We start from the raw sequence: 72,089 nt of genomic DNA on the forward strand, positions 1-72,089 counted from the left end.
TAGAGTAAGTACATTGTCAGTTGTCTCTGCAGTGTTATGAGTGAATGTCATTGAATAAGCAGGCTTGTGAGTTCATTGAAGGTTCAAATCATTTCTTTCCTTGAGTCAATTCACACAGACACACAAAAGCAGAATGTGCTTAGTCTATCCTGTCATGCCTGACAGCCTGTCCCATGAGTGTGGTGGGTAACCCCTCCCTCCATCTGTCTTTCTCTCTCTTGCACACAAACGTTTTTGAAGGACAATCGAAGACCTTACCATCCATTCCATTTCTGGGCAAAAAGGTGACTGTCTTGGTCACCTCAATGTTGTGTACAACATCTATCCATCTATTTAAACAAAACATATTATTATGATGTTTTTAATGACATTTTCTGACATGTTAAAAAGAGAGAACAGTGATTGAGAGAGTCCACTGCAATGGAAAAACTGAAATAAAAGTTCTACAACATTGTGGCGCTAATGCATCCACTCCTGCTGATTCATCGTTGCGCCGCGCTGCCAATTGGAGAAACCTGGTGGGTTCCGGAAACCTCCGGGAGGAAGCCAGGATGGCCAGTCCCTGCACAGCTGCCTCCCATTGGGATCTCGCCAGGGGCATTATACGCAGAGCAACCAAGGACCATGGTGAAGGCAGAGGCAGAAGGAGCTACAAAAGGAGGCTGAAGATCGGTGCGGACACGAGGGACACGTCGGGGACGCTGCTCCCTGCCGCCCTGCGTGCTGCACGGCCTCAGCGACGTGGGACACACTGGAGGAGGAGGGCAGCCACGGGAAAAAGGGTGGAGTGGCCACCGGGAGGCCGCGTCGAAGATGATGGGGCCTCCCCAGGAGAGAGGTTTTCTGGATTCATTTAGATTTTCCTCCTACCTCCTCCACCACTGCCCTTATTAAAACGCCCTCTAGGGCCCTGACCACTTTTCCGTATCCTGTATCCAATTCCTGTCTCTCCCTGTTACTATACATAAAATATACATGATATCTGAAACACCTCCATTAGCACGGTGCAAGGAGGATCCAATGCTTCCCAGGCTTTAACCATCAAGAATAATCAAGTACTAATTCATTCAAATTAAGTTGTGGATTCATCATGCCCATTGTTGTTTTGAAAGCCTAAAGTCGATCTTGAATCCCAGCTCCAGGAACCTTTCGGCAAAAAGCCGTAAAGTCTGAGTTGGTTGAGTGATATTCAAAGATATTATTTGTAATCTTACTCTCTCATAAACACATTCGACTTCTGTTCACGCTAAAAAGCTACACAAGAATGTTGTTGTAAGAAGGCAAGGACATTTCCAATAACAGATCTTAGGAAATCCAGGACACAGTGTCTGTAATATTGCATCAATCTCACATAGTTACCGTAACAGTGAACTGCCAACTGCGAACATACATTTCAGACTAAGTAAACATTTCTGTACTTGTTACTTTGAAAAAGTAGTTCACTTCATCCAAACCACTTTGTGATTTCTTTATATGAAAATGGGAAAAAGTTACAGTCCACACAATATAAGAACATATCACCTTTAGATCATGCAGTATGTTAACAGAATGTGTAATTTCGTCATTACACACAAAACAAATACGCATGCAAACACACAAACACATCAATCTATAAACATCAGAGAGCAAAGTCTTGATTGCTAGATTGATTACAAAGCAATTAGACCTAAAATTAGTGTTTAATGGTGTTGAGCTGAACACATAATTAATTCAATGGTAATAATGTGATGTAACGACGAAGCAGAATAGGATCTGAGACAGGACTGAACTTCTATAACACGCCTGCAGGCTCTGTTAATTAGGAAACATCAAAGTGCTGTGGTAAATCAGAATAATCTAAAACTATTTTCTTCAACAACCGGATAAACTAGGCTAAGCATGGTTTAAACAACAAGTGTGCTGGGCGTGTGTGTGTCTGAATTAAACCCTGGCTCTGGTTGACAGGTGTAACTGTGTTCTAATGCTCGGATTCACAGGGCAAGCACGGTCTTAATTCCAAAAACAAATTAAACACATTAACTGCACACCGATCAGAATCCTAATCACTGCCACTTAACGTGTGACATCTCGCTGTCCTGTCCATCTTACTGGGCATTTTACAATCCATCTCAAACAAACATCTAAGTTTGCTCTCTTCACTGCCATAGGTAGCTGCTAATCTCGTTTACCCAGAACTGAAATCTTGGGTGAATACGCAAACTAATTTGAGTTATTGAGGCAGATGCGTTTCACTACACCCTAGAACAATGAGCAGAAACATGGTTCTAGCAAGTCTGTGAGCCAATTGTTTCCTCCTGCTTCCAACGTTCTAAGAATGTAAGCATCGATCAACATCAAAATTGGAATATCTGCAAAATTACGAGTGACAAAAAAACTATGCACCAGAACAAAGTTGCTCCCTAGCAGTCATATCCCACAATCGTTTGACAGATGCCCAGATTCACAGAGTTCCTGCTGCAATCGTTATCATTTGGTTTCTTACATACATGATACATGATACACCTAGCAACTACCTTTGGCCCGCAGACTCCAGGCTCATCCCTAAAGAATGCTGAAATATCCTGTACTGTTCACTAAATTACATTCTGCTCAAGTAGAAGTAACATTAATATTGAATGTTACATTACTTTTCAATTAATATTATTCAGGGTAATATGGACTGCAGTAAACTTTCCTTTGTTAACGGAGCTCCCAGTCACATCAAATGCTGCATATGATATGATAGACATTTTATATTTCATATATTTTGGCCCATGCAAGTGGGGTTCCAACTGGTGGCTATTGATTTGTTGGTTTACTGAATTAGTGGATCTGGCCACTAATTACTGACACCAGGTAAGGGTAAGTTAAAGTTATTTGAGACATCTTTGACTTCCAATTATTATGTTTAAAACGTGTACTCCTACCTTTATTGCTGTAAAGCACACGATAGTGTGAAATGGGTATTTGAATTTAGGTCATGCATGTGAAAAACCTGACTAATATTTGTAGTAGCTAGTAGCTAGTAACACAACAAATAATTTACAGTGTTCGTAGTTGCTAAAAGCCTAAAAAGGAGGCATCAATGCAATATTGCTGCACAATATTTATTACAAACCAGTGGACAAAAGAAAAGTCTACATTTGTGTTTTAAAATATGTCACACGCTGGTGAACAGGGGTAACTATTTTTTATATACAGTTGTTTTGGGGATATAAAGAATAAGGTCTATGAAAGGAAAATTTAGAATTTGTTCCAGGATATAATAACGACCACATGTTGAGATTAGCATAGAGTTAACATGTGCCCGGTTATCTGATGGGACCAGGTACAATGTAGCCGGTTCAATCACATGAGAGTAAATCACCTCTTTTAATTGGCTTATTCTGACCAGGAAATATGAAAGCCCCAGTTTTTTCAGCTCTATTTGTTTTGTTCTGCTGTTGTCAGCAGCTGTTTTGCGGCTTGCTCTATTTAATTCATTGCCGAATACATTCTCCCAGACAGGGCAGTCTATAAAGTCGGTGATGGGAGGAGAGCCAATGTGGGGCCAGCTGACAGCGCTATCAGTCACATGGTCAATACTAGAAACACAGACCTGGTGATAGGGAGACGCGAAACGATTTGGCTGAGAACAGATTCTAATCCTCACCACGCTCAAGGAACGTTTTGTACAATTTCCCCCAACAGGGAGTGTTGTACCATAATGTGCTGTGCCTAATATAAGCTTTATTACCTCTTGTCTTACATGTAAAAAAAGAAAAAAAAGATGCTCTGTAGCTCACATGGTGCATTGCTGGACCACTCAGATCTGTCGCCAGAGAGGAACAGTTCTGAAATCCAGATGTTGTGTGTGTTGAAACAATGTCTGTGAGGAAATCAAGCCCAGGTCCTACTGTAGTTGGAAAATAATGTTTTATGGTACCAATTATTAATAAAGCTGAAATTTGACTCAATGAAAAAACTACCAAATGTATCATATCCATGGGTATAATGAAAGCATTGTTAGCTACCTTTGAGAAGAATGGCAGTGATGGGTCGTGATTCTGATCCAGAACTGTAATCATTTTGACTTCTAACAAGGTCTGACCGCCCACTCCACAGCAAGGCTATGGTCGGTTGGGTTTCTGCTGAAATCGAGGCACAGACCGCCCAAAGTTTCCCTCAAAGTAACCAGACACCAGCTCAATGGTCAAGGGCATGTCTCATATCTTGTCTCATATCTTTTTTTTGTGTCCTGCCTGATCGTTTTCTCTGGCCGAGTTGACGTAGAAACAGAAGCCTTCCTTTTTATTGTGATTTATTATAGCCATGATTCATGCATATATCTCCAGGCTACATCATAATTACACCGTGTGGGTAGGGAGAAAAGGCTGGCACGGGAGGGGGTTCGTATGGGGGCTGTTGTGAGCGGTGTTTGCGTGTGAGCGTTCTGTTATGTGCACGCTTTGTGTGTGAGTGTGTGCATCTTAGGTCACAAACAAAATGACTTGAGGAAACCCAACAGTTTAAGAGCCCTGAGACCCAGCCGTGCCGGCGGGGGGATGAGGGGAATTGGAGACTGAGCTGGAACAAGGTGGTGTCTATGTGAAGGTCAAAGGGAAGCAGTGGCAACAGATGGCAATGGAAATACAAAGGACAGCTAATGGCTCCATACCAAATGTCACCCTATTCCCTATTTAGCGTACTGCATTTCACCAGGGACCGTAGGGTTCTTTAAATGAGTGCGCCAGGACTTCCGGTTTGGCGTCGGTAATGGCGGCAGCATAGAGTAACAGCTCTCCGATGGAAGTTTAAAAATACCCCTCGTCTCAGATTAGAAACATCAAAATTAGTGTATCAAAGGAAGGGGGGGGGAGGATCATGACAAGAGGGAAAGCGAGGAAGACTGGAAACAATACTGGAAATATGGGAGACGTAGAAAACCAGTCAGGAATAGCAACGAGGCCAACGTTAGCCGAGGACGATGCTAGCAAAGCTACGAGTAAAGCAGACGAGCTAACGTTGGTTCGGCATAATTCATCTAATAATATGACAACTCTGGACATTGTGCTGCAAGAAATCAGAGATTTTCGCAGTGAGAACGTGGAAAGCCTCAGAATAATTCGGGAGGACATTCAAAAAATAGATAACAGGATGGATGAGGCAGAGCGGCGCATAACGGAATCAGAAGACCGGATTCAAAATATCGAGGACGCCACTTTGGAACTTTTAGAGTTACAAAATCAAGTTGCAGCTAAACTGACGGATCAGGAGGGCAGATTGAGAAGGGACAACATCAGGATTCACGGCTTAAAAGAAGGAGCGGAAGAAGGGGCTCAGTCAATGGTTGCTTTCATCGAGACCCTCCTGAGAGAAAAACTCGAATTGCCGCCGTCCCTTGAACTCACCATTGAACGAGCTCACCGGTCGTTAGGTGCGTTGCCCCCAAAAGACGCACCACCGAGATCAGTAGTGGTGAAGTTTCGAAGTTACAGATGCAAGGAAGTAATCGTGAGGACGGCGTGGCAGAAAAAGGGATTTGAGTATGAAGGCAAGAAGATAATTATAGATCATGATTATGCACCGGAGATCCTGAAACAGCGGAAAAAATACGCTGAGGCAAAGAAAGTGCTCAGGGATAAGAAGATTCGCTTCCAAACACCATTTCCAGCACGTCTCCGAGTATTTTATGTTGACGGGACGCGCACATATGATTCAGCGGAGGAGGCGACGAAGGACATGGCTGACAGGGGCTATCAGGTGAAGGTCGTGCAGTCCACTGAGGACGTGATGGAGAGGATTAAGCGATTGACGTGGCGCCGTGACCGAGGCGCGAACGACGGAAGACAAGCGGACGCTAGATCGGGATATAAGCAGAGACTGCAGGCTTTTAGAAGGATGCCGGAGGCAAACGACTGATCCAGGGATTTCCAGCTGTTTCCAGGACTTCTTTTATTTTATTTATTAATTTTATTTTCAAGGCGAGAGATAGAAAAATAATTCCCTCAAATTAAGGTACAATTGTCGGAACTGTATTCTTCGAACTGTCGTTACGGTATGCACTTTTTGTTAGATTTGGATTGTAACGAGGGCCCCCTGGCCGTTAGGGCCAGAGGCTATCCCTCCGAGTCTTTTCTAGGCTCAGTTGAGGTCGAGAGAATGACCTTAACATTGGAAGTCCTTGTGTTTTTGTTTTGGGATTTGGGGAAAAATTGTTCTAGAGCTGGTTCTGTTAGGCTCATGGTTGTGGGTTTATATGGTAGCATAGGGGGTGGATTGGTGACTGTAATAAAAACAATTAGACCTAAAATATGGCTATACAAAAAAACGTAATAAAAGTAATTTCATACAATGTAAATGGTGTTCTCAACCCAATTAAAAGAAGTAAAATTCTAAGTAAAATGAAGAGAGACAGGGCGGGGATAGTTTTCCTGCAGGAAACCCACCTGACAGAAAAGGAACATGAAAAATTAAAGCGGAATGGTTATAACCAGGTATATGCTGCTTCATATGAATCAGGTCACAGGAGAGGGGTAGCGATTTTAATATCAAATCAAATCCCATTTCAAAAACAGTCAGTGGTAAGTGATAAGGAGGGAAGATATGTCTGGGTTAAAGGACGAGTAGAGGGAGTATTAATCAGTCTTCTGAATATATATGCACCCCCTGGATCAGACTGGTCCTTTTATAGAAAAATGTTTGATTTGATGGCATCAGAGGGGGAAGGGGTGTTAATAGCTGGAGGGGATTTGAACCAAAGGCTGGACCCTCTATTAGATACCACAGGGAGGGAAGTAAAAAAGAATGTGATTCCAAATAAAATTAGAGATATGATGGGGCAATTAGGTATCATGGACGTATGGAGGGAACTGAATCCTACAACCAAAGACTACACTTTTTACTCATCTCCACACAAAACATATTCAAGAATTGATTACATCCTAATGTACAATAAAGATAGACATATGGTGGGGAATTGTGAGATAGGGGTGGCTGACTTATCTGATCATAGTCCGGTTTATGCAACTTTTACTTTGACATCTAAAAAAAGAACAACGTTATGGAGACTTAATACCAGTATATTAAAAGGAGACATTAAAGAAGAACTAAAATTGGAAATTCAAAGATATTTAGAGGAGAACGATAATGGGGAAGTGTCCCCACCAGTACTATGGGATGCGTGTAAGGCAGTGTTAAGAGGGAAAATAATAGCCAAATCTGCTTATTTAAAAAAATTGAGACAAAAAAATCTTGTTGCATTACAGTTGGACCTACAGAAATTAGAAAAGGAACATAAAGAAAGGCCGAGTGACACAATTTATCAGGAAATTAGGAAGAAAAAAGCTGAGATAAATGATATTTACTCAGCAGATATACAAAAAAAATTAATGTTCACAAAACAACAGTATTATGAAGCAGGTAGTAAATCAACAAAATTACTGGCATATAAGTTAAGAAAGCAGGAGGCTAGAAGTAATATATACAAAATTAGGGATTTTCACAATAAAACAATAAAACATAAGACAGAAGATATACAAAAATGTTTTGAACTATATTATAAACAACTTTACGACCAACCATTCATTGACAATAAAGCAGATATGGAAGGCTTTTTAGATACACTTTCATTGCCAAAGGTAACGGACGAACAAAATTCATGCCTGATATCAGAGATTACAGATCAGGAAATACGATCTGCTATTTCTAAACTCAAAGTGAATAAGTCTCCGGGAGCAGATGGATATTCTGCAGAATGGTACAAGTTGTTCAGGGAATCATTAATCCCAATGTTAGGAAAAACATTTAACTGGGTATTAAAGAAGGGGGAAATACCATATTCATGGCGGGAAGCTATAATTTCAGTAATCCCTAAAGAGGGCAAGGATGAATTGGACTGTTCCAGTTATAGACCTATTAGTGTCCTGAATCAGGACTATAGACTTTTCACTGCTATATTAGCTAGGCGTATTGAAAACATCTTACCGGGTATTATTCAGCTGGACCAGACAGGATTTATTAAAGAAAGACAAACGCAAGATAACATAAGAAGAGCCTTACATGTGTTGCAGCATATTAAAGAAAACCATACTGAAGCAATGATTATGGGAATGGACGCGGAGAAAGCGTTTGATTCTGTCAGGTGGGATTTCCTTTACAGTGTGTTAGAAAAATTTAACTTCCATGAAATAATAATTAGGACAATACAAGCCTTGTATACTGAACCAACGGCTAGGATTAAGATTAATGGTAGTTTATCCAGTTCTATTTTATTAAAGCGCGGATGTAGGCAGGGTTGTTCGGCTAGTCCCCTTCTCTTCGCAATTTTTTTAGAACCACTTAGCCAATCCATAAAGCAAAAAGCACAAATACAAGGCATAGAGATAAAGGGTACATGTCAGAAGCTTGCACTTTTCGCAGATGATGTTCTAATATTCTTGTCTAATCCTGATACGTCCATGCCAGCACTCATGTCAGAATTTGCAAAGTTTGGTCAGATGTCCGGATACAAAATAAACGTACAGAAAACACAAGTCCTCACTTTTAATTACAGCCCCGCTGAAGCTGTTAAAGAAAATTATAAAATTAAGTGGGATTTAAAATCAATTAAATATCTAGGAGTAAATTTAACAAAAGAAATTGGCCAATTGAAATCAGCAAACTACGACCCGCTAATATCCAAAATTAAAGAAGATATTGCAAGGTGGAATTTAATCCCCTTTATGACTCTTACAACTAGAGTAGAGGTGATCAAAACCAATGTTCTTCCCAGAATGTTATATCTATTCCAGAATCTACCAGTGGAGATACTGGACAAGGAAATTATAGAATGGAATAAAATTATTTCAAGATATATCTGGCAAGGAAAACAACCTAGAATAAGATATAAAACATTACAACTGTCTAAGGCGAAGGGGGGGCTAACTCTCCCGTGCTTAAAAAGTTATTATCAGGCAGCGCAAATAAAGCCTTTGTTAAACTTATGTAATCCCTCCTACTCTGCTAGGTGGAAAGAAATTGAACTGAAAATGACAACGGAAGCTCCAATACAGGCCTTTATCGGGGATAACAAACTCAGGCACCAATCAGAAAATATACCCAATCCATGGATTGACATTTCACTTAAAGTGTGGTTTGAAATTGTTACAAAGAATAACTTGACACGCAAAAATAAGCTGCTAAGGTGGATAGGATATGATACAGATTTTTCCCCGAATAAAAGAGATAATAGATTTAAAAATTGGGAACAAGGCCCTCATATGTTTTGGGAACTATTAGAAAATAAAAAGTGTAAAAGTTTTGAAGAAATCAAGAAACAATATGGTTTGGTAAATCAAGATTTTTATAGATTTTTGCAAATGAGGCATTATTTAGAGCATGATATAAAAAATGAAAATTTTGAGGTTGAGTTAAACATTATTAAACTTTTTATTTCTGCGTACCAATCTAAACTAAATAAGAAACTAATTTCGAAGATATATTCAGGGTTAGTAACATTAAAAGGAGACAATACACACTACATAAAACAAAAATGGGAAAATGAAGCAAATATAAAATTGATGGATGAAGAATGGGAGGATCTCACTCAACAAATATGGAGAGTGACATCATCTTTAACTTGGAGGGAACATGGGTGGAAAAATTTAGTGAGATATTTTAGAACTCCAGCTCAAACAAAATATCGGGATACAAGCTGTTGGCGGGAATGTGGGGAACAGAATGCAAATTATGTTCATATTTTCTGGAGTTGTCCTTTGGTGGAGAAATATTGGAGGGAACTCAAACAATGTATGGACAAGATATTACGGATTAATCTCCCGTTCAATTTTGATACATTTTATTTGGGAAGACTTAATATGCAAGGCAAAAAAACTCTGAATTGTAAATTGTTTAAAATTATGGTACTAGCAGGGAAAAAAGGAATTACTAGGAAGTGGCTAAAGGTAGAGGTGCCAAGAAAGGAAAATTGGGTTGATGTGATGCATGATATATACATTATGGAAAAGCTTACGTACACTGTTAGATTTCAAATGGATAAGTTTGAGAGGTTGTGGAAGGATTTCTTGGAATTTATTAGGCCAATAAGATCGGACTTTGTGTAAATGAGAATACCTGTGACACTCCCCCAGTTTGCTATTGCTACCAGTTTATTTTAGTTTAATCTTTTCTTTTTTATTGTGGTTGGAGGGAGGGGGGGTTCATTTAGTTCTGGGGAAAAAAGACGATGTTGCATGACAAGATCAAAATCTGTACTATATGACCAAATGTGTATTTATATCCTGCAGCTTCAATAAAAAAAAAAAAAAAAAATTAAAAAAAAAAAAAAAAAAAATGAGTGCGCCAGAGGGTAGGGTGCCACTTGGGACACCGGCCTAATGGTGATGAAACGACCAGATGATTTATAGCTTGTGTTTTTTTTTTTCTTCAATCAGTATTTCAACCACTGTCCAATCTCAAGCTGGTTCCTTCTCCCTCCAGCATGATCACGAACACACACACGCATGGGTAAAGGTTTGTTACAGACACAAGATACACGCATGTGCTCGCACTCGAGCACGTGCACACACAGACCCCCGCACAAACACCTCATGAATCAGTGGACGGAGAGAGCAGAGATAAATTGGATGCATTTGTTTCAGTTAGAGGCGAACACTGACCCCATAGTGTCATAGGATACAAACACAACACCAATTAACGTGAACGACAGAAATGGAAGATAAGAATGGGGGTGGGATTCATACACAGACACCAGCACACACACACACACACAAACCAACTCATGAATCAGTAGACAGAGGGAGAACAGAGATAAATTGGATGCATTTATTTCAATTAGAGGCGAACACTGACCCGGTAGCGTCATACAACACAAGCACAACACCAATTATTGTGAACGACAGAAATGGAGGGTGAGAATGGGGTCTGTGTGTGTGGTGGAGGGACAAAGATTAATACATGGAAACACAAACCCACTATCCCTCATTTCCTTGAGTCTGGGAATAACAGCCTCAATTTGGTCCCACATATTATAATGCTCAATGCACATGCAATTATTGTGGTTTGGGTGTTACCCAAAAGGAAGTGTTACCTCTGGAGAACTACCTGAGACTTGAAAGCTGAACCATTAGAGCAACAGTCTGCAGTTCCACCCAACTCACTGGGTAATATGGATTAAACAAGTTAAGTCAACTTTTTACAGTGTAGTTCAAAGCTCTGTGTAGGTACCAGCAGCTAACCTTGTACATGAGTCATTTCATGAATGGAAAGAGTCATTTGCATCAAGACAACCAAAAGCCTAATGGCATTCAGAAAGCCTTGGACACTGGGAACAGGAAGGGATGTCTTCCTGGTGTGTTAAAACATACATCATTGACATATTAAGTTCATCTGTGGCGTTAAAAACACAAGAAATAATGTTGAAGCTCTCAAAGTCGCCCATCGATATGCAATTATGGGTTGATTATTAGTGTTGTGATACAGTGTCATGGCAATCTGGTGGTGGATTATTTTTTTGTGCATGTTTTTGACAAACTGAAATTGAGTTCACCCATGGTGGTTTGTGAACCCATGACCTAAATATAAAACACATTCAACACACTAAGGGAGGTCTAAAAATATTATATTCACAAATGTCCAGTATCTTTAAGTGGTAAATGTTATATCCATGCTCACAAACATAGTGTTCCTACAATTATCATTTTACCACAGTGGAAACAACCTAGTTCTAATATTGGGGCCACAAGCAAAACCAGTTAAAGACTTCCAACCTAAAGGAAACTGTTAACGCCAGCAGGAATATCAAATATTTTAGCGGGATTTGACGGAACGCTATCATTCCCAATCATGATGCAGAGCACATAGACTTGGTTTGATGTTACAGAAATGCTCTAGGGGTGACATCCAAGGGCTTTAATAAAGATAGCTCACTGTCAGTTACAAGCCGTCACACCACTCACCTCATCAAATATGCTTTGAGGAACTGAGAGCGACAGCCACAAAGACAGCCACAATGACAGCCACAAAAAGGTTTTCAGAATGAGACGCCACGAATAGTTCAGGTGGAGCTGAAACAATATTTGTTTTATATAACAATACCATACCACAGACTTCCTCCGCGCCCCTGATTTTAGCTGTGCGTCAACCTGAGTAAGTGATGCTATCAGCCTTGATACTTTGTTGTGTTAACTATCAGCTGCAAACCTTGTGTCTGTCTGTCTAATTACATCTGTTTCCGAGCATAACATGTGACATTATTTACGAATCACTTGAGAACACGAGGAAACTTGTGTGAGGGAGAAGGAGGAGGACGAATACAAATGGGAAAAATGCATCAATGCATTAAAGAAATGCAGGAAATAAAATAACTGACATGGCTTATCTGCTGTACAGTCATAACTTGACAAGAAACATGCTTTTATTCCCCTCATACTTACAGATGGTGGGAGAGGCGTTTTATAGTCATTACAACCAAAGCCTTATGCTTGATTTGCATAACCAGTGAGTCTTGAAATTAACAACTTTATTATCACAGATCGCAAGCTTGACTGATGTCTTTCTCAATTAACACAGCTTTGTCCATAGAAAGCAGCCGTAGTCTCAAATCAAGAGATTCCCACATCAAATATCATTTATTTTTTCAGTCCATTACTTTTGTTGGAATTTACCTATTGCACACAAAAAATGACCTAGCAATTACACAGTTGATTCTATTTGATTAAATACAAAATGCCTTTGCAATAATCTGACACTTACCTTTATGGGTTTTAAAGGGAATTACTGGAAACTCAATATGGCATCCCTACACCAACCCTGGAGTACTACATGCTTGAAGAGTAGTATCCAAGAGGAAGAACAGATTATTGGGACACCCATGCTTGTGCTATTAAAAAACAACCGTCCTGAAGTGTTGTCAGGGTGTTGTGCCTTAATTACTGATCTTGAGCTAGTTTTGTATTTTCCCCACTAATGTTTACGCTAGGATAGGGTTGATCCCAGATCTGCCCGTCTGGAAACTTTAACCTGGAGCGTGGCACTGTCAGAATGACTGGCGGAACGGGGAATTGCAGCAGCAGCAAGGGGCGTCTTCACGTGTGTACAAGGTCGTAACCTTTGGATTTGCAGCCATAACTCTTAATAGATTGGAGAGAGGAAGAGAAGTGGATAGTGGGTGTATAATTTAGTGTGCGTGAGCATGGCCCTGTGTGAGAGAGGGAGGGAACATGTGAGCGACAGACAGGCATGAGGGATGAGCAGTCTTCAGGAAACCACAGTCAGCTGAGACATTGCTGGCAAAAGCCGATGGACGCATCCATGAATAAAGATGAGAGGGGTCCTACATATCCCCCTCCATCTCCATTCTCCCTTTCATCCAGTAGTGAAGCTAGATGATTCATATTGGTTAGACAAGCAGTTAGGGAAGACATAATCAAACGAGCTGCGTTTCAATTGAACATTACCTTTTACAGGGTAGACAGGTGGTGGAGATTAAGATGGAGGTGGAGAGGGAATATAAAAGCATAAAGCTGGAATGTAGGCTCAGGGGTAATGCTCAGTGGGTAATGCCCAGGGGTAATGTAGCAGTGTGGGGCCTAAAAGGCTGATTAATTGTCCTGTAAGTTTAAGAATTTGTTAAAATGTAGCTTATGTGCATCATTGATTAACAGGGGTATGCAGGTGACCCAGTGTCCATGTAACTCTCCACAGTGTGTCTATTAGAGACCATTAAAACACATCTGGATGATTTTTGATTTCTGGATGATGGGAGAATGTGCACACCCCTCCCTTTCGTGGGAGAATGTTTGATTTGAAGAATTTATTTGCGTTTTATCCTGTCTCTGTGTCAAAGGATAAAACACAAATCAACATTGTTTTATACCAATGTTTTTGTGTTCAGCAAGGGAGATTTTTTTTGACAGTTTGTTAAATCGTTCCATTGATTGTGTTAGCCATGAATGTTAACTAACCTTAGATAATATTAGCTAACAGTGTGAAAAACAAATGTGCAGCTTACGTAAGGGTTTGTTTCAAGTCTGAAATCCCACTAAAAAAGAATAGGTTTCTATAACTAACATTTATTATTTATATTATTTATTGTAGTACAAATAGTAACGCCTAAATATCTTCTCACATTACTCAGTGTTCCCTTAAGCCTTTCTATTAAGGGGCCATATGTAAGATTTGTACTGTACTAATAGCATAAATACAAGAATACTGTAAATAAAAAGAAGACATAAGCAGTTACTTTTTACATTAATGTTTCAAATCAAATTTTTCTACAAAACTGTGATGAGTACTTGAGAAATTCCCCATTTAAACCTGTCGGTTTGTCTATACGTATAGTGGAGAGAACAAGTATTTGACACACTGCGGATTTTGCAGGTTTTCCTACTTACAAAGCATGTAGAGGTCTGTAATTTTTATCATAGGTACTCTTTAACTGTGAGTGGCGGAATCTAAAACAAACATCCAGAAAATCACATTGTATGATTTTTAAGTAATTCATTTGCATTTTATTGCATGACATAAGTATTTGATCACCTACCAACCAGTAAGAATTTCCGGCTCTCACAGACCTGTTAGTTTTTCTTTAAGAAGCCCTCCTGTTCTCCACTCATTACCTGTATTAACTGCACCTGTTTGAACTCGTTACCTGTATAAAAGACACCTGTCCACACACTCAATCAAACAGACTCCAACCTCTCCACAATGGCAAAGACCAGAGAGCTGTGTAAAGACATCAGGGATAAAATTGCAGACCTGCACAAGGCTGGGATAGGCTGCAGGAAAATAGGCAAGCAGCTTGGTGAGAAGGCAACAACTGTTGGCGCAATTATTAGAAAAAGGAATAAGTTCAAGATGACGGTCAATCTCCCTCGGTCTGGGGCTCCATGCAAGATCTCACCTCGTGGGGCATCAATGATCATGAGAAAGGTTAGGGATCAGCCCAGAACTACACGGCAGGGCCTGGTCAATGACCTGAAGAGAGCTGGGACCACAGTCTCAAAGAAAACCATTAGAAACACACTACCCCTGTTCAAACTAGCGCATGTCCAGGCTCGTCTGAAGTTTGCCAATGACCATCTGGATGATCCAGAGGAGGAATGGGAGAAAGTCATGTGGTCTGATGAGACAAAAATGTTGCTTTTTTGTCTAAACTCCACTCGCCTTGTTTGGAGGAAGAAGAAGGATGAGTACAACCCCAATAACACCATCCCAACTGTGAAGCATGGAGGTGGAAACATCATTCTTTGGGGATGCTTTTCTGCAAAGGGGACAGGACAACTGCACCTTATTGAGGGGAGGATGGATGGGGCCATGTATCGTGAGATCTTAGCCAACAACCTCCTTCCCTCAGTAAGAGCATTGAAGATGGGTCGTGGCTGGGTCTTCCAGCATGACAACGACCCGAAACACACAGCCAGGGCAACTAAGGAGTGGCTCCGTAAGAAGCATCTCAAGGTCCTGGAGTGACCTAGCCAGTCTCCAGACCTGAACCCAACAGAAAATCTTTGGAGGGAGCTGAAAGTCTGTATTGCCCAGCGACAGCCCTGAAACCTGAAAGATCTGGAGAAGCTCTGTATGGTGGAGTGGGCCAAAATCCCTTTTGCAGTGTGTGCAAACCTGGTCAAGAACTACAGGAAACATATGATCTCTGTAATTGCAAACAAAGGTTTCTGTACCAAATATTAAGTTCTGCTTTTCTGATGTATCAAATACTTAAAAATCATACAATGTGATTTTCTGGATTTTTGTTTTAGATTCCGTCACTCACTGTTGAAGAGTACCTATGATAGAAAATTACAGACTTCTACATGCTTTGTAAGTGGGAAAACCTGCAAAATTGGCAGTGTATCAAATACTTGTTCTCCCCACTGTATGTATTAATGTTTAGTCTCTGCATATTCGCTTTAGACACTTAATTTCCTCCCATCCTAAACCACACTGGACAAGTTAATACTTCTCCGGTCTTGGAGAGGAGGTGACAAGTCATGTTATAATTTTAGTTAAGTAATCATTTGAGGCAGTGCTCCTTTGACTCTCCGCAATAATTTGGATAGCCAAACTCTGAAGGGTGGCCTGTCCTCTTCTGGCTGTGCTGGTCAAAGAGTACATGACCACATCAAGATGTTTTAGATGACCACTCCATTTGGTAGGTCTGGTGCTTACAAGCTCAATTGGGGTTGTCAGTCAGTGACAAGCTAGCTACAGTTGACAAAGCCATTAAAAGATATTTCTCTAGCAACTCTGTGGGTTAAACGGGTCGTTACCAGGCGTTCTGAAGGCCCAGGATGTCATATTCAACAATAAGACATTCTTGATTTTTTTAACCCAGCCTGGAATTAGCAATTATCTCTGTCCTAATTCATGAATTCAAACCAATTAGCAAAAGGTGCATTGCATGTTACCACTTAAGACATTAGCATAAAAAACTACAAAAAACAAAACACTTGAAACCAGAACATATTTGCAAATGTACAGGAGCTCTCTGCCTGTGCTTTATGACTCGAGTTTTTTTTTAGACGGTAATATTATTTTTGTGTATGTGTATATATAGTGTATAATACATAGATCCTGCTCACCAGGCTCCCAATGGAAACAATAAATGCCCCGTAAGCCTATATGGTAAATCTTCTATCCCCAAAACAAAGGCTGACATTGGGAAAGAAGAAAGCCAGCCGAGTGTTTCGTGAGGAAAGGACTAAAAGAAAATGTGAAGGACAGACTTGAAGCGACTGACATTGCCATCTGATTTAGGAAGAACGCAGAGGCTTCAGAAAGGGATCAGATCCACACATGGTTCATGTGGAGAACCAATGGGCTTGTTTTGGTCTTTGTTGTTCGACGATCAAAGAGGGAAAGGAGAGACTGGATGAGTTGCCAGACACAACCTCAGGTCTCTAGAGGTGAAAACATTCTGGCTGCATCCGAAATCTCACCCTCCCATATTTCTAATTTAGTAGGCTAGTCTTGACTAGGTATGGGTACACACTGTAGGGAATAGGGGCTCAATTTGAATGCAGCCTCTGCCCTGCTTGACATTGCAGTTAATCTGCAACGGGGTCCATGTGTTTCCTGTTGAGGGGCGGTACTATAGTCGAGATGAAGAGCGTCTGGTCAACTGTTAACACAAAGACAAAAAACAGAGTGTAGTGTCCATGGGGGAGGGAAGCTACTGATAGTTAAAGAGGTCAAAGTGACAGTTACAGTAGGACAGTCCACACAGAGCCAGCCACAGGCGCATTACACACATTCTCTCACTATTGTAAACCGTTTTAGATGGACCCAATAGAACCACTTATATTCTACGATGAAACCTGTTGAATGTTTTATTCTCTAAAATGAAATGGCGGTAGTCAAAGTCTGTTCTAGCTGTAATGCAGTTGATTGGTGAAGATGACATGAACATATGTTGGGGTATAAATGCAAAGTACAGATGTTTTAATTTTTATCTCAAAGTAGTGTGAAATGTCCTTCCCATTTATGTCTTCCCCATTTATGTCCTCCCCATGTATGTCCTCCCGTGTATGTCCTCCCCATTTATGTCTTTCCCATGTATGTCCTTCCCATGTATGTCCTCCCTGTGTATGTTCTCCCCATGGATGTCCTCCCCATTTATGTCCTCCCCAGGTATGTCCTCCCCATGGATGTTCTCCCCATGAATGGCCTGCCCAGGTATGTCCTCCCCATGTATGTCCTCCCCATGTATGTCCTCCCCATGTATATCCTCCCCGTGTTTGTCCTCCCCATGTATATCCTCCCCGTGTATGTCCTCCCCATGTATGTCCTCCCCATGTATGTCCTCCCCATGTATGTCCTCCCCATGTATATCCTCCCCATGTATGTCCTCCCCATGTATGTCCTCCCCATGTATATCCTCCCCATGTATATCCTCCCCGTGTTTGTCCTCCCCATGTATGTCCTCCCCATGTATATCCTCCCCATGTATGTCCTCCCCATGTATGTCCTCCCCATGTATATCCTCCCCATGTATGTCCTCCCCATGTATATCCTCCCCGTGTATGTCCTGCCCATGTATGTCCTCCCCATGCTGTGCACTGCAGCCATGTCCAGTCAAAGTGTCAGAGTGTATTGTAACAACAGCTCCATGATAAGAGCAATAACACAACAGAGAGCCCGGGTTGAAGCATTTTATTGCCTTTCTTCCTCGGCCGCCTGCAACACCAGCTCGATTTTAGCCATAGTGTAACCCAGAGAGAGAAGAATATTGAAAGAGAGAGAGAGGGAGGGATTCAGTGAGAGAGATAGAAATGGAGGGATACAATGAGAGAAAGAGAGAGAGGGAGATACATTGAGATAGAGAAGGATGATACAATGAGAGATATAGAGGAGGAGGATACAGTGAGAGAGATAGAGGAGGAGGATACAGTGAGAGAGATAGAGAAGGAGGATGCAGTGAGAGAGATAGAGAAGGAGGATGCAGTGAGAGAGATAGAGGAGGAGGATACAGTTAGAGAGATAGAGAAGGACGATGCAGTGAGAGAGATAGAGAAGGAGGATACATTGAGGGGGATAGAGAAAGAGGATACAGTGAGATAGTACCTATACTTCTTAATCACACACAGAATACTGTGCTATTTACAATCTCTGATAAATCACCAATGTTGTAAAATTATGATTTGCAAACGTCGTAACAACGGTCAGAAAAGTGTGTAATTGTGTGGGTAATGTTTACATGAACTGGTGTCTGTTTCTTGTGTGTGTACGCACACATCTGTATGTGTGTTTAAATTGTCTTGTGAGCTGCCGCTGCCACAGGAAATCACCTCGTGAGATGATTACTGTAGTTTCTTACTCCCAAGAGGCTTGACTTTCTCATTAGTAAAAGGAGATCTAAGGTTCGTAACATAATCACAGGCCAGTGTTTCTTGTTGTACATTTGCCACCATTGGTGAGATAGTCAAATTAGATCATTAGCCTCTGAAACTACAGTATCAAGTGTTGATATTCATAGGCAGTTAAAAGCCTGCTTCATTGTGTGATGTCTTTTCAGTTGTTCTGTATATGGGAAATAATTTGACACCTTGACACAGTTCGACATGTTGGCAATAGACACACGATAAATCTTCTTCTGTTGGCATACATAATTATGTTAATGAACTCTGGCTTCCTAAAACCAGAGGATGGGCAGATGGACAAACAGGGTGAGGGACTGAAAGATGAACATACGGCCTGAAAAACCGACAGAGAAACGGACGGACAGAAGATTCTGATGGAGGGATGGGGAGACAGGCCGGCAGACGATATGAACAGATAGATGGAAAGGGACAGCGTAATCGGTTATTTTTGGCATGCAGGTTTAGGGTTGATTCCAGATTCTCTGCAAGTAATGTGGTGGTGCTTTGGCTGCACAAACACACACACACACACACACACACAAGTCTGGTTAAACTATTGTCTCCTTCACAGTCCAGTTTATGATGGTTGTAAAAGTCATGCAGCAATGAAAGATGAAATTTCACTTTCCAAAAAAATATTTCAAAACCATGGTTAGGGTCTGCTAAGCATCCTTTTATTAACATTTTTGTTAAATAATAATGACAATACGCTTGGAAAGAGACGTCTAAGAATGTAAAAAAAACAATAGTACACAGTGCTAAATGAACCGTTCAGTTCCTGAGAAAACAAAGACATTTCAGCTGCTAAGTAACAGTGAATACAATATGAGATAATGTTACCATATTGCCATACCATATAAAAAATGACAGTGATTTTAGATGTGTTTACATTTTATGGTTTTGAAGAGCATCCAGCCAGATCCATGTTTTTAAGGGCCTCGGATGCTGGCTAGTGCTAGCCAACCCGGTTTGTCACGTTCTGCCCCTGTGAGATCCTATGCCCTCTCTCCCTCATTTTGGAGCACCAGAAGGTTTTTTGTTTCTGCCCTCACCTGTGTTTGTTATCACTGGCCCTATTTAAGTTACCCCAGTGTATCCTGTCGGTGATGGTTTGGTTTCCATACCTATGTAGCGTTGTTTCTGTTTTCATGTTGTAGTTTCTACTCTGTCTGCACCTGGGTCCTGCCTCCTCCAAGCAAAGTTACACTGGTACTTAAGAGCCACAATCACAAGGCATGTGTTCACGTTTAGGAACATGTAACACCAACACTGTAAGTTGTTCTCTTCTACTTTATTTTCAGTACAATTTAAAGCCTGAAACTCTTGTTTCTCCTTTTTGTCTATTTGCTTTGGTCTTTTTGTTTAACTCCCCATGCTAAATTTGTGTGATATTTATTTTTTGTGGGAATTTAATGGGCACACATGGTGACAGTTTTTCTAATAAGTAGGCAATTTAATGGACAACCACACGAGTGCCTTTACAAAGCTCAATTATTCATCTCTTCCAAGTTGCTTTTTAGGGAATCTCTTTGTTAATTCCCACTTATTTGAGAAAAATATATTTTGGTGGAATAATAGGGAATGTAACAGAGGCAATACTGAAAAACCGATCCAGAGATGGGTTAGTGCAACATTTTCATTGGTGCCAGTATCAAAAAGGAAGAGGTTATCTTGCCAATGAAGCAGGCTATGAGTGAAAATGGGGAGTACCTCCTCTCTATATCCACTACTGATAAAATGATGTTCCAGTCACACAAATGTTTTAGTATCCTTTAACTTTCAAATGCATCCTTTCCTTACTCAATGTGTAATGTGCTAGGTGCTTTTAATATCTTTAACACAAAAACATTTGATTAATGACATTTCATCAATTCCCTTCAAATGACGTGGATGCTAAAACAATCTTTCCAAGAGAGGGAGAATCAGATTAATTCAGTCCTCAACTCACAGCTAAGTCATTTGTTTCAGAGAAAGTGTAGATAACCTTGAGTTATGCTCTCCTGGAGGATGTTAGTTATACAGCATACATTGCCTGATTATAGATATAGGATAAATTGTGACTTTTTTACTATAGTTTTGCTCATGTACATTGACAGAAGACTCCTATAAATATTTTTAACTAGAACCAAAATAACAGTTTGACTGGTATTCCTAAAATGTGATAACTGTATGTTAAATATGGTACTTTCCCAAATTCAACATCAGACAGCAATATATAATGTATATTATCCTGGCTAATAGGTGAGTCATTATTGTGGTACCTCAAGTAATCTCTAGTTTTGCCAAATTTGCCTAGTCATCTAAACCTGTCATAGCACAGCTTAAAACAGGTTACGTTGTACTAATATACAAATAAGCCTGTGTGTACAATGCTAGTCAGTGGTTGACAGTTATGCCCTATATAGAACCAGAGAAAATGATATGGGAAGGAGGATTGGAAATGAATCTAGCCTTATGTAGATAACAGAGGTAGTGGTGCAATGCACGCACACACACACGCACTCACACACACACGCACACACACACACACACACACACACACGGACACACACACGCACACACAGAGTGCTTTACTGACCTTGTTAAGTGAATCCGCTGCAGCCAAGGTTAGGGGTCTGTCTCAGTTGGCTGCAGAGGATGGAGAGAGGCTCAAAGAGGATGGAAGAGAGTGATGGAACAGAGTTTGAGAATGTTTAACCAGGAATACAAATGCCGTAGTAAGACTGGGCTTTGGCTTTCTAGAGCCACATTGATAGTTGACAATCCTGACTTTCACCCTAAAACTGCCAAACTAGTTTACCTAGAAACATCAGTAGACAAATGTATGGGCCACAATTTATAATATTAAAAGGGAATACAGTAATTATACCATGGTACCTGTCATCAGCAGTGAGCCTAATGGGCTATGGATATGATCATATAATATGAGCAGAAATATAATATGATAGAAAAACAATAAAACAGACATAATTCAATGTCACATTCTATTTTCTTGTGTACTTTTTAATTGCACAAAGATTATTGGGTACTAATTGTCATCCTAGCGCCAATTCATTTGGGGAAGTGTTATGGTCTCTGTGACTATTTATAGCCAACCAAAATGCAGATTTGTAAATTCGACAAAATATGTCATTTTCTTCAGTATTTTCCACCCAGTTGAAATGCATTTATTTCCTGAACGTAACATCAGGGAGTTCCGTTTGCCAGATTGCAGAGCTGCTCAAGTCTGTGTTTCCCAGCTGCTCAGAGCAAGGCAGTGTGCCTTCTCTCTGCTTCATAAAACTGCTCTGATTAGATTTGCTGTTCTGCAGCCGACTCCAGAGGCTGTCATTTCTGCTAAAATAGCACAGTGCCACAGCACAATTAAAAAGGGTTAACATTGTTTTTTAATGGTTGATTTTTAGTAGGCCTGAGACTTCTCAGTCAACCCCAGCGTATAGCTCATATTATCCAGGTTGCAATTGCTTCCAATTAAAAATATTGAGATTTTTTATTTGCCTCCTCCGTGTCTTTATAATCTAGCAGCATGGTATAATTTCTCTCCATTAAAGTGCTTTATAAATAGCTGACTTGTGAGCTGTGTTTAGTAACTTTAGTAAATAGTAGCCTTTTAATAGGGCAATTTGATTAATTAAAGTGTTACATGTAATCACTGTACCAGATTTCATTGAGTTTTACAGTGTTACAATGTTACAACGTTAGTGTTCACCATGTCGCACAAAGTCTCTTCACTGCAGTTCTAGGCCAAAGGCTGGACCACAAATCCCCCTGGGCAAGGTCTCCTACAACTTCTGTCTGCCAAAGAGGATGGCCCATTTACAGCTGTCTTTGAGGAACATCAGACATCTCTCAGTGGGGATTTACAGCGGAGTCTTTGGGGCGGTTTCATGGACACAGATTAAGCGCTGGTAGATCGCCTGAGATTTTCCATTGAGCTCGATTTTCTAGCCAAGGACTGGACTTAAAATGTGTCCAGCAAACTGGCGCAACGTGGACTCAGGTCGGTAAGAAACCTATCTAAAGCTTAATTTATAAGTACGTATATACAGAAACATTAACCATAATTAGTTAAGCAAATTAGTATTTTTTGTAGTCGTGTTGCCAAAATTCGTAAACATGTTCAGCCCCGCATTTTGCTTGTTGGATTGCCAATGTGTGCATATAATTGTGCTCTTGTGTTGCGTACATATTTCATGTATACTGACTAAATATAATATAAATCAAATGAGCTTCAATTGTCTGCCTATTAGTTTCAGGCTGTTATGTATTCATCAGTGAAGAGCACACGTCTCCAGTGGCTAATAAAGGTGAGCATTTGGCCAATCAAGTGAATTGCGACACTGAACTGCCAACAGGTCAAGACCCTGGTAAGGCACACGGATGGTGCATTCTTGAAGCGGTTTTCTGGCAGTTTTGCAAACTCACAGTTCTAATCAGGTGTCCCGGAGGAGGGGTTGCTGGTCTCAGGTCCTGCAGGTGAAGAAGCTGCCATGGTTACATGATGTTACATGATGTTGGACGTGTCATTCATCTAATAGCAGACACATTTACATTCCGTTCTCTGGGAACACCTCTGGGGGACATTCCTGCAGTCAGCATGTCCATTTTCCTCAACATTTGAGACATCCGTGGCATTGTGTTGTGGGACAAAACTGCTCATTTTAAAGTAGCCTTTTATTGTCCCCAGCATTAAGTTGTGCTGCATGTAATCATGCTGTTTGATCAGCTTCATGCTCATTAATGGCCATGTAAACGCATTTGTTCACCAGATGTGATTGAAACAGGGTTTCTACGCCTTTAGAACATATCTGGGACCTTTTATTTTGTCTGATAAAACATGGGACTAACATAGCATGTTGTGTTCATGTTTTAGTTCGGTGTTTTTATTTGGTTTAGGACCCACCCAGAGATTTGGAACAGAGATGTGTCAATGTGTAGCGTATGTTATCTATGTTTTCTATACCACTGAACTGGTAACCTTTCATTAACTAAAAAGGTTTCGTTTTAAATAATGATCAACAGCAAAGGGGAGTTGATACTGGATTATCACTTCTACTGTGATATTGTTTTCAGTTTTGACTCAATACTCTATTACATTGGATTTGACATTATGAAATGATGATGGGGTAAAAATACAAACTCAACTTTATATACATATTAAAAATAAAAGCATTCGTTCTATATAGACTGGAACTGGCTCACCAGTCTTCATTGATGATATAACTCCTGACTGATGGCTTCATGATGAATACGGAAGTACACATTAATATATTGTCAGATACAAATTCCTCAGAACTCACTGGACGGCACTTCACTTGGCAATGGCACAATGACCCCGAAGCAACCAAGGAGTTACTCATGGCCAAAAAGAGGAATGTTCCAGACTGGCCAAGTCTGCTGCATTAGGGGAACTATGCATAAAATACGCTGCAATTCCTAAATGTTTCACAATTTATGGATGTAGATACTCTGAAGTTAAAGCTGACAGTTTGCACTAGTTAGTCATTGTTACACTGCAAATCCAATGTGCCAGATTTCAGAGCCACAACAATTCAACTTGGGTTACTGTCCACATAATTATGGACTGCAATGTTTCTGGTCCCTGACCTTTTAACAGCCCCAATAGTGTATTAGTGTTATGAAAAGGCTACAATAAAATACAGAAACGCCATAAATGACAAAGAATATTCAGACAAAGAAAATGTCACAACACAAACAATCATGTTATGCTTTCATACTTTAGAGAGTCACTCTTCAAAGTCCGGTCAACCAGACACAATAACAGTCAAAACAGTAATCTTTTATTGTGTTAATATTCCAGTTTACACCATCATGATGCCATGATGTGTTCCTCTAGCTATTTACAGACAACTTCAGTGTGCTGCGGCTCTCAGTTCCTGTGTTGAAGGCAAATCCACTGAAAAGGGAACCCCACTCAGGGGCTAGGTTTTCCGCATGTACAGATCTAGCATCAGCTATCTCTTCCCAAGTCCTAATCTTGACTATTAGTGGGGAAACTGCTAAACTGAGTCTAGATCAGCAAGTTTGGGCACATATACCCTACATCCATTGGGTCACCTGTTATTCATTGTAAATGGGTCAGCCCCATGCTCCAGTGCACCGTCAACAGGGTCAGCCCCATGGTCCAGTGTACCGTCAACAGGGTCAGCCCCATGCTCCAGTGCACCGTCAACAGGGTCAGCCCCATGCTCCAGTGCACCGTCAACAGGGTCAGCCCCATGCTCCAGTGCACCGTCAACAGGGTCGGCCACATGGTCCAGTGCACCGTCAACAGGGTCGGCCCCATGGTCCAGTGCACTGTCAACAGGGTCGGCCCCATGGTCCAGTGCACTGTGAATAGGGTATCCTGTCTATTCTGAAAGGACATCAAACAAGACATCCAGTTGTGCCTGGAACACCTGAAGTAGCCAATATGTCACTAGCATAAAGGATGAGTTCCAAGCTGACTACATTGCCGATACTGCATTGCATCAACCAATGGTCGCATGCCACATATCATCAACAAACCATGTAATTACTAAATGACGTGGCTAAAAGATATAGTAAAGAGATATTTCAGTTTTTTGCATTTTAGTCCTAATTCTCCACTTACTAATGTTGTATCATCTTTCAGAATTGTTTCCTGGTTCCATTACTGAACATCTTTGGCTGGCTTAGTTGGTTGACATTCTAATGGTATTCGATGGAAATATCAAGAAACTCTATGGGATCTCAAGTTTTTATTGGCCAAACCTGCATGTCCATATCTAAGCACTTGGTTACTCCCACCATTATGGTCATTCATGTGTAACTAAAACTGTATAATTTGAATTGTCCAAAACCAGTTAAACAATTAAATAGAAATAAATAACATTACACACATTCATGCCTTTAATACTGGAAGTAGTAGGTGTTTTTATATTTATTGACCTGGGTTTTTGATGAGTTCATGAACTAACACTAAGATGGATAATGTAAATGATTCAGCCAGACAAAAGAAATTCAGGAATGGAAATTTCACTGAGAACAACTGAAATATCAGTTGAAATAAAACTTTCTAGCAGTTATCTGTCAGGTACTGCTGAGCGACATGTATATTGTATGATCTGTTGGATTGTGGTTAGTTTATTACAAAATAATAATAAAATATTACCCTAAATTGTTTTTGTAAATATGAAATTATTAAATACCGTATTTAAGGTAAGTAGGGTTGATTGTTTTCCCTGTCAAAAAAACCAAAACGTTGCACCATTTTGAATATACTGCATATTGCAATTTCTTGTTGTGTTTTCTCAAAGGAATCCCAAATGATGTCTACAGCTGGGGCCCTTCGAACTCTCTTCTCTCCTCACTGTCCATCACCTGCATTTTACCTGTCATGGACTGTGGTTTAAATGCTGTAACATAACAGGTTAAAACAATAACAACCCCATCATGGCAGCACTGGGCCATTACTGCAGTGCTTATCACCATCATTTATTCATAACCCTTTAATATTATGATTGAATTGAAATGCGAGTTGGTTTAGATGTTGTTGTTTTTTTCAGTGAATCACAACAAACAATTAGCAAGAGGCAAATAGAAAGTGAAGCTGACACTGGGTTTGTAAGCTGAGTGCACGCAACAATGCCTGACATACATTTAGAGGACAGTAGCAGCAGACTCAGGCACAAGCCCACCTCACTTTCTATGACCAAAAGGTATCATATACACAATTATTTGGACAGATAAATACTTTTTTCTGTGTCACATTCAAGACACTAGCTGCCTAACGCCACAACAGAGCTGTCTGACTGAACTGTCTCAGGCGTTCTTCAAAGTAGACAAAAGCGTGCTTTCTCGTTAAGGGCTCATTAAGCATTTCAGCCGTCAGCAGAGCAACCTTACTGTGGCTCGTCACGGGGTTCTACATCCTTCGTTCTCAGTCCGTGCCTATTCAGGATGTTATGGTCAGGGCAGTTCATTTTCTGTGCTGGTCTAGGTTGGGTCTTTGCCTAAAGAATCTACCTCCCCAAAGCCTAGTGTTTCCATTACTTATTTAATAACAAAAGAAACATTAATCGCTCAGCACTACTGCCAGTAGGTTTGTGTAGTCTGCCTGAAACACAGCCTAAAACATTTGAGTGGAAAACCAGCAATGTCTTGATCTGGCGTCACTCAACTTCCAGTAGTCTGGGTGATACGGTATCTGTTTGACCGGGCATCTCGGTTTGTGCAGTGTCTCTGGGCTCAGGTTTATGAGTGGAGGAGAGACTCAGATTGTGTCCCAAAATTAAGAAACGGTTCCTCTTTTCATCTTCTTCATTTCATTTCATCACCACCACCACAACTGATGTTGGGACGAGGACATTTTCCAGTCTACTCGGACACAATTTCAACAGCAGGCAGTTTGCATTGTGTGGTTCTAAGGCCTCTAAGGAGACTAGATGGATAGGCAGGGCTGGGCTACAGCTGAGCAGAATTGGGATCAATTCCATTTCAATTCCAATCAATTCAGGAAGAACACTGAAATTCATATCCTCTTTAATGCTTTTAAATGATTCAAATTTGGAATTGGAATTTCAGTTAATGGCAGAGTTGACTTCTTACAAAGAGCAATGATGCCTTATAAACCTTCAAAGCACAGCGTACAGTAATCCCGTCATGGGCACGTTACCAAACTACAGTAAAGCAAGAAGGTGTGAGATGCCGCTGAGCATTTAGTCACGATATTTCTTCACTTCTCACTCTAGGACTACACGCGTGCTATGACTGTCAATAAGGCAACGCAGTACTTCATAAAAAGCTTTGCAGCGCGTGTTTCTGTTTCTTTCTGACAGCCGGCGCCTCTGGTGCAGTTGATACTGCTGACTGAACTAATACAAGTCTCTCTCTCTCAGAGACGCGCTCAGCTAGTCAACAATGGAACTTCAAGTATTTACTGCATTAACACTCTCACAGTCAAAGAACAGTGTGTGCTGCTGACTAGTAGTTGAGCGTATTTTGTGATGAAAAAATATAAACTTTCAACTAAACTGAATAACAATGACAAATGCTAAATGTTTTGCGCTTTCTGTAAGAAATGTTGCTTTCAATACATTCTGGTTGGCATAGCGGTGTCCTATTAGCCTACTGTTTTTGCCATCTAAGTACTATTTGTTATTTGTATATGGCAACTCCAATAAATATGTATACATAGAAAATGCATTGCACAAATCCCATTCATTGAAACTCTGGTTAATATAATTACTATTATAACTAGTGATAAATTATACCTGGTGCATCTCATCATATTCTACCAGTTAATCCATCAAAAATAATTCTGATCAAAATACATTATACAGCAATTATACTAAAAAATAAAAATATAAAGACGCTGTCTACAAAAACAAATCCAGCTGTCGACCATATACTTTACAGATGATCTGTTTTAGTTCAACTTGTTTTGTTTGATACTGTAGATTTCCCCTTTGGCAAAGGAAAGTGACAATAATGTTGATCACTTAACCTTCGGGAACATTGTACAACAACAATAGATCTTTAACAAAAACAAAAAGACATTGTGCCATTTCCATTCCTGCTGCAAATTGTCCATCTTTCATTAGAAATACATGACATCCATAAGTAAACATAGGCAACAGTAAATAGAAAAGAATGTGGACTGAGAATTTCCCAATACCTTTGGCGTATCCTGCCGCATCACACAACTAAATACTGTTGAAATAACATAGGCCTGATTGCAATACCACGAACATAGGCCTGATTCACATTCAAAAACACATGTACTGCAATTCACTCTTCAAATGTCCACAGAGGTCAATCAGCCCCTTCTGTACTTGGGGCTGATACCAATTGCTCACCATACAGTATTTAGTCCTTCAACAACTAGCCAGAATCAACAAGGGGCAGTGGGAAGGTGACTACTCTCCATTTGGGACCACTCAGACAAAGTAGCTCCTGATTTGCAGTGTTCAGAATTGAGCACTTGGCAACGACATCTCGCATATCTTCACGACTTCATAGTGCATATTGGCACGACGATTACTAGAATCACAGTGCAGGCAGCCGCGGCTATCAGAGCCCCGATCTTGCACACCTTGGCCCTCCGAAACTCCGCCTCCTTCCTCTTTAGGAGGGAATCGTAACCTGGTGTGTAGATGTCCTCCATCCAGTACTCCAGATTGTTGGGGTTCAGGGACTCCTGCGTCTGAAAAGTAAAGAGGAGTTGGGGTGGAAAGGCCATTTGGAGATCATTTCAATAGGTTTTGCCCACCGGTATGTGATTTTAGAGAGAAAGGCTACATCCCAATTGTACACTCTACTCCCAAAGTGCACACCTGCACTCTGCCAATCATGTACTTGGCTAATGGGAGTTTTTTTCCCACTATGGTGAATTCTCTTTAGGAAAATAGCAAGCGAGAAAAAGGGATAGATTTTCTGGATCTAAATGACAAAGGGGAGAGAGAGAAAAGGCAAAGTAAAAAGCAGAATACAATGTATATAGAGAGCTTCTGAGTCAAGGATTTAGATTTGCATTGACTTGAAACAGAACAGTTGGTGCGACTATATACAGTAGTTTGAGGGATGAGAAAGAGAGCTGTGATGGATATTTTTCACAATTAACATTAAGGGCACAAGAAACACATTAAATATGGTTTAGGTGAGAACACAATTGAATTTCTACCAACCGCTCATTTATTTTGTAATTGCCTTTCATTTGAAAGATACATTTAAAGAGACAGCAGCACACAGAGAAAGAGAATGTCATGAGTGAGCAAAAGAAAGAGAGAAAGGGAAAACTAAAGACTGAACAAAAAGACAGCTAGAACCAGTCGACCTGTTCATTTTCAACAGCTCTGCATGGGCTGGTCCTTTGTGACATCCATTACTGAATTCCCCTATCAGCGTCCAAGAAACAGCAATCATCAGGAGATTTCATTATAGGTTGGCAGGCTACCAGCAAATGGCACCATATTACCGTTGTACAGCACAATCTTTTACTTACTTCAAAAATTGGGTACTACTTAAGGAATACGGAGCCTTTTGAGATGCATTCTCTGTTTCACCTGGCATCTGACAAGTCCTCCAGAAGACATTTCCTTTGAAAGCTGCTATGAGGTCAATTCTGCACATGCACTGTCATTAAGGTTAATTTAGGGAGGGTACAATTATGTTCAATTTGTACTGGGCCAAGTTCTCCTGTTGAAACTTCAGGCCTCCCTCCTTTTAAAGTCTCCCTGCTGCATATCCCACTCTGACATCTCCCTGTTGGTAAGACGGCATTCTGCTGTCACCTAAATGGACAGTGTGATAAACGCGTTGGTTATTGACTCAAATCCATGTAATGTTTATTGCCTCCTGACTCACTGGAAGGTGAATGCAGACTGTCGCAATCTGGGCTGCTGGCTGTGCTGTACACTATAAAGCTTCTATAATAGATTATTAATTCATATGAATTATAAAAGCCTTATGGGCATAGTTTGTCAGAATCTAACATATTACCTTAGCTTGTTTTAATTATTCATTATTTAATTTGTACACAGTTCTGTGTTATTGCAATCAAACACTCTACTGCTTCAGAACATGGTTGAAATTTGGAATGCACTGATTAATCGGCCAGCAGTTAGTATCGGCCGATTATAGGAAAAATTGCTAATAATCGATATCAGCCGACTACTTTAAAATGGCTGATAACTTGCAGTTTGCAGTTTCAATCTGAATTATTGAATAAACCATACCTTATTCTACAAAAAAATCCTGAATTGGCCTGGACAATATTATTGGTGCCATGTAGAAGTAGTTAGAAATAAGTTGATTGATAAGGTGCCTGCAGTATGAAAATCACTAATTCAACTAGTTTAAATCAATCAAACAAATGTATTTATAAAGCTTTTTTACATCAACAGTTGTGACAAAGTGCCTGAATAAAAAACCTTTTTGGTCCTATATCCCTCAGGTGTTCATCCAAAGAGTTGTGGGATAATCATTTTGTTGCTGTTTAAATACCATTTAATATTTCAAGGATGTGAAGTCTTGTCTGAGAGGTTAATATAATGCTGTACTGCAGGGAAATATTTGTTTTATTGATTAGTACAAAATAACTTGAATGATGGGGTTTATAATGATGCTCTTGAGTAGATACTGGGAAGGAGGAGTAGAGTGCGAGAGAGAAGGCCAACCATAGATAATGATAAAAAAGGTGTTAATTACCAGAAAAGCAAATGTGAAAAGTTAAATGCTGAGCTGTTAAGAATTGGAGATAAAATCATAAATCATACACTGAAGAGTTGATATTTTTTTCTTTGGAAATATTATACTGGCCTCATTCACTACTCTTGTCATCTTGCAATTTAATGCCTTTGGCTGGTCATTATTGAAAAGAAGAATTGGTAACTGGTTAGAATTGGAATTGGTTCCTGGTTAGAATAGAGTTAAACACTGTTTTTTTTCTATATACATTATAATCAATGCAGGTAATTTAGGATTTGCTGATTGAACATTAAACTCAACTCAACACATCGCTTAAAATGTAAGGACATTCTATAAGAAAAAGCATTTATTTACTTTATTGTTTTGAATATTTTAGTCTTCCTAACAACATTTCCATCTGTCTCTGTTTTTAGAGGATTATGGATAATTCATAAGCCGTAAGACTTATACAATGTTGTTTTTATGTCAATAATAACAAAAATATATTTAAATTGGAATTAAGCAGCTTGTTGTGCTATAGATCATGATGAACGAATATCAAAATTGTCAATCAATTTGACCTTCACTTACAGTATCATACACTGAATGTGATGGCCCATTTCCACCATGGGCATCCTCAATGATATAAGCAAATGCAGCATACTGAAATGCTGGCAGTTACTGGAGGACGATTAATCACTTCACTTGACAAAACTTGTCAAAGCTGATAAATAACAAATATCTAAGACATGAAATTTACAGAAGGAAGCTAGTCAGTGACACCAAGTGAAACTCATATGTTCATATTATCAGTAATAATTGACTTTTATTTACCTGGACATGAATTGTCTAAATTTGAGTAACGTACAGTGGGAAGAACAAGTGTTTGATACACTGCTGATTTTGCAGGTTTTCCCACTTACAAAGCATGTAGAAGTCTGTCATAGGTACTCTTCAACTGTGAGTGACGGAATCTAAAACAAAAATCCAGAAAATCACATTGTACAATTTTTAAGTAATTAATTTGTATATTATTGCAGTATTTGATACATCAGAATAGCAGAACTTAATATTTGGTACAGAAACCTTTGTTTACAATTACAGAGATCGTACGTTTCCTGTAGTTCTTGACCAGGTTTGCACACACTGCAGCAGGGATTTTGGCCCACTCCTCCATACAGACCTTTTTCAGATCCTTCAGGTTTCGGGGCTGTCGCTGGGCAATACGGACTTTCAGCTCCCTCCAAAAATGTTGTATTGGGTTCAGGTCTGGAGACTGGCTAGGCCACTCCAGGACCTTGAGATGCTTCTTACGGAGCTACTCCTTAGTTGCCCTGGCTGTGTGTTTCGGGTCGTTGTCATGCTGGAAGACCCAGCCATCTTCAATGCTCTTACTGGGGGAAGGAGGTTGTTGGCCAAGATCTCACGATACATGGCCCCATCCATCCTCCCCTCAATATGGTGCAGTTGTCCTATCCCCTTTGCAGAAAAGCATCCCCAAAGAATGATGTTTCCACCTCCATGCTTCACGGTTGGGATGGTGTTCTTGGGGTTGTACCCATCCTTCTTCTTCCTCCAAACACGCCGAGTGGAATTTAGACCAAATAGCTCTGACCTTTTCCCATTCCACCTCTGGATCATCCAGATGGTCATTGGCAAACTTCAGACGGGCCTGGACATGCGCTGGCTTGAGCAGTGGGACCTTGTGTGCACTGCAGGATTTTAATCCATGACGGCGTAGTGTGTTACTAATGGTTTTCTTTGAGACTGTGGTCCCAGCTCTCTTCAGGTCATTGACCAGGTTCTGCCGGGTAGTTCTGGGCTGATCCCTCACCTTCCTCATGATCAGTGATGCCCCACGAGGTGAGATCTTGCATGGAGCCCCAGACCGAGGGAGATTGACCGTCATCTTGAACTTCTTCCATTTTATAATAATTGCGCCAACAGTTGTTGCCTTCTCACCAAGCTGCTTGCCTATTGTCCTGTAGCCCACCCCAGCTTTGTGCAGGTATACAATTTTATCCCTGATGTCCTTACACAGCTCTCTGGTCTTGGCCATTGTGGAGAGGTTGGAGTCTGTTTGATTGAGTGTGTGGAGAGGTTGGAGTCTGTTTGATTGAGTGTGTGGACAGGTATCTTTTATACAGGTAACGAGTTCAAACAGGTGCAGTTAATACAGGTAATGAGTGGAGAACAAGAGGGCTTCTTAAAAAAAAACTAACAGGTCTGTGAGAGCCGGAATTCTTACTGGTTGGTAGGTGATCAAATACTTATGGCATGCAATAAAATGCTAATTAATGATTTAAAAATCATAGAATGTGATTTTCTGGATTTTTGTTTTAGATTCCGTCTCTCACAGTTAAAGTGTACGTATGATAAAAATGACAGACCTCTACGTGCTTTGTAAGTAGGAAAACCTGCAAAATCGGTTCAACTTTGAATTAGAAAACCCAGATCTTAGCAAGATTTAGATCTACACAGGAGAGATTAAATTCATCTCCCCCAAAAAAACTATTGTGTTGATCATCAATGCATACTTTTAATTATACGTTTCCCTCTACCCCTAGTCATAATCACACTGGTTTAAAATGCATCATGATTCTCCTCTGAGGTCTTTTTCTTCCTCATTAAGATTCACAATTCAAATCTGCAGCCTTTGTGTAGAGTGTGTATGCTATACCCAATTACCTCAATATGCAGGGCGACATGTTTCTGTCACAAAATTAGCTGAAATGTTAATTAACTAACAGCAACATTTTAAATAACAGAAGCTCCGATACTGCATCTTCCCACTGCATGAAAGACTGTCTGCCCAAGAGCCTGTCTGCCTGCCCCTGTTAGTTAATCTCTCTGTCTTTCGCTTTCTCTCACTCCCTCTCTCTCTCTTTAAGACCAGAGGGGATGTGACACAGCATCAATAAGTGCTTAACATATTTTCCTTCCACTGTTCTCGTTCCTTTATCTGGTAGGCATTTTCTCACCACCCTAGTAGCCCCATCAAAGTGGACTGTCTTTCTGGATGTCTGTCTCCCGTCTTGGCTGCCTATATCCCGACTGTCTGTCTGGGTGCCGTTTGTCTGTCTGTTTGGATGTCTGTCTCCCAATCTGCCTGTCTGTATCCCGTTTGTCTGTCTGTCTCTGTCTCTTACTTGCACTGAACCAAACATTTAGAGATAGATAATGGGATTGAGGAAGTGTATCTAGCCATTGGCAGCGTCTGCTAAATTGCTACAATGCTAAATGTAACTAACAAATCAAAAAGAAAAACAAATATACATTTGTAGACATTATCGAATGTTTGCTCAATTAATGAACACAAACCAGGGGAATCCCATGTGCTAGAAAGAAAAAAAATGGCAGTGAAAACTAAGAGACTTAATTAATGAGATACCTTCCTAATTAATGAGATACAAGTGGACTCAATAACTGGCTTTTCATTGCAAAATGTGTTGGGCAAGTTAACATTTATTTGTTTTTGGGGGAAATGATCACTGGCAAACAAACTAATGACCCTATATGAGCAAACGCTTCAGAGTAAGTACACACCGAACAAACGTCCAACAAGCAGACATATTTCCTACATAATGTGCTACTTTTTTTCCCAGAGAAAAGTAGTGCATTATGGGGAATAGTGTGCCATTTGTGGCATAACCAGCCATTCAACCAGCGTATTACATCTTTTTCTTCATGAAATATAATTAACACTCTGCAGAAACACACCATTGTCTCTGAATGAGAGCATGTGCGCCTCCTGTGTCACGGTATTGTTTTCAGCTGGAACTGGGAGAGTTATTGTATTGCAAGGCAGTGAATGGTACACTAGTGATGCAAGCTTACATCTCTGTGTTGATGCAGTCTCCCTCTCTCTCTCTCTCTCTCTCTCTCTCTCTCTCCATGTTGATGCAGTCTCTCTCTCTCTCTCTCTCTCTCCATGTTGATGCCGTCTCTCTCTCTCTCTCTCCCATGTTGATGCAGTCTCTACCTTACTTCTCTCTGTACTGGTGATATTGTCCACCCTATTTATTACACGCAATAATTATTCCTTCCTCTTTATCTATCTCTTGCTTTCTGCCCCCCGTCTGTCTCTCCCTCTCGCCCTCTCAAAAACTTGCATCCCTCGTTCTTACTCATTATGGTCTCTCTGTCTCTGACTTTATTTCTCTATATATTTTTATTGCTTGCTCTCTGACTTCATTCCTCTCTGTATTTATTTATCTATCTCTCTCCCTTGCTAACTCTTGGATGACAGACAGATACTTGTGGGTCTCCTGAGGATACCTTGGTAAATAAGTGGAATGGGTAAACATGGTTGCAATCCTTCTGCAATCTCAGCTCACACACTCACCCCCTCACACTTCCTGGAGGTGGGACATCAGTTGATAAAGAGATCACCCATTTAACTCAGGGATTTTTCAACTGCACAGTGGGGTCCTCTGTGGCTGGAACATGGTGCTAGCTGTGCCTGGGCTGTTACTTTCATTCCTGCTGAAGCAACTTATGCAAAGAATGGTTGCAGGTATGACATTAAAAAAATAACATCTACTGAAGGTAATCAATTTAATAACGTATTATTAATGGTAAAAATACCTTTCAAAACAACAGAAAAATCTCAGAGCACAAAGAATGTATCCAGTCACTATAGTTGTCACTATAATACCCCCACTAAACTGTTAACTTGAATAAGTTCACAGGATGCAAAAGAATACAGACAGTATCAGTTGACTTACTATTTTTAAATTCATGAAAGTTTGCAGAACTTAAAGATATAGAGCTAGTTAGACATTACTATCTTAAATTATTGAAAAATTATGAACAAATATTTCCAGTTGACACAACACAAACAGGCACCAGATTTGAGTTGTATTTGCTTAAAGGAATTGTGTGATATACTAAGCCACACCTACAATATAATTTCCCACCATCTATTGCCAAGTTAATTTCTTGAGTTACCACCCATCACTGTGCTTGTTAATGACAGAGACAGTTATTGAACTCATTCATTATCAATCATTTACCTTCCTAGAAAATTGTTATAAATGTTCAACTCTTAATAGCTTACTTTACATATCCCATATGGCCTTATTCTGAAGCCTAACTTTGCATATTACAGTGGCCAGAATGTTGTGGTTTAAAGACTTTCATAACTTCTAGAAAATTCCCTGATTTCCAAAAAAGAAATCTATGCCTCCCATTGAGACTTCTTGAACACCTGGAAACTTCAACAGAATTTTGCAACGCTACCCAGAAGGCATTGAGTGATTCTTATTGGAAGCTTATGACATACAGTAGGGAGAACAAGTATTTGATACACTGCTGATTTTACAGGTCTGTAATTTATATCATAAGTACACTTCAACTGGGAGAGACGGAATCTAAAACAAAAATCCAGAAAATCACATTTGCATTTTATTGCATGCATAAGTATTGGATCACCTACCAACCAGTAAGAATTCCGGCTCTCACAGACCTGTTAGTTTTTCTTTAAGAAGCCCTCCTGTTCTCCACTCATTACCTGTATTAACTCCACCTGCTTGAACTTGTTACCTGTATAAAAGACACCTGTCCACACACTCAATCAAACAGACTCCAACCTCTCCACAATGGCCAAGACCAGAGAGCTGTGTAAGGACATCAGGGATAAAATCCCACAAGGACCACAGTCTCAAAGAAAACCATTAGTACCACACTATGCCGTCATGGATTAAAATCCTGCAGCGCACGCAAGGTCCCCCTGCTCAAGCCAGCGCATGTCAAGGCCTGTCTGAAGTTTGCCAATGACCATCTGGATGATCCAGAGGATGAATGGGAGAAGGTCATGTGGTCTGATGAGACAAAAATAGAGCTTTTTGGTCTAAACTCCACTCGCCGTGTTTGGAGGAAGAAGAAGGTACAACCCCAAGAACACCATCCCAACCGTGAAGCATGGAGGTGGAAACATCATTCTTTGGGGATGCTTTTCAGTAAAGGGGACAGAACGACTGCACCGTATTGAGGGGAGGATGGATGGGGCCATGTATCGCGAGATCTTGGCAAACAACCTCCTTCCCTCAGTAAGAGCATTGAAGATGGGTCGTGGCTGGGTCTTCCAGCATGACAACGACCCGAAACACACAGCCAGGGCAACTAAGGAGTAGCTCCGTAAGAAGCATCACAAGGTCCTGGAGTGGCCTAGCCAGTCTCCAGACCTGAACCCAATACAAAATTTTTGGAGGGAGCTGAAAGTCCGTATTGCCCAGCGACAGCCCTGAAACCTGAAGGATCTGAAAAAGGTCTGTATGGAGGAGTGGGCCAAAATCCCTGCTGCAGTGTGTGCAAACATGGTCAAGATCTACAGGAAACGTATGATCTCTGTAATTGCAAACAAAGGTTTCTGTGCCAAATATTAAGTTCTGCTTTTCTGATGTATCAAATACTTATGTCATGCAATAAAATGCAAATTAATTACATTAAAATCATACAATGTGATTTTCTGGATTTTTGTTTTAGATTCCGTCACTCACAGTTGAAGAGTACCTATGATAAAAAATTACAGACTTCTACATGCTTTGTAAGTGGGAAAACATGCAAAATTGGCAGTGTATCAAATACTTGTTCTCCACACTCTGTTTCAACGACAAGCTTACAGCTTACGTTTTGGCAGCAAGATAGATTGTAACAATAAAGTTCACTAACACGGAGTTACACTTACAGTAGTAGAAACATTGGTGGAAAAAATAAATTAGCGTTTACAGTGTATATTAACCCAACAGAAAAGGTTCCTTAACAACTATGACTGAGTCCAATCACCATCGATTACCCCATATAAGCCCAAAGGTCGGATCTGAAGTTGTCATTTTAAAATCGATTTGCGATGACCAAGGTTGCCATTATCGATGTGGCTCTGCATCATTAAACGCAGGTTTGAATCAGTTACACACAGGTACACACACACCCCGTCTCACACGCGCGCATACAGGTGCATAAAAATGAACACAAACACCTCTCTGATCCGTAAAAATCAATGAGGGAGGTGAGAAAAGACTGGTGTCAGCTATCGTCTAGTTATTTGTTTTCCCCGGATGCTTTTCTTCAGGTCGAAACGCTCCTGTGAATCCAAATCCGAGGTTCCACAGAAGCTAACATTTTCTATAGAATCCAATTGGATCCAACACATAATTAACGCAGCGGTTGACAGAAGTAGGAAGTGTTGCCCAGTAATGGAAAGAGCAATGGACAGAGGAAAGTAAGGAAAGGAGAGAAATAGGCTATAATCAGCAGTCATTACACGCAGGTCCGGGGGCTGCAAGCTCTCCCCTCCCTTCCTCCAGTCCCTCCCCTGCCCCTCTCTCCTCCAGTCCCTCCCCTGCCCCTCTCTCCTCCAGTCCCTCCCCTGCCCCTCTCTCCTCCAGTCCCTCCCCTGCCCCTCTCTCCTCCAGTCCCTCCCCTGCCCCTCTCTCCTCAGTCCTGACCGGCCAATTCACAGCTGTGAAGCCAATTCCCCCCCCCCCCCATCAGTCCTTACCTGCAGGTCCAGGGTGGTCAACTGCTTGCCCTTGTCGACGCCGGCGTTGCGCTTGTACTCGTCGGCGGTCCAGGAGGGCTGGCCACGTTTCCCATCACCTGACAGACCGGTCAGTCGGAGGTCTGTGTACAGGGGGCTGCCCTTGACGTGGGACTTGACCGAGGGGGGGAAAGGGTGAGGAGAGAAAACCTGCTGGATCAGGTAGGAGTCCTTGGATGGCTTAGATGACCGGTGTACCTGTGGGGCAATCTCATACTGGAGGGGGGAGGGGGGGGAGGGGGGGTTAGGAGAGAGAGACAGAGAGCGGGGAGAGATAGAGGACACCACTTTTAAAGCCAAGTTTGAATGAAATTCATTCACGCAATATTTACGCTGACTGACTTTGGAACCCGAATACAGAGATTCAACTGAATATCAGTGTGTTTGGTTGCGTTACTCCATACCCAGATATAAGTTTGGTTGAATACTCCAAATCCCAGAGTCATCACTTGGATTTAGCCAGCAGGCAGCTCTCTGTTTCTGAATGTTTCATTCAAAAATCTACCAACTGTAAATCATCTGTTCGTTTTACCAATAGTAGCATCACTACACAACAAAAAAGACTGAGTGCACTTGGCCATTAATTACAGATTCTGCCAGGGACAGGTACCTTTGGTGGCGTGTGTATGTGGAGAGTTAATTCTAGTAGACACCCCTTTAATTCTAATTACTCTTTAAAAGATGTGACGTGAAAACCTATGGCTGATATTTTCAGGCTCCACCTGGGCCAGCCTGGGCTGCCTCACTGTAGCCTTCAGACCAGCGTGTGGCTGGTGCTGTGCTGAGAGAGCAGTGTGCGCCTGCAATTCTCTTCTTTCCAGTGCAACACTTCATCACTCATGTCCTAATAGAAACACGGTGGCCCACGGGGAGGGGGGGGGGGGGCGGGGGCGGATGGCGGTGGGTGCTGGAGGATTTCCTGATGAATAGAAATACACCTGCCAAAGTTTAGAGTTATGCCTGCTGCTGATGTTTGACGAGAAAGAAATGAAATCATTCGGAGTAGGCCAGCACACCAGGGGCATGCCTAGTCAGCTGCGTCAGGGTCAATAGCTTGTTAAAAAAAAAAATCTCTCGATGTGTATTTGGTGTTACCCAATAATACCCGCCTAGCCTATAGTCAGTCATGGACGTGCGGCAGAGCTGAACAGCATGCAGCCAAAATAGTTTTTTCCACTATTTCAAATAGAGCTAAGATCATAACAAAATGAATGCAAAAGACTCAAGTCTGTCTGTGGGCTACCAAACCAATAGCAACTTTTAAAATAGCCTACTCAGCCAACAGTAGCCTTTTCTTGAGAAAGGCTTTTGGCAGAGAGGCACCAGCCATTGCCAGTTAACAAGCGATAAAATTGGACAGGTCCATGAAACTGGAAATCATTTGAAGGCCTGCAACTTCCTCCTCATATTTGTACAATATATCTCCACACACCTACACTTAAGCCAACCCCTTCCGTGGGCTTTAATGGCAACCCTGCTCCTGCAGAACTACCCTCCTGTAGGTTTTAATGGCAACCCTGCTCCCAGAGAGCTACCTTCCTGTAGGTTTTAATGGCAACCCTGCTCCCAGAGACCTACCCTCCTGTAGGTTTTAATGGCAACCCTGCTCCCAGAGAGCTACCCTCCTGTAGGTTTTAATGGCAACCCTGCTCCCAAACCAGGTTCATCCCAAATGGGGAAAGAACCTACAGGATGCAAGATCTCCACAGACAGGATTGGGGTTAAAACCTACAGGGTGCTAGATCTCCACAGACAGGGTTGGGGTTAAAACCTACAGGGTGCTTGATCTCCACAGACAGGGTTGGGGTTAAAACATAAAGCATGCTAGATCTCCAGGAACAGGGTTGGTCAGCCCTCGGCAAGGCTGTTAATGGATTCAAGACATGGTCGCTAGTCCACAAATGAGCATGCAATGTTTAATTTTGTAGAAAAAATATTTTTTAATAACATTTCACTATTTTAGGAGACTCTTATCCTGTGGGACTTACAAGAGGAATTAGGCAGAACAACAGATTAGTGATCTTGCAGGCTCGTCAATCCAGGAACCCTTCAGTTCTAGTCAGATGCCTCCCAGACAGGCCTTTTGTTGGCCCCACTTTTTGTTCCAGCACCTCCCATTTTACCAATCAAGTACCGAGTGTATTACTTTCCATGATCACACTGCTTTTGAAATGAAACACACTCTAGTATCCACTCTCTCTTTAACACAATAAAAAGTCATTTGTGAACCGGGAGCCATATAATGAAGCAGAATATGGTTCTTTAATATCTGCAAGCCACCATCACATTTTGTCCTGAGGGAAAGCAAAGAAAATGCTCTTGTACGGATTGGAGCGGTTGTCGGTCACAAATTGCTTACCGTAATGACATATAATGACAAAGCCATGGTGAAGTGCATATTGGACTATCATGGGATGAATGTTCAAATGTTTCTTCACTAGCACAATAAGTCATAATTTGTAACTATAGTTAGTGTGAGCCTATAAATTCATTCTAGCTTGTGGCAAACAAGTCCACATTCAATACGAACCCTATGACACCATGAAAATGCCATGAAAAACAAAAGAAATTTATTTCTGGGATGGTTATTGTGTTTTTTCTACTAACAGTCTCACATACTCTATCACTGACCAAAACCAGTATTTCCTCCAAAACGTTTTGAGATTCTATGTCTTTGCAAATCTTTTGTCTCACATTTGTACGTTTTCCATGTGAATGCTTCTTCCCTTGACCTACCAATCATTTAGACTACATCACTCCACAGTGCAATATACTGACTTCTGGGACAGAATTAAAGCATCTTCTGATTTAACCCAAATGTGACAATGTTTCAGAAATGGTCTCAGTTTGATTTATTTTTTACCTTTTTCATGTCAGTACAGGATCAGACTGTGTCCAGAAATCATCCCAGACATTTCTTAGAGCAAATCCCATTAATTTTCCTGAAGACCTTGTCACCAGGTCCAGTTTTCACTCAAGGCCTCTGTTTTTTCCAATTTATGGGCAAAAACTCCAGAATTTTTAAACAAAAACTCCAGAAGTTAGTCCATGTACTGCAATGGTAAAAGGCAGCATCATAAAAGTGACCCAGCTTTATTTTGTCACTGGTTCTTATGTCAACTATGCATTGAAAGTTTGTCCCAAATGGGCAACACTCACCAACCTTCAGCAGAGCTGTGGTGGCTTTGAAGCGACAATCTGCATTCAACTTTAATTAGAAGTAAGATGAAGAGCTGTAGGGGGAGAACCCAGCACAGTGCATGTTTGACTGTTTCTTTGCCAAGTAAATCTGCTCCCAGCTCCTGATCACCCAGGCTCCTTGTCAATCAGGCTTATCTATTTGTGCAGTAAGCCTAGTTAGGGGCTGTTCTGTCTGATCTGAGGTCGGTAGCCGGTTGTATCATATAGGCGGTCGTAGATGAGATGAAGTTTCGATATTTTTAAGGAAAACATTCCAGGGTGTAAAGAATGTTGTGAACACATTGTAGGCTGTGTCCCCGAAGCAGGTAACAGGAAATAATAAAACCATTTCTCTGCCTGACTCAGGCCTGACTGTCTGCTTGCCTGAAGAGAGTGACAAGCCAAGACGACAACTTCAACATCGCCATCACACTTCTCACAATGTTTGTTTGGACACCTCAACCTGACGTCCTTATTGACAGTCAGGAAAGATATGACTCTAGCGGCGTCTCTGGTATCGAGGAAGGGAGAGTAGAGAGGAGAAAAGGAGGAGATCGGGACGGAGAGTCTGTGCAGAGGGAGGTTCAGGAGATATCTGAGCTGACTGGAAGAAGAGAGAGAAATGATGCTTAGGAGTGGGAGGGAAGACGGTAGAGGAGGAGGTGGGATTTAAAGGGAAGAACAGAGGGAGGCTACAGGGAAGGGAGGAATAAAAAGAGAGGGAGTAGAAAGAGACAGGAGAGAAGAGGACAGAGGGATTAGGTAAAGGACCATGGGATTGCTGATGAAAGAGAATGACTTCAAGGAACACTGATGTGATGGACTGACCTTTAATGTTGGTCTGCACCAACTCTCTCTTTTAACAGAGACACAACAGTACTTCAAACCCCAAAGCCTCTAAAATTTTCATATAGCAACATCTTCCATGGAATGTTGGATCTCAATACAATATAACTGTATAATGAAGTTCAAGTAATGAGATTCAATACTGTTAAGGAAGAAAAAATTAAGCTTTGAAAACAACACTGGGCCTGTAAGTATTAACTTAACGATGAGGAAGTCAATGGACGAAGTAGCTAATAGACTCTCAAAGACACTGATGCCTCGTAACATGTCAAAACAATAAACTATTCTGCTTGGGTAGAGCTTTCTACACAGAACTCTTTCAACAGACATGTGTAAGAAAGACATGTAGCCTAAACAAGTGTATTTACTGAAGCCCTGATTCAGGTCTGAAAGGAGATCCCCCAGGACACCATCCGCCGTCTCATCAGGAGGATGCCTTCACGTTGTCAGCAGTGCATAGAGGCACGTGGGGGCCATACACACTACTGAGTCACATGATGAGTTGCCGTGATGAAATGCACACAAGTTGGAACAGCCTGTGATTTCAATGGTTTACTTTGCTTCTTGATGTGAGTTTGAATCCAGCCCCCAATCAGTTGGTGATTTTGGTTTCCACTGACCGTTTTTACGTCATTTTGTTCTCAATGAATTACACATGTGCATGTACATGGGCAGTAAAGATTTTGATCTACTGTATAATATATTTCTTTCATCGAGACCTGATGTTAAAATTTGAACAGTGTAATTTTCTTCATTATTCATTATTTAGCAAAGCAGTTTAAAATATTACCTTTAAAACTAAGGAGTAAAACAGTTCTGTAAAACACCAGTTGCTATATGCACTTTATTTTTGGCCTGTTTCAGCAATCAGGTAGTACCCATATCATATGATTTTACATATTTACTTTATATTATTTTAGAACTGGAAGGCAGTGTGGTGTATTTTAAGAAATGCGTACAGATGACATGACGATTGAACAACTGAAATGCAGGAAATAATTGTACAATTGAAATTGCTGTAAAATATTTGTAACAAGACAAAAAAAAAGAAGCTGTTTTGAAACTGGTCAAACAAAAGTGAATAGTTTAATTTCATTTGAGAATATTCAGACAAATGATTTTGACATAAGAACCAAACATCACAAAAGTTAAAGTTTTGGGTGTTTTAATATAGAAAAAGTACCAATCAATCAAATGTATTTATAAAGCCCTTTTTACAACAGCAGTTGTCACAAAGTGCTTTACAGAGACACCCGGCCTTAAACCCCAAGGAGGAAACAACAGTAGTGTTGGATTTCAGTACCAACATTTTGGTTTACTTCTTTCATGGCGAGAAAGAAGTTGCCTAAAAGTCAACAGATTTCAGCTGCCAGGACACATCACTTTATCACTCCAACAGTGTGAAACATTGGCACAGTGACAAGTAAGCAGCCCAGATATGAGTGCCACACACACAACCAGTAAACCAAAATGTACTGAGACTGGCTTAAATGTATATGGTGAAACAGGTGAACAGGTGAAAGACAATTACATCTGAAAAAGGTAAGGGATACACCGATCAGCCATAACATTATGACCACTTATAGGTGAAGTGAATAACATTGATCATCTTGTCATCATGGCACCTGTCAGTGGGCGGGATATGTTAGGTAGCAAGTGAACATTCTGTCCTCAAAGTTGATGTGTTAGAAGCAGGAAAAATGGGCAAGCATAAAGATCAGAGCGACTTTGACAAGGGCCAAATTGTGACGGCTTGGGGAGTGTTTCCGGTCTGCAGTGGTCATTACCTATCAAAAGTGGTCCAAGGAAGGAAAAGCGGTGACAGGGTCATGGGCGGCCAAGGCTCACTGATACATGTGGACAGTGAAGGCTGGCCTGTGTGGTCTGATCCAACAGACAAGCTACTGTGGCTCAAATTGCTAAAAAAGTTAATACTGATACTGATAGAAACTGTCAGAACACACAGTGCATCGCAGTTTGTTGCGTATGGGGCTGCGTAGCCACAGATGAGACAGGGGTGGTCAGGTAGGTGGTCATAATGTTATTGCTGACCAGTGTATTCCATAATTGAGACATTCACAAACTATGAAGTGCTTCAAAAAATAACCACTTAAGTGGAATAGTAAGGATCTACTAATATTGGATTGTAAAGAAAATGTGTGTATTTTCTCTGGATGCCAGGGTCCCCTATCACAAAGACATTTCAAGATTCAATTGTCTGTTCCTGATATTAATGACGTTTAAGCAGAATTAAGTTCCCAAGGTCAATTATTTGAGTCCAATTAAAGCTAGTTTGAGGTTACCTCTTAAATAATGAAGCAAAAATAAACTGCCACAATGTAATTAATGCCTTTCAGATATAGGTCTTCCACTACAGTCATTAAAATACATAAGCACTTCATTACCTCAGACATGTCAGTTTTACATCCAGTCACCAAATACCACCTCCCTGCTGTTTCAATTAACTCCACTGATCCTTGTGTCTTTCTGTCTGTTTTTATAGGTAGGTATTGTCTTCCAAGGCATTGATTCTTTGGTGTCACAAACACATAGTTGGGAGGGCCTACTTGCTTCTTAATCAGTGTAAAATATAAAACATCTTATCGAATAATTGTATTTACCATGGAAAATATTGAAAGTGGATAAATCAGAAGGGGTTGAATTATGATTCATTCTGATTCTCTGGTGACAAAAACAAAACCATTTTGAAAGACATTTAGTCATTCCTTTAGGTAATGACAGCATTTTGTAGCTAACTGCTTTTCACCCTTTCCATCTATTATCTTAACGATCAGTAAATCTACTTTGATGAACATATAAAATATGTCTCAAGAGTTGCTCATTTTCATCTTTGAAACTGAGATTGAAAAATCTGAAACTTTCTAACAAAAATGCACTAGCCTCTTTACACTGGCTGACTGTTAGGGTTAGGGCTGATTTTAAGGTTTTACTGTTAACCTATAAACCAATACATGGACTTGTTCCTACTTACCTTGCTGAAATTATCCAGCCATACATACCTACACGTAACCTACGATCGCAAGGTGCAGGCCTTTTAATTGTACCTAGAATTTCTAAACAAACAGCCGGAGGCAGTGCCTTTTCTCATAGAGCTCCACTAATGTGGAATGATCTGCTAATTAAGGTTAGAAATGCAAACTCAGTGCAAACTTTCAAGTGTCTACTAAAAAGTCATCTCTACAGCACGGTTTATAGTTAGGTGTAGCCTGGCCCAGGGGCGTGAAGGTGACCAGAAGGCTTGATACTGTCCACCCTTATCAAGATGAAAACACAGTAGTTTTACAATGCCACTAAACTTCCACAAACTTTTCTTCATTTCTGAAAGGCATGCGAAAGTTACTGTTCTCCCCATTTAATTTACTTATTGATGAAAGCGGTAAAGTCCCCTGCCAATAGCTAAGTATGACGCTAACCCTTTAATATTACTGTCTTTTGGCATGCTTAAATTATGAACTAGCTATTTCATTTTTTTTCAAACATCACATTTGTCCTTATCAATCACAAAACTTCACAGAAATGCTATTAATGCATGTATTCTGTTCAGTTTGACAGACTAATATTTACACAGCACTCCAGAATTTGTCTTCCTAGGTAAAGATAAGCAAAAAAGAAGACAACATTTTGTTGTTGCTTATATCTACTTGATCTTACATAAAAAATATGAGCAAACCTTAACCCTTAACTGAGTAAATAAATAAATAAATAAATAGTGAATAAAAAAATCTTAATCAAGAAATACATATTTCTCTCAAAAACATTGTTCACTATCACATTTATTGGCACCCCACACATTCTTATGAACCAAACCTAATGGAAGTGTCTTTCCATTAATATCTACTGCATTTGTTTTCTCAAGTTAATCTCAGTCATTAGGAATTTATTAGCATGTGTCCCCTGGCTGTTGCAGGCATAGGAGCCTGGAACACCTTCCATGCGAAGTCAAGCTTGTGGGAGGGACTAACTAACATTTTCGTCATCATTTAATTTCGACAAATAGCAATACTGCAAGGCGGGGCACTGAATGGAGACAGGTCTGCTGGCGTGCACCTGAATTTGGGCGGAGTTGTCTGGGAACTAGATTACTAACTCATACATTTCCATGCATGCCAAACTGCTTCAGTCATCTATCTACATTGGAAAGGTCACCTCGAACATTAGATGGGAACGGCCAGGCTCAAAGACCCCAGCCACAAGCCATATATTCTCTATAGCACTGCAGGGCAGGAATGACATGTGGTCGTGATCAGTGCCTCTGGAACCATCATAACCACGCACAGCTTGATCTGAGTCGGCGTCTTCATGGTGCATGTTTTAAAAAATGAAATGATATCTAACCAACAGGTTGGGAACAACACTCCTTACGTGGCGGCGCCGGGCAGAGGTGAAACCGGGCCCCGCTGTGAAGCTTTCCACTCACAGTTCTTCACATTCATCAGTGGATATAAATCGGGAGCAAGGGACTCTGCTTGGGGCTCTGAATGTGTGCTTCAAGTCCACCTCAGTATTTGACATCAACTTCCCCAGACTGCGTGAGCCTCGGCACGGGGGCGTGTCTAGAGAGCACAGTTCACCTGCCAGGAACACATGCCCCTCAGTCAGGCTGCTGCGATCATTGCCCCCCCAACCCTCCTGCGAACAATGGGTAGTGTTTGTGCACTTCGTGTGATCTGTGTCTGTGTGTACCCTGTTGGAATGAGTTGTCTGGTGAATTCAAATACATCTGTAAACACAAGCTGCCAGCACAGTCAGGACTCGTTGTACATCACATCTTCTTTGACTGTTCACTGATGCCATGTTGAACATTCTTAGAATATTAGCGGTGTTAGATTATGTACTTCTGACCTCTCACCTTTGCACTCCAAAATGTTCAAGCATACTTGAAATAAGAATAAAGAAAAAGCATTAGATATAATATGATCCAGCTGAAGTGTCAGCCCTCTAACCTGTAATTTATTCTACCCAAGGCAAGGGGTTTAACGCAAAAACCATGGTGGTTTGAATGAAACAACGCTGTGTTTGTCCCAATTTGCAGGGTTGTTGAAATTACTTTTTTTTTTAAGAATATGGGAATTAAAGATTTAGGGACAGACTGTTCATGTCCTATTCAAACCTTTACAGCAGACTCTGTCAGTGATCATGAAGTGAAGAATAAAGAAACGGTGTGACTAAAAGGAGAGTATCAGGGGCATGAATTGAGTCAGAAAATGTCAAGGAGGGTGGAAGAAATATGTTAGAAAACCTTTTCACAGATGAGAGACAATTAATTAAATTATTAAAGGAAGGGAATATATCAAGATGAAAGCCATATCTGAGACTTGGTCAAAGTCATTGAAAAACAGAGGAGAGACAGACAGAAACAGAAAGAGAGAAAATCACTCGTCCATATCATGCCAGTCATCTAGATGGAGAGGACATGCTAGGCAGTTATCCACTGAGTGGTCCCAAAGATGCTTACACAGCACAGGGCCTCTCGACTGACAGCTCAGGGTCAGGACCCATTTCGATGAACATCCGTCCATTTGGCTTCCCACAGAAAGGTCAGTGAGAATGACTAGGTGTTACCACAGCCAACTGAGACCGACATATCAACAACAAAAGCCTTAAGCCCTGGGGAGAGACCGGGAGAGACCAGAAGAGGCTGCGCAAAAGCAGGTTCACTGTGACCTCCCCCTAAACTTGAAAAGCATTTTCACTTTTCAGGAATCTAGCTTATCTGTATTTATTATGATAATGACATGTTGTGAAAAAAAAGAAGGGCTCAGACTTTTTCATTTACTTCCCAGATCCTTACTTTGTTGTTCCAGGATATCCAAAACATGAACAAAGACACACAAAATCCTTTTAGAAATGGCAACGCTCATTGTTGCTGTTAGATGTTGTTTACATAAACGTATCAATCAATCACGTTTAATTTAGAAATCCCTTTTTGCCAGACCGTGTAAGCAGAGCCAACCAAGAAGAGTGAATGTCTCTCACTGAGTGGGTGAGTGGGTGGGTGAGTGGGTGGGTGGGTGGCTGGCTGGCCCTTGTTAAATAGCCTAGTGGTTGGAGACGTGGACTTGCAACAAATAGGTCCCGCGTTTGAATCTTGTCATAGTGAAAGCAAATAATGCATTAGGATAGATAAAAACTTTGCTGGCTACAACCTTCAGTAGCTACGTTATACTAAGTCTAAAATAAAACTGTTCACGGTTCACGAACAAAAAAATACAAGTTTTTGTGCCATGAAATAGCTTTGGCTGTGTTAAGTTCAAATAGTAAGTTAGATACTAGTAAGCCTATTACTGGCTAATAAGATGTTTAAACGGCCAGTGGCAAAAGCCATACATTTCATTGATGCTATTTGTGGTGGAGGTCTAGCGAATAATACAAACTTGGTGTGATGTAAATGTGTGACATGGGCAAATGTATAGCATGTAGATGCTATACTGACAGGGACAAACATTTAAAACCACGATGAAGTGGTTAAATACACAGCCACTCATGTGGGAGACCCAGGTTCGAATCCAGGGCAGCAACATTTCTCACTTTTAATTGCGGGCTGGCTGAACTAGGTTTACCTAGTTCCTTTTCTGGTTACATCAGCAGTTGTCACAAATTGCTTATAGAGATACCCAGTCTTAATACCAAGCAACAAGAGATTGATGCATAGTGCCTAGGAAAAACTATAGGGTCAGAATCTCAGAAGAAACCTAGAGAGGAGCCAGACTGCACTCCTTCTTCTGGCAGTGTCCGGGTGGACATCCTGAGAGTTCATGACCTTTTATGACATTCCAGATGTCTTCTGCTACAATATAATCCACTTTTTGGAACTTGACAGATAATTTCCTGCCTATGCAAGAATTTACTTCCTCCTGCCTAAATTAAATCATTCAGACAGCAATACTAACACAGTATGCACACAGGAAATTACTGTTCAATTTCCACATAATACATTATAACATTGGAGATAATGTTTGGAATGATATGATTTAATATGCACAGCACAATATCTAAGGATCTGCATCATGAAACTGAGATCTACCCTATTTGTAAAAGGCTGAACTCCATCCTGTTTGTACAAAATGATGGGCTCCATCCTGTTTATAAAATAATAAGATATATTCTGTTTGCAAAAGTATGACATCTATACAGTTTTTAAAGGATGAGGTATACAGTGTTTGTAAAGGAAAAGGTCTCTCGTGTTTGTAAAGGAAGAGGTCTATCATGTTTGTAAAGGAAGAGGTCTATCATGTTTGTAAAAGAAGAGGTCTATCATGTTTGTAAAGTAAGAGGTCTATCATGTTTGTAAAGGAAGAGGTCTATCATGTTTGTAAAGGAAGAGGTCTATCATGTTTGTAAAGGAAGAGGTCTATCATGTTTGTAAAGGAAGAGGTCTATCATGTTTGTAAAGGAATAGGTCTATCATGTTTGTAAAGGAAGAGGTCTATCATGTTTGTAAAGGATGAGGTCTATCATGTTTGTAAAGGAAGAGGTCTATCATGTTTGTAAAGGAAGAGGTCTATCTTGTTTGTAAAGGAAGAGGTATTTCCTGTTTGTAAAGGAAGAGGTATATCCTGTTTGTAAAGGAAGAGGTCTATCATGTTTGTAAAGGAAGAGGTCTATCATGTTTGTAAAGGAAGAGGTCTATCCTGTTTGTAAAGGAAGAGGTCTATCATGTTTTGTAAAGGAAGAGGTCTATCCTGTTTGTAAAGGAAGAGGTATATCATGTTTGTAAAGGAAGAGGTCTATCATGTTTGCAAAAGGATGAGATCCATCCTGTTTATAAAAAGATGGATGGGAGGGTTTTCTGAGTTTTTGTTTGTGTTGTATTTGGACATCCTTAAATCCCACAATCAGGTATCATCTGTAAAATACAGATTATTTTCCTAAACAATGGAAAATAATCTAGTCATTTATAAGACTTAGATTTGGTCCCCTTTTGTAAAAAAAACAACAAGTAACTCAATTCCCTTTCTCTGGATGACAACAACAGTCCTGGGACATGGTGCCCAAATCCCTGTACATGTAACCTCCTGCACTATACATGGCTGACAGGTGTTTTTCTCCTAATATGGCTCCTTCTTCTTGAAAACTGAACAATAATAGTGCCAATCTGAGAAATTCATAAAGGCTGCAAATAAGACAGACCCTGCCTCGAACCCAGTGCCTCTTGTGTTCCATTAATCTCACCTATCATTTTCTTTTCTGTGAGAAGGAGGGGGGATATGGGATTGTGTGTATGTGTGTGTATGAGACAGTGTTTGTGTGAGTATAAGTATGTGTGTGTTTAAGAATTGATTAAGGGAAATAATCCATTTATTTTATCAATGTCAAATTCTCAAGTATTTTTCAGGATTCTATATCACAAAATGTTGTTAATGTCACCATAACATTTCTGTTTCTGTACTTGAACAATTAACAGTAACGTTCAGCCCTTTCAAAGACTCTACGCTGCATATAAATTAATTCCATTGTTTTTATTTATTGAAAATAGCTACACAATGTCTCTCCTATGTGGAAGCTATGTGGATAAAAAAAAACCCAGGCTGCATTCAAAACAAATCTCCCACACTACCCATTTCACTGTAACAAGGTGAAGACTCCAGGTTTTTGCTTTACAGTTTACAACCACCAAGTTAAAACGGTGTTCCCATTCTGACAACAGAAGCCAGCACGACGGAAGAAATCAATGAGTATCACAGCAATGGCAGGGAAATTATATAGGGAGCTGGTACAGAAAAGTATGGGCATGTATCTACTACTGTAGGTCGGTTTGGATAATAGGGTGTTCTAAAAGACATACATCTAAATGTACTGTAAAACACAAAAAATGCACTAGAACTGTAGCTGTATGGTTATTTTCTGAAATAACAATGAAAAATATATATTATTGGTAATGTTGATTTAGTGCTACTGCTGCTCGTTACTTATCTTCAGACATACTGCCCCAAACCAGCACCCCCCCCCAAAAAAAAGCAACAATACACACAGTATGTAGGTGGTGAGCAAGGTAGGTGTACTATCAAAATGTTGTCCGAGTGTAATCCACTGTTCTTACCTCTTTGGCTTTCCTGTGTCTGTCCTTGTCTCTGTCCCTGTCCTGGCCCTCCTCCCCAGGGTGCGAGGAATACGACACCGTCCTCCAGTCCCGTGGCGAGTTGGTGATGCTCGCCACCTTTGACTCTGCGGCGATGCTCTCCTCGTTAAGCGAGCGTGACGACCTCCGTGTGAACATACTCTTCTTAATTGCCTTGACCCTCAGACTCTCACTGTCTGAACAGCCCCACTCTGCGGAGCCGCTGTCCACTTTCACATTGTGGCCTGTTGTGTGGCACTGGAAGACGTGGGGCGAGAGGTTGGAGTCAGGGTGAGGGTTCGGGTGGAGGTTGTCGGGGGTGGAGGTGCTGGCTGAAGCGTTTTCACCCGGTCTCCCGTTGGTCTCAGGCTCCTGGATCTTCTCATCAAGTTTAGTGAGCTTAGAGAGCACCTGCGAAATCTCCCCTCGGACTCCGGATAAGGACTCCAGCTTCTTCTCAATCACACCTATCCTTGTCACCAGCTTGCACACGCTCGATTTGAGCTCATCGTCCGTGTTCTCCAGGGAGTGAAAGAGGCGGTCCAGCTTGGACTTGGCCAGTTTGACTGTGCTGCGTTCAGGCGAGCTGTCGCCGTCCGACTTCATGGTGGCCTGAGAGAGAGATCCGATGCTGTTGTAGCATGACGACTGGATGACACCCAGAGAGTCGCACACGCTCATGTCATCAAGGAATCGGAAGATGTCGCTAATGTCATCGCTGATCATCTCAGAGTCCTCGTCGGAGTGTTTAAACGAGTGTCTCTCTCTCTCACCGTATTTCGCGTGCGCAGCGTTAGCAGTGTAGTCTTTAAGCTTCTTCTGTTCGGCCTGCTCAGTTTGGGTCCCCACGCTAGACGAGCTGTCAATGTTACCTCCCTGAAACGAGGCACTGCTGAGGCTTTTCTCTTTAAATCTTTTCCCAATCTCTCTTTTGTCGACACCCACCCCAGGACCGCACCCTATTGAAGACATATCCTTGGTTTTCAAACCATTGGTTTTCTTTGCAAACCCAGAAGGGGAGGCTGTTACTTTCCCTTTGGCACACTGAAAGTGCTGCTCATTTTCTTTATTTATGATGTTGTGGCGATGGTTGTCTTTCAGCGGTTCTACATTCAGAAACGACCTCTCGAAATCTGGATGCCCTTCTTCCATGTTCAGGCTCAGGCTCTTCACAGGCCAAGATGGCGGCTTGGCCGGCTTGGACGAGCTCCTCCGTGTGTTTATACACTCCGTCACCGTAGTCGGGCCAAAATACGTAGATGCCTGAAGGTCGTCCAGACTCTCGTGCTTTGCTCGTCGTTTCTCCTGAATAGGAGAGTTCATAGCAGGTTCAAAGTAGGGGTTGCTGTAGGGGAGCTCGAAGCTGTGGTTGAAGAATGTGGCAGGTTTGTGGAGCTCCCTCCGGTGGTAGCCTCCAGTTGCCCTGACGTTTGGTTTGCACTCTGAGGGAATAACCTGAAACAGTACAGAAGTAAAACTTCATTTGGTTGCTTTTACATCTACGATGACATTTTATTATTTTAATAGGTTTAACTGAATATTAGCATCTGCTTAATGACCATGATGTAACTGTAATTATTGAATTTACATTTTTGTTTTTAGGGAATTGCCTTAAATAAGTTTTGTTATTCTCCTATTTGTTGTGTAGGTTTTTTCATAGTAACAGTTACTATACAATTATTCTACTATACAGTTACTGTATGTTAACACATCTCTCAAAACATCAGGTACCCATTATAATATCAGACCAAGAGTCAAACCAAGCAGAATGGTACTGAATATAACATTTGGCTTGGGCCAAGCCTTCCAGTAAAGAAATATGTTTCATAGATTGGTTATTCTTTCAAAGAGCTATGTCCCATGAGACATTTCCACTCTATTTGAGTGTGGCATAGATCTATGGTCCTCCTTCACAAGTGAAGTGGGTGGTAGTGTTTTTCTCACTTTTCTTTTCCCCTTCTGATTTTTATAAAAGATAATGTAAGACCCACGGATATTCTTAAAGTATTTCATATCATTTTGAACACTGTATCCCATAGGCTGCATTTATACCCAAATGTGATAGTTTTTCAGTAATCGGACTTTTGATTAATCAGAATAGCTCTGAAAAATATTTAATAAGACTGCTGGTCAAGAGGCCAATTAAAGGGAAAACTTGGCTTCATGTGAGTAATCAGCAATTGAGGTGAAGACTAGATAACAGAGAAAACCTTCTTTTTGGACCCTTCCTGGGTCCAAACAGAAAGCAAGGCTTCTATTATCATTTTTCCCCACGTGTTGTTGTGTTAGTATAGTAATGGGACATTATATTACCTGTAAAATTAATCAATCAATTACTGACGGTCATTTTATCTCTGTTATATGTAATAGTATGTGGTGCAATCTTTGCACAATGGAAGGCAAAACAAGAAAAAGTTCAGCAAACAACTAAATAAGTCATATATGATCAAACAGAATAGAGACCAAAGACACAGACCTGTGTGGAGAATGCCTGCAGGTTGTGAAAATCCTCCTTGAAGATGTTCCTCTTCTGGACACAGGAGTGGACGGAGAAGGGCTCCGTGTGGTTGATGTGCTGCAGGGACTCCTGGTCTGTGGTAGACTCACTGTCGATGTCCATGGGAAAGTAGGTGCTCTGCATCTCACAGGGCGGCGAGGGAGGACTGCCACTTGAGTACTGGGGCAAGTGCTGGAGCTTATCGAGCGAGGCTGCTCGACATTTCAGATCCTTGTTGACGCCCAACAGGAAGTTAGGGTCAGAGGTCGGGATGAACCGCGGGCTGCAGTTGGCGCAGTTGGATTTCGGGCTGGCCGAGTGGGGATGTGGGTGGGGATGCGGGGAGTTGTTCTGGGACATGGGGCGGTGCTGGTGGCCCGCCCTGGGAGGTTGATCAATGAGGTCATAACCGCCGCCCCTCTCGCAGTCTTGATACTTATAGGTGTCCGTTTGGGACCTACACGACTCAAACGACTGGTTCTTGTGGAACTTGGGCCTGGGCGGTGCCATCGGAAGCTTGTCTTTTGCGATGCCTCCGTTCATCTGGATGAGGTTAAACATGGTGACTATATCTGCCGCCACCATGAGTTTCTTCGACTGCTGGTCCTCGACTGTACATCTCATCTTGTCTTTGAAGAGCGTGGCAGGGAACGCCGGGTCCAGGCACGCTGTGTAGAACAGAAGGCTCCGTAACTTGGCCAGGTGGACAAGGTCAAAACGGGCACACAGGGACTTACACAGATCCTGATAGGAGACACTGCTATGTTTAGTGTCAAGCTCTTCCAGGATCCTAACTAGAAACATTGAGTACTCCGGTAGTGGGTCCATGGCTGCTAGTGTAGAGCTGGAGCTTGATGTTTCGTAATTAGTCCCCTGTTATTTATGTATTCTGTGCTGGCGATGCCATTGAGATGAGATGCCTTAAACACAAGGAAGACCTTTCCCTCTTATAATAGAAATAGGACAATGACCCTGAAGATTAGTGAAAGGATCAGGGAGAGAAAGGGAGAGAGAGAGAGAGAGAGAGAGGAGAGAAATTAGTGGACAACCCAGCAAACAGGCAATTTCCTAAGAATGTACAGTTGATTATGACGTTTCTGGTCTTCAAAAGAATGCATACTTGATTGGGGATAAGTCACAGGACAATCGCATACTCCAGTCCAATATTAACCAAACATTGCATAATTTGCATAATCACAAGTGATCCCATGTTATAATTATTCCATGTTATTGATTCTTTATTTGTGTTAATGTAAACTATAACTATGAATTAAAAGAGATAGTTTGGATAGGTTTAGATAGGAATAAGGCAGGATATAAATTGTGAAAAACACAGTACTGTCTGTAATTGGTTTCCATGGGAAACTAAGCAGAACAAAAAAACGCTGACAGCATAATGTCATCCAGCTGTAATTATATTGATAAAATTATCTGGAATGTATTTGTTATCTTTTAGATTCAAAACAGGAACCCTGGATATACACATGTACCGAATTCATTCAAATTTGCATACCCTCACATTCACCCCTGAGTACTTCGGAACATGGGGGGTGGGGGTGGGGGGTGGTAATCAATGTGCGAGCTCTTCCCTGGCGCGCGCTTAATAATACATAGCCTACAGAACCAACAAAGCGATAAACTCACCTCACGCAACGTTCAATTTCCTCTTCTCCGTGTGAGAATTCAAAAGCTATAGAGACCACTACCACCAAATTAAAGCAGCAGCCAGGCAAAGTTGACGCACAACATTCAATCGTCAACTGAACGATAAAACAAAATATTTATTCCATTCGGACATCGTGGTAAATAATCACTCAAATATACGACTTCATTCCGATTTACTCAAGTTTGTATACACCGATCCGGTATCATGAATTGTATTCCATTGGTGGAGGTTTGGTCTCCACACACCGGGACCGCGTCTACCGGAGCTGTTGGAACCGTGCTGTCCGCGTTATCACGCGCGCGCGTGTGGTGCTGAAAAAGCTCCCAGTCGGCTTTGTTTCCACCTAGTATGACGTAATTACACCTTAGCACCAACTGCGAGGCAAGCACACTAATGGAGGCTATTGATTATTGTTCTGTACATTATTCAGAATATTACGTGAGGCTACTGTAGCCTAGAGTATATCCAGTTACAATATGTATATCAGCTATGATTTAATTGAAAAAAAAGTACTTAAGTAACTGTGTATTCTCTTGTTTAAATAAATAACTGTAAAAATCTGTTATTACAGTCACATAAATAATACAACATTAACATTAACATTACATTACATTGGGATAACTGCGATTCACATGGCCACTAGCCGTCGTCATGATTTAAAATAATTCGCGCACCTGCGGTAAGGTGAAATAGGAATGACGCGAATCCGAGAACATCCCGTTAGAGTGGTGTCAAGCTGCATTCCAGAACACATTTTGGCTGTGCCTTGCTGACCTATAATTCCCGATGGTGACTCTGCTTTTCTTATTTCATCAGATACCAAATAGTGGAGCTCATTATTTGAGATCACATAAGCTCTTACGTTCTTATAGTCAAATTTGCCTAAAGCCTTCTATGCACTGCAAGGTTAACGGATGTCATCGGGTTCATTGCATATTCAGTCATTCAACAGAATAATGTGCTTCAATTAATTAAGTAATACAAAAAAATGTAAAACACAAAACGGACTACTTTTTTGCATTAACATCTAGGGGTTCAATCAGTGTTCAGAGATTATTGATTATACCTTATTTGGTTGAGCTGTAGTCTGAGTATAATTGTTCTATTCGCTGTGCGGTAGTTTGAGTTAGTCTGTCGTGCGCTTATACAGTCTATGGTCGTGCGGTACTCAGATTTAGACTTTCTGAAGACTGTGCGGTAGACTGTTAGACTTGGAGTACTGTAGTCTGGGATAGACTGCGCTAGGCTTGTTACACAGCCTACAGTCTTTGACGTTATTGCCTTGTCTGCCGCGCTTGTAAAGAAGCCACATAAACATGGATCCCTCCATTTAGTATTTTACGTTAATTGTTTTATTAAACAACTAAACAAAAAAACAAAAAACAACATTATCAATGGGCTTTCGGTGACCACTGGCGCTGTTTCAGTTAATTGAAGATGTGTGGGCGAGGTGTAGACTTGACTTAAAAATTTCTCTCTTCCCTGTTTTTCTTCCCACAACGTGGTGTTAAGGAATACGAATGTCCACTTCCATGCCTAGTAGTTGTCTTAACCTATCCACCTATTCTAAATTTTTGATTGTATGTTTACACAACTGTTTGATGACAAAAATTTAACATTTCTAGCAGTTGTCCTCATATAGAATTGCTTGAAATGACTGATGTTTGTGCTATTAATGTAATCAAATCAATTTCAGTTGAAATACTGATTTAAGTATCTTTGGGAGAAATAGAATAATTTATATTTTTTCTCTCTCACTATACCACTGTTCATGTAACAACATGCTTTGCTGTCAGTTAAATGGTAAATTAATCAATCCGTTTTCATATGAATATGTTAAGAATACCTCAACAGCATCCTGGACATCAACTCATGAAACTCACAGATAATAAAAAAATGTAGATAGAAACAAAGTCTTTACTATACTTATCACAATTTGATGAAGAGATTAATCTGTTCAGAATTGATTATTAATTATCTTTCAAATGTAATCTCAGGTGATTAATCTCTGGGTCGATCAAAACACTCTAACTGATTATGAATATGTTATAATCAGGCAATTGACTTATCATTATAAATGATCAGCTAGAAAACGTATTCCCTAACAGACAGATGATTTGAATAATAACATTTTAAACATTTGCAATGCATGAAAAAATATTGTAAATAGGGCTTTTTCAGGCTGCTTGGCTTAGGGTGAGAATGGTCAAAAGTCAAAAAATATCAATGAGAAAGAGTGTTAGATACTCTAATTTCACCCAATTTTCACTACTGCTGAATTTTTTTCTTGCAGGGAAATTAAACTGAAATTAAATTGCAGTCTTATATCAGATGAGATCCCATCAGTTCACCACAAGGGAAAAATATATGCTACAGAAAAGACTTCAATGTCCCTTCCATTCTTTTATACGTTCACAGTCAGAGCTGTAATTTAGAAGAAATGATTTGAAGATGTTGGTGATTTCAATTCCCTTTGAAAAGGCAATTGTTAAAAGAAAGGAGCAAGAATGATAGTTAATGCTTAATTTAAAAAAATCCTTTGTATTGAGAAGTTTTAGTACAAATGACAAAAAACAGGCTGAACCCATAGAAAGGACTGCTAGAAAGGCTCTTTGTTTTTATGACCCTGTGCAAACCCTGTGATGCCCAAAAGTTGGCTGATTTGAATACCTGAGTCAGTAAAGTGGTTGGTTGATCTGCCCATGAGCAAAGTACTTGACCCTAATTGTCCAAGGTTGCCAATGGTAACGGCTGACAATGGCCATGACTCCACTCTCCCAGGATGTTTCCACTCTCCCAGGGTGTTTCCACTCTCCCAGGATGTTTCCACTCTCCCAGGGTGTTTCCACTCTCCCAGGATGTTTCCACTCTCCCAGGGTGTTTCCACTCTCCCAGGATGTTTCCACTCTACCATGGTGTTTCCACACGCCCAGGATATTTCCACTGTCCCAGGACATTTCCACTCTCCCAGGTTGTGTCCACTCTCCCAGGTTGTGTCCACTCTCCCAGGTTGTGTCCACTCTCCCAGGTTGTGTCCACACTCCTAGGATGTTTCCACTTTCCCAGGTTGTGTCCACTCTCCCAGGTTGTGTCCACTCTCCCAGGTTGTGTCCACTCTCCCAGGTTGTTTCCACACTCCTAGGATGTTTCCACTTTCCCAGGTTGTGTCCACTCTCCCAGGTTGTGTCCACTCTCCCAGGTTGTTTCCACACTCCTAGGATGTTTCCACTTTCCCAGGTTATTTCCACTATACCAGGATGTTTCCACTTTCCCAGGACGTTTCCACTCTCCCAGGTTGTGTTCACTCTCCCAGGTTGTTTCCACTCTCCCAGTGTGTTTCCACTCGCCCAGGAAGTTTCCACTCTCTCAGGTCATTTCAGGGGGAGTTGGACCATGCAAAGACATGCATTTCCATTGTTTCATAATCTGTTAAGTATTCAAATCTTTCTTTATTTGAATTAAATTAAAACGAATAGAATTTGAAATCCTTGATACTATATAGAAATACTTTATGAAAGACATGAAGATATTTTTATTAATCACCTAATTTATTTATCACGTTATTTTTATAATTATATTATACACTGACCTAAAGTATTATTAGGAACACCATACAAATACTGTGTTTGACCCCCTTTTGCCCTCAGAACTGCCTTAATTCTACGTGGCATTGATTTAACAATGTGCTGAAAGCATTCTTTAGAAATGTTGGCCCATATTGATAGGATAGCATCTTGCAGTTGATGGAGATTTGTGGGATGCACATCCAGGGCACGAAGCTCCCGTTCCACCACATCCCAAAGATGCTCTATTGGGTTGAGATCTGGTGACTGTGGGGGCCATTTCAGTACAGAGAACTCATTGTCATGTTCAAGAAACCAATTTGAAATGATTCGAGCTTTGTGACATGGTGCATTATCCTGCTGGAAGTAGCCATCAGAGGATGGGTACATGGTGGTCATAAAGGGATGGACATGGTCAGAAACAATGCTCAGGTAGGCTGTGGCATTTAAACGATGAAAACATCCCCCACACCATTACACCACCACCACCAGCCTGCACAGTGGTAACAAGGCATGATGGATCCATGTTCTCATTCTGTTTATGCCAAATTCTGACTCTACCATCTGAATGTCTCAACAGAAATCGAGACTCATCAGACCAGGCAACATTCTTCCAGTCTTCAACTGTCCAATTTTGGTGAGCTCGTGCAAATTGTAGCCTCTTTTTCCTATTTGTAGTGGAGATGAGTGGTACCCGGTGGGGTCTTCTGCTGTTGTAGCCCATCCGCCTCAAGGTTGTGCGTGTTGTGGCTTCACAAATGCTTTGCTGCATACCTCGGTTGTAACGAGTGGTTATTTCAGTCAAAGTTGCTCTTCTATCAGCTTGAATCAGTCGGCCCATTCTCCTCTGACCTCTAGCATAAACAAGGCATTGTCGCCCACAGGACTGCCGCATACTGGTTTTTCCTTTTTGACACCATTCTTTGTAAACCCTAGAAATGGTTGTGCGTGAAAATACCAGTAACTGAGCAGATTGTGAAATACTCAGACCGGCCCGTCTGGCACCAACAACCATGCCACACTCAAAATTGCTTAAATCACCTTTCTTTCCCATTCTGACATTCAGTTTGGAGTTCAGGAGATTGTTTTGACCAGGACCACACCCCTAAATGCATTGAAGCAACTGCCATGTGATTGGTTGATTAGATATTTGCATTAATGAGAAATTGAACAGGTGTTCCTAATTATCCTTTAGGTGAGTGTAGTATATACTTTTACTTCTCACCCTATCAAACATCTGCTCATCTTGCTGCTACCCCTATTACACTACAGAAAAGTCTAAACCAAATAATTTAGTGTTCTAGGTTCTTGCTGTTTCTGGAAGTACATTTTAAATTATCTTCAGTGCCTTCCAATGACTAAACCATTTGAATTAGAGTTTGGTTAACTTCTTTGAATTAACTGGAATTCAGATGGAACTGACCCCAAGCCTATTATCTAAGGCCATCAGTCAGTGGTGGAAATATATTGTCATAGAACCTTAAGTATTGTAGCAGTGCATCACTGTGGTCTACACCATCTCTGAGGATTGCTGACACAAAGTTTGTTCAAGTTAAACTCTAACATTCATGTCCTCCGAAGTAGCACAACCAATGAGCGTTAAAACACTCATAAACTCAGAACGGGGGAGGGGTCTAAAAACCTGCCTAAATGGGCTGTGTTTATTCATATATTTTAACAACTTCATAAGATACATAAATATAGAACACTATGATATATTCAAGCAATAAGGTACGAGGGGGTTAGGTATATTGCCAAATGGAGCTTTTCTTAGGCACAACAGTGTGCCTTATAGCTATTATAAACCCATTAGTAACGCAATTAGAACACAATTATAACAAGGCCGTAGCCATGGAGTCTACACTGGGGGGGGACCAAATCTGCCGGCTGGTCTGGGGATCCCCACACCGAATTTTTTTTTTTTTAAACATAATTTACAGAATTCACCAACACACATGGGATTAACTTTTTATTTATTTGTTAGAATAATGTCTAATAGTGTATTGTATTACATTGCTCTGTAAAGACTCTTAACCATCAATATTTGCATGATCTAATATTGCGGTGTTGTTCCTGCGACATCATAATTAATGTTGCTCCAGTACCGTCATTGCGATGACCTGTAGTTGGTTGGTTACCAACCCAGTGCCAGCTCTAGCCTTTAGGGGACCCTAAGCAAAATTAAATTTGTGGCCCCCTCACACCTATTGGCCGGGGTCTCCCAACCAGTCAGAGGCCCCCAGTGGTCAGGGGCCCTAAGCGACCACTTTTGTCACTTAAGCCTGGAGCCGGCCCTGCCCCCACCCTTTGACCTAGCCCTAACCTCAGAGGCACCTGTGCCTAAACCTAACCTCAGCTGTGCCAACACTAATTATGATGTCGAAGGAACAACACCAACACAGCGATATCAGAACAGTCATCAATATTTGCTCCTTTTCTCACTCACCTCCATGTCACCTGCTCTCCCTGCCCTGTCGGCATCCTCATACCCTCTCTCTCCCTCTAAATGGGCTGGATTACTATCCATTTGTGATCTGTATGGCAATGATTATTATGTCAAGAAACACTGACTCATCTCTTGTGCTACTAGCTACTGTATATTTTTATCATCTGACTGCTACTCATTTTCTCACAGCTCCCAACTTCTTTTCTGAGGCTGCCTTAAAAACGAATGTCACTGCCACCCTTCCTCTTGCTCACGATGACACTCACTGTGAATGAAAGCTGACTAATAAAACTGCTTGCACTTTAATCAAACAAACACTAATAACGATATTTATCATAAGCAAGTACAATATACAGTACACTACACGAATATGCAGGAAATGAAATCTACTACTGTCTATATAAATTACACAAGCAGCGAAAACAAATGATTGACACCATACTTAAGACTTCAAATGGGCTTTCCGACAAATACAATGTAATAAAGACATAAACGTTAGTTGAATACATCCGTGAGCACCCTTGTTGGTCGCTGGGTGAATGAGTGGCTCATTAACTTTCCAGGTAACTTAGCTACGATAGCTAACAGTAGTGAAGGTTGATTAACAAGCACTTGCGAAACAGTCAGTTTTCACCAAAAACTTTGTATTCACTCCATGCAATTCTCACACTTCAGCCAAATATTATTTATTTCCACAAGTACTGTTCTAGCACAAAATGAGGTATTGAGGTGGACGTTAAAACTATCTCAATCGACAGTGATATAGCCCACGTAACAGTCATATTACATTCTAGTTATCCAATTTTTAATACATTTGAAAGTAATGAAATAGTTAGACAGTACAGTACAGGGTTTGACATCGTACCTACCCACAGCAGTCTCGCAACGACTTCTGCTGGGGTACGGCAACACCGCTTGGACAAACCACATACTAATACTAGACCCGGTAGTAATAATAATGGCAATTTGTCAAGTTTAGTTGTCTATGATTACTTGCTAATGATTATTTCAGATGATGTCAGTGGTTAATTTGAGCCGGATCCTGCTGGAACAGGAGCCAGCACCTCTCGGGTTTTCCTGTTTGTTCACAGATCCAGTCTGCTGCACATGAATTGTATTTTTCATCCAGTTTTCATAAAGATTTCATAAAGTTGCCTATTCCTGCTGTCTGTTGTAGCCTCAGCACTGCTTGACAAGACTATGAAAGTTTTAGCTTTTTGTTGTCCGCTATTTGCGGACCTTTGTGCTTTATTTGTATCGATTTGCCAAATGGACCCATGTCTCGCATCCCCAATGTGTTCCAGGACCTGGTTACAGCAGAAAAAGGTGAAGGTTCTGGATTGGCCATCACAATCTCTTGACCTTAATATCATTTTCTCCCCACTCTGGGGAGATCTCAAACGTGTGATTCATGCAAGACGACCAAAGACTTTGCATGGCCTGGAATCATTTTGCCATGACGAATGGGCAGCTATACCACATGCAAGAATCCGGGGCCTCATAGACAACTATTACAAAATACTGCACTGTCATTGATGCATAAGGGGGCAATACACAGTATAAAGAATTAAGGGTATGCAGACATTTAAAGGGGTCAGTTTGGAATTATAACCCACTTGGGAGCCTGGCAAGCCTATTGATGTCTCTACTATGTATCGGTTGTGATGTTAATAATCTAAACTTGTGTCACAGTGCCACAATCACCTGAAAACTTTATTCAACTCTGAACTTCATCAGAAATAGATGCATTGAAAATGTCATATCATTGCTCTTTCTTTTAATTTTGCGTCCCCAAAGTGTTGAGACGTGTGCCTATCAAACCCCTACTTCATGTTTAGTTTCACATTTCTACATACTGTAGATTCTATGTAACTTAACAGTTAATATGTTAGAGAGGTTTGGTAGTTGCTGGAAAGGTTATGTGCACCATGCTGCTTACCGTGGAGTAGAGCCGCTGTTGCTACCAGCTACTAGCAACTGTGATATCTGGCTCATGAAGTTTCGGTAATCTAGCTGGCATTACCTCTAGCTAACATAACCTATCTCCCATAACATATGATTGAGGTAGATAATTAGCTAATCTATCAAATAGTGTTTTTTTAAACCGGCAACCAGGTTAGGTGGGTTTAGGTTAACGTTATGTACACACCCCGATTCCAAAAAAGTTGGGACACTGTACAATTGTGAATAAAAACAGAAAGCAATGATGTGGAAGTTTCAAATTTCAATATTTTATTCAGAATACAACATAGATGACATATCAAATGTTTTAACTGAGAAAATGTATCACTTTAAGGGAAAAATAAGTTGATTTTAAATTTCATGGCATCAACACATCTCAAAAAGGTTGGGACAAGGCCATGTTTACCACTGTGTGGCATCCCCTCTTCTTTTTATAACAGACTGCAAACGTCTTGGGACTGAAGAGACAAGTTGCTCAAGTGAATTTATGAATATGAATGTTGTCCCATTCTTGTCTAATACAGGCTTCTAGTTGCTCAACTGTCTTAGGTCTTCTTTGTCGCACCTTCCTCTTTATGATGCGCCAAATGTTTTCTATGGGTGAAAGATCTGGGCTGGAGGCTGGCCATTTCAGTACCCGGATCCTTCTTCTATGCAACCATGACATTGTAATTGATGCAGTATGTGGTCTGGCATTGTCATGTTGGAAAATGCAAGGTCTTCCCTGAAAGAGATGACGTCTGGATGGGAGTATATGTTGTTCTAGAACTTGGATATAACTGTCAGCATTGATGGTGCCTTTCCAGATGTGTAGGCTGCCCATGCCACACGCACTCATGCAACCCGATACCATCAGAGATGCAGGCTTCTGAACTGAGCGCTGATAACAACTTGGGTTATCCTTGTCCTCTTTAGTCCAGATGACATGGCGTCCCAGTTTTCCTAAATAAACTTCAAATTTCGATTCGTCTGACCACAGAACACTTTTCCACTTTGCCACAGTCCATTTTAAATGATCCTTGGCCCAGAGAAAACACCTGTGCTTCTGGATCCTGTTTAGATACGGCTTCTTTTTTGACCTATAGAGTTTTAGCCGGCAACGGCGAATGGCACGGTGGATTGTGTTCACCGACAATGTTTTCTGGAAGTATTCCTGAGCCCATGTTGTGATTTCCATTACAGCATCATTCCTGTATGTGATGCAGTACCGTCTGAGGGCCCGAAGATCACAGGCATCCAGTATGGTTTTCCGGCCTTGACCTTTAAGCACAGAGATTGTTCCAGATTCTCTGAATCTTTGGATGATATTATGCATTGTAGATGATGATAACTTCAAACTCTTTGCAATTTTTCTCTGAGAAACTGCGTTCTGATATTGCTCCACTATTTTTCGCTGCAGCATTGGGGGAATTGGTGATCCTCTGCCCATCTTGACTTCTGAGAGACACTGCCACTCTGAGAGGCTCTTTTTATACCCAATCATGTTGCCAATTGACATAATAAGTTGCAAATTGGTCTTCCAGCTGTTCCTTATCTGTACATTTAACTTTTATTGCTACCTGAACCAACTTTTTTGGAATGTGTAGCTCTCATGAAATCCAAAATGAGCCAATATTCACTTTCAACATTCGATATGTTATCTATATTCTATTGTGAATTAAATATACATTTATGAGATTTGTACATTATTCCATTCCTTTTTTACTCACAATTTGTACAGTGTCCCAACGTTTTTGGAATCGGGTTTGTATTAAAGATAGATGCAAAAGACAAAGTGTTTTCTATGCAAAGACAAAGTGAGAGCTACAGCTAGCTAAGAGACAATACAAGCTATAGCTGGATAACTAACTAGCTTAATAGTTGATCTCTTGAAAAGTTAGCTAACATAACATATAGCTCCCTACATAGGTAGCTGCATTTGACATTTCAACCTAATGTGGATCTTATAGATCAAACATTGCCATCAGGTTCTGCAGGCGTCAATGTAGATCAAGCTGTTCATTGTCATTATTGTATTTTAGCACGATCGGAATGTGACCGTGACACCATCTGATCATATTAGCGGAAGTAAAAGGATGTTGTCAACCAGTGTAATCATGACAGAGGGTTGTGGGGAAACTTGGGAGGTGAGGTTGTGATATCCAAGTACAGTACAGGCAAAATGTACATGTACATCACATTATATCAACCACACACATTGAAATACAGAGGCCTGTGTAACAACTCTGCGCTAAGAGCACTAAAATTCAAGACATTTCCTGAACAAATGGGTTGCTTTTAACCAAACAACATGTAACATTAACAGTACATTAAGTAGACAGTTAATTAGGCACACCATGTGTGAAACCACAATGGTTTACCAGAATATCCTTCTTTTCAAAATGACAAACACTTAACACATCAAACAGCATTACAATTAAGGTAACATTTTAAATGATGGATAAATCCAAAGGTGGTTTAAGAGCAATTATGATTTTGCAACCTGTCATATTGATGGACTACCTCCCTGGAGATGGAGTTTTACTGTGAAGTAAGTTTAATTGAGAAAAGCCCCATGCTCTATTCCTCTCCCTAACCCTTTCACTTCCTGTTAATTAATTCTCTGTCTCTCACGCCTTTCTCTTAAACTCTTTTTAAATTCTATCCCCTCTATCTTACCCATTGGTTCATTTTTCTCTATGTCCTCTTCAACGCTCTCTCCCTTGCCCTCAGTCTCTCCGTTCCACTGCCGACTGGAAAAGGTCAGTGTGTTCTTTGCCAGGGACTTTGGTTCCCATGACGCCCAAGCTTTGACTTTCAATGCTCAGTTCATAAAAATAGCTAAATGCACAATCAACTTTAGGGTGGAATTGACTCAACTTGCAGTTATTGGGTCTGTTTAGCATTTCCTGAACAAATGTGTTGCTTTTAACCAAACAACATGTAACATTAACAGTACATTAAGTAGACAGTTTATTAGGCACACCATGTCAAACTCCTCTTTGATTTCAAAACAGCCTGCATTCGTCAAGGTATCTACCAAGGTGACTACCAGTTCATCTCCTGTCCCAAATTGTATGCCAGTTTTGTCTCAACACAACAAATCTCTGCATGCTCGGCAGAGTCAAAGATCAAGATACAGTACTGTGCAAAATCTTAGGCAGATTGAGAAAACAATTCTGTAAATTGAAGATACCTTCAAAAACAGCTAAATTAATTGTTTCTAAACAAAAGAAAAATATTATAAAGAGCAGTACATAGTAAAAACATCCATCCATCCATCTTCTTCCGCTTATCCGGGGCCGGGTCGCGGGGGCAGCAGTCTAAGCAGAGATGCCCAGACTTCCCTCTCCCCAGACACTTCCTCCAGCTCTTCCGGGGGGACACCGAGGTGTTCCCAGGCCAGCCGGGAGACATAGTCCCTCCAGCGTGTCCTAGGTCTTCCACGCTACATAGTAAACATTTTTTTTTTTTAATAAACACAAAAACCTAATTGGTGCCTAAGACATTTACACCATACTGTATGTTTACAATGACTTAAGCATTCTGACATGCTGTCCTGCACATAATTGTGCAATATCACTATTAATATTACTGTCCCTGTGTGCGGGCACCTGTTCGCTTGCAGGATCATTGACATCTGTCACCATCAAGTTTTCACACATTGTGACAGAATGACACTGTTGCATCAAAAGTCCAGGACGATTGCCGTTTTAGTGGTACTGGAACCTTCACACCTGGCAGCATCAATCGTACTACAACCACTCTTCTAGGCCACTCATTACTCTCATCCCAATGTTAAATCAAATAGTATCTACGTTTAGAAAATGTATTTCTTAAGCGTATATAATGACTTTAGTAAAGAAAAGGATTACCCAGAATAGGTACAGTGGGGAGAACAAGTATTTGATACACTGCCGATTTTGCATGTTTTCCCACTTACAAAGCATTTAGAAGTTTGTAATTTTTATCATAGGTACTCTTCAACTGTGAGTGGCGGAATCTAAAACGAAAATCCAGAAAATCACATTGTATGATTTTTAAGTAATTAATTTGCATTTTATTGCATGACATAAGTATTTGATAGATCAGAAAAGCAGAAATTAATATTTGGTACAGAAACCTATTGCAATTAAAGAGATCATATGTTTCCTCTAGTTCTTGACCAGGTTTGCACACACTGCAGCAGGGATTTTGGCCCACTCCCCCATACAGACCTTCTCCAGATCCTTCAGGTTTCGGGGCTGTCGCTGGGCAATACGGACTTTCAGCTCCCTCCAAAGATTTTCTATTGGGTTCAGGTCTGGAGACTGGCTAGGCCACTCCAGGACCTTGAGATGCTTCTTACAGAGCCACTCCTTAGCTGCCTTGGCTGTGTGTTTCGGGTCGTTGTCATGCTGGAAGACCCAGCCATCTTCAATGCTCTTACTGAGGGAAAGAGGTTGTTGGCCAAGATCTCGCGATACATGGCCCCATCCATCCTCCCCTCAATACGGTGCAGTTGTCCTGTCCCCTTTGCAGAAAAGCATCCCCAAAGAATGATGTTTCCACCTCCATGCTTCACGGTTGGGATGGTGTTCTTGGGGTTGTACTCATCCTTCTTCTTCCTCCAAACACGGCGAGTGGAGTTTAAACCAAAAAGCTCTATTTTTGTCTCATCAGACCACATGACCTTCTTCCATTCCTCCTCTAGATCATCCAGATGGTCATTGGCAAACTTCAGATGGGCCTGGACATGCGTTGGCTTGAGCAGTGGGACCTTGTGTGCGCTGCAGGATTTGAATCCATGACGGCGTAATGTGTTACTAATGGTTTTCTTTGAGACTGTGGTCCCAGCTCTCTTCAGGTCATTGACCAGGTTCTGCCGTGTAGTTCTGGGCTGATCCCTCACCTTCCTCATGATCATTGATGCCCCATGAGGTGAGATCTTGCATGGAGCCCCAGACCGAGGGAGATTGACCGTCATCTTGAACTTCTTCCATTTTATAATAATTGTGCCAACTTTTGTTGCCTTCTCACTAAGCTGCTTGCCTATTGTCCTGTAGCCCATCCCAGCCTTGTGCAGGTCTACAATTTTATCCCTGATGTCCTTACACAGCTCTCTGGTCTTGGCCATTGTGGAGAGGTTGGAGTCTGTTTGATTATTTGGACAGGTGTCTTTTATACAGGTAACGAGTTCAAACAGGTGCAGTTAATCCAGGTAATGAGTGGAGAACAGGAGGGCTTCTTAAAGAAAAACTAACAGGTCTGTGAGAGCCGGAATTCTTACTGGTTGGTAGGTGATCAAATACTTATGTCATGCAATAAAATGCAAATTAATGATTTAAAAATCATACAATGTGATTTTCTGATTATTATTTTTTTGATTCCGTCTCTCATAGTTGATGAGTACTTATGATGAAAATGACAGACCTCTACATGCTTTGTAAGTAGAATAACCTGCAAAATCATCAGTGTATCAAATACGAATACTTGTTCTCCCCACTGTATGTGTTGTGGGTCATTCAGAGCTTTGTGCAATTTGGTGAAAACCACTGAACTCAAATCAAGTGCTGTTGACCACAGAAAAACAGCCCACGAAAAGGCATGCCCTTAACATAATTGCTTAATTTACAGCAAGCCACTTTTAGTAGCGGTTATCATGGCGACCTCCACAGTGACACGTCTGTTGCAAAAGCGTAGATTCACTTTAATGTGTAAAACACTGATTTCTCCTGCTTAAAGTTTTTGACACATGAAAATTGGAGATGGGACCTGTTTACATGGACAACCGCATCAGATTAGCATCAAAGGACTGTGGGAAGCAATCTACTGTACTAGTAACTTCGTGCAGACTTGTTATGAAGAAACAAAACAGGTCTATCGTTTCCCCATTCAGAATGTCGTGTTCCCCTGCATTCTATTCAGAGTAATATTCTTCTTGCATTCTATTCAGAATACTGTGTTCCCCTTGCATTCTATTCAGAGTACTGTGTTCCCCCTACATTCAATTCAGAATAAGGTTCTTCCTGCATTTTATACAGAATACTTTAAATCCTCTGCACTTTGCATAGCGATTGAGCAAGTGAAGAAACATGACACAAGCACATACAACTGGAATGCTCACTATAAACATAGCAACACAGCTAGATGCCTAATGTACTAAAAGTTGTAGATGACCTAGAAGTTGACAGGAATTAGCCCATCTTATCAAAGCTCATTGTTCTGTGGAGCTTTTGAGATGGTTTTTGGAGGACATGTCATAACCAAAAAATTCAGAGAACCCAGGAGTGGTTAGGGGACTCGATTATTTTGTAGCATCACTGCTGGACAGTTAATACATTTACAAAAGTTAGTTAGCAATCTTAGATGACTCAATGTTGTTGGCGGGAGTGTTAGTCATTTTATTTTATTAGGAGGTTTGTGGTTACAACTGGTTACAGCTGAGGGGATGCTAAATTCTTCTTGATTAGTACTTGATTACTACTACGACTTTACTACTTATTCGACCATGCTTACTCTGCAGTGTAAAAACTCACACTACCTACCCTTTAAGATTAGGATTAGGGGAGGCTTCAGGGAAAAATACTTCAGGGAAAATTCACCCTGAAGCCAATTTACAGCATGCCTGACAGCCTGATGAGATTGCTTTTTTAAAGAATGAAAGGTTATGCAGGAAAATCTAGCAAGGGAAATAGTGGTTTTGAAAATGGAGTGATGGAGTATCAAGGACTTAAATAGGACGGATGAGAAGTCATTAGGTTATGAAACAGTCCAATACCTCAGGGCTTTTCGTCTTTGGTCCTGGATGACGGGAACAAATCAGATTTTTATTCTTGCTATCTAACCAGGGACTGATTCAGACACCAGGTGAGTGGCTCAATGAACTCATTAGTAAAAGAAAACCAGAAATACTCTGGGACCAGGTCTATCCTTGGAGCTGAATAACCAGAAAGTCAATACGAATTGTATTTATAGACCTGACAGTGTGATATCCCTTGCTTTGTTTTAGCTTTTTAGTTGTGTGCCAAACCACCTTAATAACCTTTTTTGGGCACTACAATTGAGACTACACCCTGGGCTCTGGTGAAATGGGCTCTGGGCCAAAATAGAGCGCTAGATATGCCATTTGTGGTTTAAAACTTGGTATCTCATTAGGATTCTGACACAGAAGCGGAGTGGTGCACATTCTGAATGTAGAGGCTGATCAAGGTTTTCTCTGTGTCTTGCCTGCGTATGAATAGGCTTTCTAGACTGCCTGGTAGTTCTGCTATGGTTCATTAGTGATCCTTTGTGTGTATGTGTGTGTGTGTGTGTGTGTGTTCATTAGTGTACAAGTTCTATCTGAGGGAAATGGGAGAAGGGGGGAGGTGGCAGGCTACGAGACGAAATCTGTTCACCTTGTGTATTGAGATCTGTACTGAGACACTGAAGTAAATAACGCGGAAGTTCTAATGGAACCGCAATTTTCTTTTCCCTCGATGTGGGCACACAAACCTATACATAGACACTAATCCACAGGCACATACAGGCCAGGCATGATCCCACGTGCTCTCACAAGCGCACACACGCAAACACCCTTTATGCTCTGGACAATGGCTGTGGAGTTCCTCTGTCCCAAGAGAATAGCAGTAACAAAAAACTAAAACAAAAAGGAATAGGCATGAGGTATCAGGTGCTGCCTCCTGTGCACACATTCTGCTGCAGCGTGGGTTTGACTCCAGGCCTCGGCACTTGTAAAAAAGGAAAACAGATTTGTAACTCACACTCGCGTAGTTATTTACTGCAGGAGAGACAATTCTAGGTTATATGTCTACCTACAGCATTGAATAAACCTGACGGCGTCAATCTATTTCTTTCTGCACACGATTTACCGGAAACATCCTCGTGCCCAGCAGGAGATGATCTTCATAGAGACTTTAAAATGCCCCCTCGCCACTCCATTTTTCTTCCCCTACCAACCTGCATCATAATCGAACATGCTGAAATGTTAACCAGCTAAGATGAGAAATGCCCTTTGAAAATGACCTTGGGAAAGTCTCTCCATACCTTCCCAAGCAGACAGTTTAGTCCTAAAGCATAACCCTACCTCTAACCGGTAATTTGAACATGTAAAAGTAACCCCAATCATACATTTTACCCTAAACATATCCTAAGTGGGAACATTTACTTTACATTACTTAAAAAAAAAAAAAAAAAACACACACACAGGAAGCAAAGAACTTGGAGGTTAGAGTGTTGATCTCTAGATTTGAGCATCTGTAAATCTACTAAAATGTAAACACACCACCAACATATTCACACACACCAAGATATTCTAACACATGCCAAGATATTCACAGATTCAGTACTGTCTATATGGAGTCAGT

The 72,089-nt window shown here is 40.9% G+C and overlaps 1 protein-coding gene across 1 annotated transcript; it reads right to left on the reverse strand.

Moving 5' to 3' along the window:
• Positions 1-25,655: 25,655 nt before the first annotated feature.
• On the reverse strand, positions 25,656-56,032 carry minar1 (membrane integral NOTCH2 associated receptor 1). The gene is made up of 5 exons (XM_029123831.2): positions 55,770-56,032; positions 54,105-55,097; positions 51,611-53,083; positions 38,485-38,739; positions 25,656-29,001 (listed from the first exon to the last, which is right to left on the reverse strand). Exons 2-5 carry the CDS (start codon positions 54,951-54,953, stop codon positions 28,804-28,806), a joined length of 2,775 nt encoding a protein of 924 aa, XP_028979664.2. The 5' UTR covers positions 54,954-55,097; positions 55,770-56,032; the 3' UTR covers positions 25,656-28,803.
• Between the last annotated feature and the right edge of the window lie 16,057 nt (positions 56,033-72,089).

The sequence above is a fragment of the Esox lucius genome, chromosome 2 (genome assembly GCF_011004845.1).
Source record: "Esox lucius isolate fEsoLuc1 chromosome 2, fEsoLuc1.pri, whole genome shotgun sequence".
Lineage (NCBI taxonomy): Eukaryota > Metazoa > Chordata > Actinopteri > Esociformes > Esocidae > Esox > Esox lucius.

Coding starts and splice junctions, on each gene's coding strand:
- minar1 (XM_029123831.2), bottom strand. CDS start 54,953: ATGGACCCACTACCGGAGTACTCAATGTTTCTAGTTAGGATCCTGGAA. Junction 53,084..54,104: donor TGCAGGCATTCTCCACACAG/GTCTGTGTCTTT, acceptor GTACTGTTTCAG/GTTATTCCCTCAGAGTGCAA. Junction 38,740..51,610: donor GACACAGGAAAGCCAAAGAG/GTAAGAACAGTG, acceptor TCCCCCCTCCAG/TATGAGATTGCCCCACAGGT.